Raw genomic sequence first — 72,089 nt, forward strand, 5'->3', positions numbered from 1 at the left:
AAGTACTCCGAACCCTTCTTCCTATCTATGTAATTAGATTGTCTTCTATTCAAGAGATGAAATGTGATCCAAATAGCAATATAACTTCGGATGCTTTAGTTGAAAGATTGACATCTTTTGAGTTGGATAACTATGATAACTATGTTCCTAGTTCCAAAGGTATTAAGTTTGCATTTGAAGCCAAACTCTCACTCAAGAAAAAGAGTAATAAATCAAAGGCCAATCAGTCAAGAAGTGAAGATGAAGAAGAAAGTTATTACAATGATCTTGAAGTTGTTGAAGCCCTACTTGCAAAGAAATATTCTGAAGGCAAAGAAAAGTACAAAGGTAAGATTCCTTTGGTCTACTTTTCTTGTGAAGAAGTTGGTCACGTTGCTCCAAGATGCCTAAATAGAGAAAATAAGGATGAAAAGAAAAGAAATAAGTACAAAGGTGATAAGGAATTCAAAAACTACAAGGACTACAAAGACAAAGGCAAGAAATCTTGTCTTATGGATAAAGATTCTAATAATAGTGAGGATCAAATGGTATATATTGTCGTAAAAGATGAATCTGATGATGAAGGAGATAAGATGACACTTCTATCTCGTGTTAGAAAAAATGACACATGAATTATTGACAGTGGCTACTCACATCATATAATTGGAGAAAAAACAAAGTTTGAGCACATGGAATACTATGATGGTGGCAGTGTGAGATTTGGAAACAATGAACCTTGTTGCATATAAGGAAAAGGATGTATCTCATTGACCAATGAACTCATATGTGATAATGCTTATTGGGTTGAAGAACTAAAGACAATATACCAAGTGTGGCATAGTTGAATAACATTGGATTCAAGGTAGAATTTTTGAACGTGGGAAGGCCAAACTACAGGATGGAAAAAGAAATCTAGTTGGATCTGGAAAACAAACAAAAGGTAACCTATTCTATCTAGATCTCAATGAAAGTTCATGTTTTATTGGTCAAATAGAAGAAAGTTGGTCATGGCACAAAAGATTATGTCATGTAAACTTTGATAATTTAGTTAAGATAAGAAAAAATAGAAGAGTAAGAGGTATTCTTAGCTTGAAAAAACTTGATATGGGTCTACGCAAAAACTGTCAAATTGGTAAGATGGGAAAGACTAACTTCAAAAGAAAGAATTATCATTCTGAAGAAGTCTTAGAGCTTGTGCATTAAGACTTATTTGGACCTATTGGAATAGAGAGTTACAGTGGAGATAAGTTTTTCATTCTTTTTGTTGATGACTATTCTAGAATGATGATTGTAATGTATCTAAAAGAAAAATCAAAACCTTTTCAAAAATTCAAGTGGTATCTGACAAGAGTAGAAAAAGAAACCAGAAAGAAGTTGAAATTTTTAAGATCAAATAGAGGTGGTGAATTCATCTCCAATGAATTCAATGAATTAGTCATTGAAGAAGGAATTAAAAGACAAGTATTAGCCCCTAGTACACCTCAACAGAATGGTAAAGTTGAAAGAAGGAACATATCCATCATGGATTATGAAAAAACATTGATGATAGAAAAGAATGTTGCAATCAAATACTAGAAGGAAGCAATCAATACTATAGTACATACCTTAGATAGAGTATAGCTAAAGAAAGACTCAAATCAAACTCCTTATGAACTATGGTATGACTACAAACCTAATGTAAGTTACTTGAAAGTATTTGGCAACAAATGTTATATGTTGAAAGAATCTAGGAAAGGTAAATTTGATATCAAAGGTGATGAAGGCATATTCCTAGGATACTCCTATAGAATTAAAGCATACAAATGTTTGAATTTGTCTACTCATAAAATCATAGAAAGTTCAAATGTGAGAATTGATGAGTTTGCAGAAAAGAGTGAAGAAGAAAGCATCAAAGAACCTAAGGATTATAGAAATTTTTTTTACTATGAACTTGATACCCTGCCAAATCTATCTAGTAGATAGGAGGCTTCACCTCCTAAGTCCCCAAAATCTCTAACTGCTACCGAGTTGCAATCGGTGCAACCTAAATCACAATCTAAAGGACCCGAGTCATAGTCAGAAGCTACCAGGCTATTACTAAAGCAAACTAAGTTTGATGGACTTGAGTCACAGACAGTGAGACCCGAGCTTAATATTGAAGTTCATGAAGAAATTAGTAAAACAAACTCCAAATCCAAAGAACCTGTACTAGCAAGATGTCATAAGGCATCATGCACCTAACTAGATCATTGGAGACGAATCAAATTGAACAATAACAAGAAATAAATTAAAAGGTTCATGCTTACTTGCTGAATTTGAACCTAGAAATATTAAAGATACTTTGGATAATGAAAGTTGGATTGAAGAAATTAATGACGAAATAGAACAAATAGAGAAGAATAAAATTTGGACTCTTGTTCCTAGACCCAAGAATAAAAATTCAATTGGCACAAAGTGGGTATTTAGAAATAAGCTTTATGAAGATGGAAAAGTTTCTAGAAACAAAGCAAGGTTGGTATGTAAATGCTATTCTCAAGAAGAAGGTATTCATTATAGTGAAACTTTTGCTCCTATTGCAAGATTAGAAGGTGTTAGAACTTTACTAGCTTATGTAGCTCACAGAGGATATAAAGTTTATCAAATGGATGTAAAATATGCATACTTGAATAGAATTCTTGATGAGGAAGTCTACTTTGAACAACCTAAAGGTTTTGTAGATCCTAGAAAAAGAGAAATGGTCTACAAATTGCACAAGGCATTATATGGTCTCAAGCAAGCTCCTAGAGCTTGGTATGAAAGACTCCATAACTACTTGGTACAGATTGGTTTTCAAAGAAAAAATGATAAGAATAGTCTATATATCAAAGGACCAGACAAAAATATTATGGTGGTAGAAATATTCATGGATGACACTCTATTCATAGGAAATGATGACTTGTGCAAGGCATTTTCAGAAGAAATGAGTAAAGAATTTGAAATTTTTATGTTTGGAGAGATAAAATTCTTTGTTGGATTATAGATGTAGTAGAAGAAAGATGGTATCTACATTACTCTATCTAAATATATCAAGGAGATACTAAAGATATTTGGAATTGAAGATTCAAGACTAGTTGGAACCCCTATGTCTATTGGAGATAAAATTTCCAAAAATGATGATTCCAAATAGGTAGATCAAACCACATATAGATCAATGATTGGGAAATTGCAATATGTAGTGCATACAAGTCTTGATATTGCATTAGCAGACGGTATGGTGGCAAGATTCTTAGCAAATCCCAAAGAAAATCACATGATACCAATCAAAAGAATAATGAGATATTTGAAAGGTACTCATGAATATGGTTTATGGTACAAAATAGGTGGCAATTTAGATTTAAAAGTGTTCACAGATGTTGATTGGGCAGGGAGTATTGATGACAAAAAAAGAACCAGTGGTGGAGCATTCTTTCTTGGTAAAAGACTAGTGTCTTAGACAAGCAAGAAACATAATTGTATCTCTCAATCTACATCAGAGGGAAAAATGTGTGGTAGCAACAGTCAATGATTCTAATATTGTTTGGTTCAAACAACTGTTGACAGGTATGAAGATAGAGATCAAGGATCTAGTAGTTATATATTGTGATAGCACCAATGCAATCAATATATCAAAGAATCCAATAATGCATACCAAAATAAAACAAATTGCTATAAAATATCATTTCTTGAGAAAATTGGTGCAAGATAAAGAGGTAAGATTGGAATATTTGAATACAAAATAATGAGTTGCAAACATGTTCACCAAGCCATTACCTAAGGATGCATTTATGTATCTAAGAGGTAAGCTAGGGGTCATTCCTCTATCTGAAGCTCACTAAATGAAGTTTAGTGATGCATCAACAAGAGCATGTTGGAGATCAATCAGTTGGTGCAGTATTGACAAAGGCATATTGCAAATGAATTAGTACTTGAGGTACATTGGTATTCACTGATTATTGTCTTTGGCATGAAATTTCAAAGAGGGAGAATTTTTTTGTCATATCTCATAGAAATTTTGTAAAGAGATGTACAAAAGGAGAATGAACTTGGTCTGACATCAAAGGTAGAGTTTTCTATCAAAAGAAGTTATAACAGACAAGATGTTTTTTGATAGAGGGTGAAACTGAAGGCAGAAAGAGTTCACACTGATAGAGAAAGTTCTCATAGATAAGAATCAGAATGAAACTAAGGATAATTCTTTACTTTATTCTTGCTCTAAATTGCATTGCATTATGACATGTTGTGTTGCCATCAATGCCAAAGAGGGAGATTGTTGGAATAATTGATTAATTGTGTGTTGTCTTTGATGTTACACAAATGACATATCATTGCCAATCAGTGTATGCCGAACTCACTCGAGCATTGAAGATGGTTTCTGTGTCTATCGAGCATTCTAGAGTTTTCCTAGTTCAGAAGGAAGTATTTATCGAGTTTACTCAAGCATCAAAGGAAAGGCTTGTGAAAGTTGATTGTCAACAAAGCTCACTTAGTTAATGAAGGAATATTGGATGGAACTAGTGTTAACTGAGCTCACTTGGTTAGCAAAGGAACTTTTTAAATATGGAGTGTTGACCAAGTTCACTTAGTTAACATAGTAAAATCATTTCTGTGTTAGTGTCTACCAAGAAGGGTCGACTAACAAAGAATTTTCTTGTTTTAGCATATTAAGTTTGAAATTGATTTGTTTGTTGGTTCTAGCCGACTAAGGAGATGAATATTAATTATTCCAAGTTATATTCTAGCCAACTTGACAATATGAAAGATATAAATATAAGGTCAAGTTGAGATTTAGAAAGTATGAGTGCATGGAAGATAATTGAATATTTAATGATGCTAAGAGGAAGCAAATCAAAAGAATAACAAGAATATCCTTGGAAAGATGAAAAAATACATTCAATCAAGAAGGATCAAGTATACAAGTCAAAATTGAGATCTGTAATCAGCAATTTAGTTGCATCCAAAATCAGTTCATCTCATTGTCACTCTCTGACCATTATAGTAGTGATCTAAATCTCTTAACAGAGTTGGCTTAATAGTTATTTGTAAATCCTCTAACAAGTTAGCATTTCTATTGCATTGTCCAAAGACCTCTAACAAGGCCACTTCTAATAGGGTGATTAAATCCTCTAATAGGATCACACCAAACAGTGTGTTTTGTAACCTTTAATAGGGTTGCCTCCTAACAAGGCTCACTTCAAAAGAGTGAAAATCAGTAACTAGTTACAATTGGTTGTTTTTCCCAAATTGTGTTCCCACGTTAAATCTTGGTGTCAAGTGTGTTCATGATATCTCTCTTATGTGTTTGCACCTAAGTTAAAGTAATAGTAATCTCAGATAACATCTTAATATTTTCATGTTAAGTATTTTCCAAGCATTTTTAGTGTTTACCGAGTTACAACATTTTTCTGTGTATTTACCAAGCATCAGTAGAGTTTAGTTTTCAGAGTTTATTTTGTGGTAATTGATTCACCCCTCCTCTCTCAGTTACTCCTCTTATATTTCCAACACCAAAAATATTACAAAGTATAAAGCTTTTTTGTTGGTTTTAAGATTAGCCTACAAACATGGAATTGAATGTTTACACATAATTGGTTATTCTGAATTGATTGCCTCTCAAGTGAAATCAATAAATATTTCTAAGAATAAAAGGTTAGAAAACTTTGATGCATTTGGGATAGCTTGGGTGGAAAAAAGATACAACAAGATGGATAATATGCTAGAAAATATTGTTATAAAGCCAGATGATGTTACATTTATTGGTATATCAAAAGTAGAAGTACAGACTAGGCCATCTATCCCTAAAAACTAAGGATTGGCATGTTTCTAAAGATGACGGACATATTTTAAGATTACTAAATTTTGAGGACTAATTTTTGGGTTGAGAAATTGATAGTGCTGCAATGGTTGAATCACTAGATGGAAAGGTAACCTTAATAAGTTGCATGGGAACAAATATCAGCGTAATGGTGGAGCTTCTCTTTTTCTCTTCCTAGGCAGCCTTTGCCAAGCATGTCCTTTGATTCAAAAGGAGATTATCTTTTTCATCTTGTTCATCTTCTTTATTGCCTCAAGGATGGTTTTTGGGAATAGAGGAATAGGCATATCCTTTATTTGTATCTTATACCATCTAATCCTTCTAACCAAAGGTCTAACTCTAGCTTTCTTAGTAGTAGAAGGAGAGGCTTCTTCCTCTTATATAGGTGGTGACACCTCTTGTGCTTCCTGCTTTGGTTCTTGCTCCTATTAAGGTGGAGGCACTTTTGGAATATCCTAAGCTTGAGCTACATCTTCATTTTGAGACTCTTGGTTCTCAAGTGGTTGAGTTGCCTCTTAAGGTTGAGGTTCTTCAACTTTGGGCTCAACTTTCTTAGGAGAATCTCTTTTACTTTTATTCTTCCCTTTGTCCACTCTGAAGTACCCAACATCCCTATCATGTTTATATATCATTTCTAGCCTAACTAGAGATTGGGTAGGGAATGTTGGCAGTATAACTTTTGCACCTTTACCTTTTACTTGGTGTTGTGTGGCTTGGAAGGTGATAGTTTGAGGAATTGGTTCTAGGTTAAAGGACTTCTTGATCCAATCCCTTGTCAATTGGGTTAAATGTCTCACCCTATGATTGATATCTGCATTCTCTTCCTTGTTAATCTTTACATACGTTCATGATTGACCTATCATATATCTTGTCATGATTGTACAAGGGATCCAAGACATCTTGAGTGTCTTGTTCGATAGCCTTTAGTGGGATCTCTATCTTCAAGGCATTTCCTCCCAAATATAGAGTCATCCTACAATAATCCCTAATTTTGATATCATAGTCATCTACTGCATTCATCCAATGATCCTACTGCATCTTCATGAACAAATTTCTTTCATGCCAAATGTTGAACTCTTCCAATATTGTCAAAATATAGACGAGGGGAGTTGAAATCTTTCAAGGGATATTGATCTCATTCTACATCAAAGGTCATGATATCCTGCTTTTTCTTTACTTCAAATGGACCTATAGTAATGGGTCATACCCATGCCTTCTTATGTTGTTTCCTCACTCTGGCATATGCAGATGTGAGTTATCTTGCAATCTCCAATAAGATGAGCCTATCCGATGGATACCTCAGAATTTTCTTCAGATTCATAGTTGTACCCACTACCGGTAGATAAGTGAATGTCTTGAATTGGATGTAGTAGGCACTAATTTTTGCAATCCTTATTGCTACTTCTACTGACATCCTTTTGGCATAATCACCCTCTATGAATCAGATGATTGCAAAAATGAATTATTCACTATCGAATATTCCTTGCTAATGATCTGAGAGCTTCTTCTTTACCAGTTGGGGGTATACCACATAAGGCCATGCATTAGCATCTTGCATGCTTTCCCTCTTGAGCAGTCTTGGATAATCAATTATCCTTCCCACTAGTAAATACACCAAGTATGATGTTTTTTAAACACTTAGGGTCAGCTTTGACTCCTACCAACTGCTCATCTAAGTTTTCACTTAGTATTGTGGCCCAATCAATTTTGGCATTTTAGCTATTTTGATGGTCTCTATGAAATACCATCTGAATATTGAGATGTCCCACTACTAGTAGATCCATGACTCTACTCAGAAGTACAATGGAATATCTAATATCATCCTTCATATATCCTCTAGTCGTATCCACCTTGTCTGATCTTCATCACACTGACATTCTATCAATCAAGAATGATGATTGTATGATTTCAGTTGCCTTCTTCTCATTCTCCCTATACCATCTTTTTTCTTGATGATAAGTTATCCTCACATATTGATCAGCTCTTGGGAGATGAAAAAATTTCTTGATGTTCCTCAATCTTAGGTCTAAGATGATCTCCCCTATGATACTCTTGACAACTCTTTCTTTTGGCACATAGTTTTCTGATAATTTTGTTACAAGCTTCAAAGATTGTACTGATGTTGGATGTGATACCACATTGACCAATAATGATCTAATAAGTGCTCAAACCATCAGGGACCTTTCATTAGGTTTATTGCAGAGTGCCAAGAATGTGTTCTAGTCTATGTGTCCCAACTTAGTATCTCTAATTTTTGAATGTGCATCTTGAAAGCGTGATTTCTTTGGTGTACCTTGAAACTTGAAACAACTAGTTTTGGAGCCATCTTCTCTACAAGTGAGGATGATGAGGAAGTCATTTTATCTACACAAAACATAAAAATATTAGTCTCGAAGGTTGAAAGTCAAACCCTAAACAAGCCCTAATTACCAAAAAATAAGACCCTGAATACCAAAACCTAGCAAAACCACTTAAAACCCCCTTTAAATCCCTAATATACAGTTTAGTCCACCTTGCACACCTTGATAGGTGTGCTAGGTGTGCTAAATAACCCTTACAAGGTTATTTAGTACACAATGGTGCACCTATGTAGGTTCACACCCCTGTGGAGCACCCATATGCACATGTGTACTACTGCACACATTGCATGTGTACATGTGCAAAGAGGGGGCTAAGTGGACTTACAAGGCTAAGGGTGTGCACATGCACACCTTGATGGGGTGCACCTGTGCCCACCCTTACTTGGTTCTTTGTGTGTTAGGTTTGAAATAATGGTGCATAGATGTGAACCTTGAGAAAGTGCACATCTGCGCACCATTACCTTGGTGTTTTGCTTAGGATAGGTGTGCACGTGTGTGCCTTTACTTAGGTGTTTATTTAGTTGTTTTTTAAGATGCAAATAAAGGTGTACATGTGCACACCTTGGATAGGTGCATACATGTGCACCTTTATAATGCCTTGATTTGTGTGTGTTGTATCTTTGTAGGTTTGCAAGAGTTTTATGCACTTATAAGGGTGGAGAGATGTTCTTGTGGAGACTGGAGAAAGATAAATGAATATAGGGGAAGGTGGTCCTAGGTATTTATAGACTTTGGACCATGTGCACTTTTGGGATGTGCACACCTATGCATGTGCACAAGTGTGGACCTCCAAAGGGTGCACATGTGTAACTTTACATCTAGCACATTTGCACACCTATGATAGGTGTGCATGTGCACTAGGTGCGCTAGTGCACCCCCTTAACCTCAAAATCACCTTTTATCTCCAGATTTCTAAAATCTAACAACTGGGTTTTTCAACTTAAGGGCTAAGATGTGACCCAAACTCTAGGTGGAGTCCCAAAAATGACTCAAACCAAGACTAGGGGTCTAGGAAAGAAAAAAATTACTAGGGGGTCCCCATTTCTAGGAGAAATGGGGTGTGCGTTGTGAAACCACAACACACACCACTTTTCAAAAGTGAACTCCACCATAAATGTCTATTGCTAAAATACAACTCCAATGCACAATATAAATTGTCAACCAAGTCTCTTTAGTCTACATAAGAAACTACCAAAACAATTTCCACACTAAATGGAAATATATGACAATATATTTCCATAACTTAGGAACTTCCAAGTGAGTAACATCTTCCTAAAAATATGGAATATGTCATCTCATCACCTACCATGTAGGATGTCATCTCACCAAGAGGTCCTATAAAGTGATGGTAACTTAGGCAATTAATAAATTAAGATAAATCAATAAATCAACATGTTAGAAATCTAAGGTTGAGACACCTTAATCCCAACATATGACACCCTTGCATAATCCAAACAAAGGAGCACTCACCTAGTTGAGTTGAGTTTGATACTGGACCACATCAAAGGGTTTTAACTTAGGCTTAATCCCAAAAAGTGTGCTTTTGGTGTCACATCTAGCTAGCAAACTCTTAGGTTGCATGATAACAACGAAAGGCATAGAAGTTGATCCCAAAAAGGTGCAAGAAATAATGGAAATGCCAGCTCCTAGGAGTATCAATCAACTAAGAAGTCTATAAGGATGTTTGTAGTCTTTTAAGAGGTTCATCTCTCAACTAGCTAATAGGTCCCAACCATTTAACACAAATCTACATAAGGGATCTACATGTGTCTAGAATGAGGAATACAAGAAGAGCCTTACTCAAATCAAGGAGTACTCGGCTAAACCACTTATCCTTGTGCCTCTTATTCCTAGGAAGCGCTTGATACCATACATCTTAGCTACAAATATTTATTTGAGCGAGCTATCCACTATATCAATCGAACAATAGTTTCTTATGAGATCAACTACAGTAATATTTAAAAGGGTTGTCTTGTTGTAGTATTTGTGTCACAAAATCTTTATTACTACATGCTTGTGCATTCTACACAATTAATTGCTAAGATTAATCCTCTAACATACATTTTGAGTAAAGTTGCACTTACGTGAAGACTAACCAAATAGATGATGATTCAATCCAAATTTGAAATTTTGTATGTCAAACATAAGGCCATCATCAATAAATTCATTGTCGATCATCTCTCTAACTTTCCACTCCAAGACAATGCTACCATGCAAATATATTTTTTGGATTCATGCATTATGTATGTCATAGAAAGAACCTAGAAAATGTCCTTTGATGGATTTAACACTCAAAATGGGTTTAGTGTTGGTATCTTGTTGATTACACCTCATGGATATATATTTCCTAAGTCATACAAGTTTCTATTTCCTTACACCAACAAAATACATGAATATCAGGTCCTTACTAATGGTATCAAACTAGGTATTGCATAGAGGATTACTAAGTTGCACATTTGTGAACATTCTCAACTTGTTATAAATCAGATCAATAATAATTATCAAACCAAAGATAACAATTTGGTACCATACAAGAAGTTGATTGATGCCTTAAGAAATTATTTCACTTTTGTCATGTATTTCAACAAATTCCTAGGGAAGAGGACAAGGTTGCAGATGTTATGGCTACCTTGGCATCTATCCTATAGTTGTAAGATCACGAGTCTCGCTTTGAATTCTTAATGGAAGAACTACGTTATATGTCTTATGATTCCCCTGACAACCAAATTACTTACAGTGTTTTTGGTCATGATTCCTCTTGTTGTGCCACCATTTATTCTTTCCTCCATGATCAAATTATTCCCAAAAACCTCACCTGTAATGAAAAATGTCAACTCATCCACAATGCAACACTATACCCTTATCTCTAGTGAATTTTATAGGAAGAGTCTAGATGGAACACTTCTTAGGTGTCTAAAAATAAATGATTCTAAAAGAGTGCTAGCCAAAGTCCATGATGGCATTTGTGGGTCTCATTCTAATGGCCTTAGGCTTTCTCAGAAGCTACTTAGAGCTAGTTATTTTTGGCCTACCATGCAAGAAGATGTCGTATGCTATGCCAAATCTTGTAAGAAATGTCAACTTCATGGAAACCTAATCCATGCTCATGTACATGAGTTGATTCCATCCATCATGTATTGGTCTTTCCAGCAATGAGCCTTCAATCTAGTTGGAAAGATTCACCCTAGTTCTTCGAGTGGGCACAAGTTTAACATTTTGTCAACATGATATTTTACAAAATGCATTGAAGTTGTGCCTCTTTCTACTACTATTGGGAAGCATTTTGCTTTATTTATTATGAATCACATCATTTTTCATTATGTCATTCCCTCCTCCATAGTTACTAACAATGGGGGCAATTCAAAAATAAGGACCTTAGGAAACTATGTAAGAGTTTCAAGATCAAACAACATTGGTCCTCTATATATTATCCCCAAGGGAACAAGAAAGTTGAGGCATCAAATAAAACATTGTTGAAAATCTTGGATAGAATTTTACACAAGTCAAGATGAGATTGGTACTTGTAAATCAATCTTGCATTATGGGCTTATCAAACTAGCATACACACTCCCTCTAGAGCTACCCCCTTTGTTATAGTTTATGGTTTCGAAACTGTTTTGCCACTTAAAGTTGAGATTCCATCCTTTAGAGTCTCATTGAAAGGATTGATCACTGATGAAGATTATAGGACCATGAGGATACATGAACTTGAGGTCTTGGATGAACATTGTAAGGATACTTTTGATCACATGAGTGCTTATACAAAACACATGTCTACAAGATATAATAAGAAATTTCATCCTAGAGAGTTTCAAGTTGGAGATCTTGTTCTTAGAGAGAAACCCAAAAATCAAAAACATAGAGAGAAACAAGGGAAGTTTGGACCTAATTGGTTGGGTGCCTACATTGTCAATACTACATTTGGATCTTATGCATATCAACTCTCTACACTAGAGGGAGAACATCTGCCTAAGCCCATCAACATACTTCACTTGAAGAAGTTCTATGCTTAGTGTTTGCTACTCATCTTTGTACATAATTTATGATCTTAAAAAAATCCTATAAATTGTAAAATATTTTGAAAAAAAATGATCATCTTAGTGAAAACCTAGCAATATGCACTTTGATATATCACCAAAAAAATCAAATATCTCAAAAACCCAAAAAATTTGTAAAAAGTCTTAGAAAATGAAAAAAAAACATGCCAAGTTGTGAAAACCTTAAAACAGATGCTACTTGAGACCCTTGCACCTATGTCTACCAATCTTTCTTTGTGCTCGTGCACCTATTTGCTTTTTTTTTTCTTTGCTTTGCCTAGCTTTGAACTGACTCTCATCTAGGTCTAGGGGGCACAAATTGCTTGACTTAATACAGTCTCTTCATGCATTGTTGTTTCTTTGGAAGCTCTCAACAATATTTTCCAACACTTACCTTGACATCGAGTGTTTCTCAACACTTATCAGAAACCTTAGCTATGGTATAGGATGTTGCAATCTTTCTTGATAGTAGATTTGGGTCTCTTGCTAGTAGATCTGAGTCTTAAAGAGACAATCATGTGGCTTACACACACACATACACACACACACACACACACACACACTTAAACTAAAACTGTTTGAGACTTGTTGGCTTCACTCCTCTTTGTGTGTTGTCTATGACATTTTCTTGATCTAATGTTCCCTCCCTAATAGTCTCTCAACTTCAATGATGTCATGGACTAGAGGACTGGGGCCATGGAGCATGTTTTTCTCTTATTTTTGCATGTGGGCATGATTTATTGATCCTAAGTGTCATAAGTAGTAATGCTTGTCCTAATTGACATTTAGGATCCACAACCTATCATCCTCATCTATTTTTTGCAAGACTGCACTTAGGGGCTATCTTGGCACTTACACCTTAATAATAGTGTACTCTTTCTACATTAAACTTAGGGAATCTAATTACACTAGTCATCTTGACCTTCATATCTTTGATGCATAGGTTGGGTTCCCACATACCTATCTAATATAGATCATGTTCATATCCTTATTGTTATACTAGTGATGATTGTATGATCTTTCGATGTCCCTTATAAGGCTCGATGATGAAAACTAGGGCTTACTTATGCAACCACTGTGATTAAACATTTTTATACTAGCTTATAGTCTAAAGGTTCATTCTACTTAGCTTTATCACTTCACATCTTGAGAGAGGTTTTCTCTTTATTTTCACAAATGCATTAGCTAACTACATTCACCTCCTTTACTCTCACTTGATAATGTCTTTCACTCTTTGTTGGTCTTATCAAATTAACACTTATGTAATTCATGTCATCACAAGGGGTTAATCTTGTAATCATATCTAATCTATCCAAGTGCTAAGTTTTCAAATCATGATTCTATATCATAACATGAGAGCTAAACATCTATGAGGGAGAAATATCTATACAGCCATGAGCATATAAACATAAAGATGAGCATAGTAAACATAAGCATACATATCAACATCACATGGAAACATAAACACAACTACTCAAACATATATAACATCCATCACATGAGCGAGAAAGAGACAAGTACACAATGTTAAAATTGAATCTAGTATCTCATATATATCATGATAAATTAGTAAAAGTACAATGTGAGATCAAAATCTAGACAATGCCTCTCAACATATACATCAAAATGTCATAAGGACATCAAAAACCTTGACCAAAACCTAGACCTAGGATTGGCTCTCCCCTCCTTTGAAGGATGTGGTTATGGAGGTGGTGTTTGTATCCTATCTAGAGGCTATACTACTCCCTTTGACCTCCAAGCTCTCTTGGAATAATTCAAAAATCCCTGTCCTGGAGGCACAACCACTCTATAGACCACATAGTAATAAGTTGCTCTGGACCCATGATGCCCTACCTCTTGTTTGGATGTGTCTCTCTCCTCAACTCCTCGTTGTGAGATCACTCATCTATGGATTGTTGATTATGCACAAAAACAACCATTTGTGCCTATTCAAACTCTACCTCCTACACTTAGATCCTCTTCTCTCTAAGATCATCTCCCCCAACCAATGTAGGTGGTTCTTGCCTCTACTTCTGTCTCTATTATTATCTATCCACCTGTGGTCGTCTAACTAGCCTCTCCTCTACTAGCTATGTCTCATCCTCCTCCTCTACCTGCTAACCCCTACTCCATGATCTCATCGGGAAACTAGATGGACCTCCAAAGCTACTAGCTCTCTATCCTCATCTCCCACATCTCCCTCCCTCTCCTTCATCTCCCTCATCTCCTCTATCATCACCTCCCTGACCATCATCACTTGAGAGTGTGTTTGGCACTCTAAACTAAGGAAATGATTGTCTCCTCATCTCTTGTGCATAATCTAGTGAAACTCATGCATCTATCTATGTCGAGAGATAATCCCAAGCCTATCTCTACAATCCATGTGTCTCTTGGAGACATGCTATATAGTCCAACAGAGGCACCCAAACCATGTCCTCCTCCTCCCACACCCATACCTTTATAAAGTATCACATGAGTTTTTTTGAAAACCTATTTACCCCTAGAAAAGCATGCTAAAATGTTCATAAAAAATGCTCTAAATGCTCAAAATATTAAAAACTTACTGGTGGCATGTACTCTGGAGGTCAATTGTGCAATTGGTTGTGCTCAAATTGTTGCTTGTGGGTTGGAACTCCTTGTTGGACCATTGGATTCTCTCTCTAAAGCTCTAAACTCTCAAAAATCAAATAAGACAAATGATTTGAAAATGACCCCTTAGACCCCTTTTATATTGTTTGCCCTATTTTGACCTAATTTTTGAACTCCTCATATTTGTGAAAAAGTTGCACCCCTACCTAATTTTGACATCTTGGATCCATTTTTGGGATCAAAATCAAAATTTGGGTTCATCTTGATTGTCAAAATTGGATTTTAAAATTCTTCCTTCTCCTACATAGTTGGTTGACCTTTTGAGGCCTAATCTTCAAATCTTGTAGGGGCATTATTATTTCTTCATTCATTTATCCTTTCTACCCTTTTCTTCTCTTCTTATTCATTCCAATCCATTTCATTTGGCCTTTCTTCTTTATTTGACCCCATTCTGATGCTTTATCTTTCTTAGTCATACTTAGTCAAACTGGGGCATATATTCACTGTTTGGTTGCCACTCTTTGGTCTTAATCCCTTATTTATCATCATGGACTTTGCTCTATCTTGATTTGATCAAATTTATTTCATTTCTACATCTCCTATATCTCATTGTGATTTTGATCCCAAGGGGGCAGAAATATTTGATCATTGTTGCAAATTGTTTTTTGTGGCTATCTATTTCTCAGGAGCATATGGTTGACCTTTCTAATTGGTCTTGATCAATCTTCTTTCTTTGCTTGACATATTAGTACTCATCTTGGGTTTTGATATTGTCTTTCTCTCTTCTAGTGTTTAGTACTACCGCTCACAGATTGTGCATTCAAAATCTACTATCTCTCTGCACTTTGTTCTTCGGAGTCAGATCTCTTTGTTGCTTGTTTGGCTTATTCATTCTTTGACTTAATGTGCTCCCAGATCAATCACATATTAGTCAAAGAGGGCAAATGTAATCACCCAAAAATGGTCATCTAGACTATTAGCCCCCTTTCTAGTAGTTTTGTATAATTTATTAATCACTCATTCTTGACCAAATCTTCAAAAAAATAATTTATTCAAGTTTATCCCATCGTTGATGACTATATCGTAAGTTCTTATTTAATTAAAATAAACTTGTTCCCCTTTAATTAAAATAAAAGACACCACTCCTCACTCATCCTAAGTTGTGCACACATAAAACATTATTCCCACTTTAAAATAAAGGAAAAAGTCATTTTGTCTCACATGGGGCAAAAAAGTCAACTCTTGATTGTGATTGGTGGAAATACTTGTGCACATGGATCACTCAACATTTATTCTCCATCCTTGATTAGACCTCTCTTGCCCAATGATCTTCATCGTCTATTTTTCTTTAAAAGGGAGAGCTCTCTCCTCATCTTTCATCACTCATGCTTTATATTAACATTATGTTGCAAGAATCCTAGGTACTCTTTGGAGCTTTTGGAGATCTTATAGCTATACACTCTCATTTGCATTCCACACTAGTGTAGTAGCATACTTGCATTAGTGTAGTTTTTCTTTTATACTTCAGATTTAGCTCATTTAGCTTAATAGGTAGATTGTAACAGTCTCATTCTCGTTAGGTAGTTTACATTTTACATTCCATTTTTCTTAGCTTCATTTGCATAGAATTGCATAGGTTATTGGACACTACATCGTTTATCTTGTCTTTGAATCTCTCATTTCATGGTGCACCTTGCAAGGGGTCATGTATCTAAGCTTGTTTGAGAGCCACAACACTTCCTTTTGCAACCTTTCCATGTCATGATTAGGGAGCTCTAAGTCGTCATTTGAGATTCTCAATCCATGAGATCCCTTGGATAGAAGGGCTTAGAGAAGTGAACTCCTTTTGAGTATACAAATTTTCTATCTCAAAAAATAATAAAATATGCCTGAGAATTCATAGAAGTTGTTTTCTTGTATTAGTTATTGTTTATGAGTGTTGATATGAAACCCCAAATTTAAGATTATCATAGCTAATCCTATAAGATTGAGAAACCAACGTTACATGACATAATTTATTTTTTTAAATCTCAAGTAGTATGTATCCATCAAAATTAAATCAAAGCATGTCTTCAATGCAATTTATAAGTTTCCAAAATGGAATGACGATTCCTTCAACTAAGATCCAAAAAGGAGTTTGTCACGTAGACTTGGAAATTAATCTCTCCAAATACATGATCTATATATCTTTAACATGTGAAAGAAACATTACATGTAAAACTACTATGTTTGGTTAATGTATTTAATCATTTCCTTTTTTGTTAATTCTTGGTAGTTTTGTAAGAAAAATAAACTATTTTGCCATAGTCTTTCGATAAATATGTTTTCTTCTTTGCATTGAATAAAAACATGTAGCTCTAATTTGATCTACCTACACTAATTGATGTCATAGCCTAATAGTCGTATTAAAGTTTGAATGTTATAATATGAGAATTGTCTTTGAAGTTTATGATCTGAGAATTAAGACGAGATAATTCTTGACAAAATTATATATAATATATATTTGTATCTTTACGCCATAATTTTTACGCTTGTATATCTATTAATAAATACAACTTCACCAAAGATTTTCAATGTCATTTTCTTATATGTCTACAAAATTTCACACATTAAAAAACCCTCACAATTGTTCCATATTTCAATCTATTGTCAACTAATTGTGATTCAGTTACTTTAATGCTCATTTGTACCTTAGCTACAAGTGCAACCAAGCTGAATGTTTTCATGCAAAAATATATATTTCAATCTCAACTTTAATAAATTTAAATTTATTTTTTAATAATTGTATAAATTACGGAGGATATTTTCTCAATGCTTATTTTGTTCCCTCTTCTTACTTTTTAAAGATAAAGTTCATCAAAATTACATATCAAAATATTATTATTTCATGTTCTAATTACAATTCAATTCTTGCTAATTTAATCTCCTTCAAAACACTTAACTTCAAAGTCTAATAATAAATTTCACATGTATCAATTGGTGTTTACTTGAACATGTGCTAATGGTTGTGTTGCCAATTGTTGATTTGATACATACATTGTGCCAATAATTGTTGATTTTAAAAATTTGTTGCTCTTGATTACCAATAATAGTTATATAAAATGTATTCTTAGTCATGAAAAACAATCAATCATATGTGTCACGTCACCTATACAAGTATGAGTGCCTCTTTTAGGTTGTTCTGGATACCTTGGCAAAATGCATCTTGATGTAGCATCATATTTGATTATGTTTCATTAGTAGAAGACTTACCAATGATGTAGCATCATATATGATGATGTGGCCTTAAAACCTTAATTAGTAGGAGACTTACTAAGCAAGGAACTACATCAAAAATTTGAGAATAATAGTTACAAAAACAAGAATAATAGTTACAAACAATAGGAGTCATATCTTCTATGTTGTTACTATCCAAAAACAAAAATAATAGTTACAAACAATTAAATCACATATAGGGGAGAGGACCTAGTAGTTGAGCACCCTAACTTTGCGCTTCTTAAAATCCTATGTGGAAATTTCAAATCACTCACATTTTTTTCTAGTAGCTTACTTAGCAGGTCCCCTACTTATAACTAAAGTGTTAGATTCACATCATCAAATATAATGCCACATCAACACACTTTTTGTCAAAGTGTCCAAAACAACAACAACAACAAAAAAAATGAGACCAATCATAGTGCATTAGAGACCCCCATACTTGTGTAGCTAATGTGGCATCACACTATTGGTTGGTTTTTGAAAAAATGGACACTTTTCATTCACTTATGGGTAATCATCATTAGTAAGAACAACTTTAAAGTCACAACTATTGGTAAAATCTTATAAAAAATGTTAGATATTAAATCAACAAGTGTGGGTATTAAGTTAACAACAAACACGGCTATCCTCCATCCAAATTGTACATTTGACCAATTTTCAAAAAATCAAAAACATCATAGATTTTTTTTTAAATTCCAGCAATTGATCTTCATGATCCATGTAGTTTGTAATAAAAAACAACATAAAAATTGGAAAAAAAAAAAATACTAATATTTTGTAAATTTGGGAAAAAATAAAAAATAAAAAAAATTTGACTTTATTTTGAATCGAGATTAGCCTGTCCCATTAACAACTCCTATCGCAACCATTAACAACTCCTATCACAACCATTAGAACACACTCAAGTACTAGGTCATCTCCCCTATAAATAATCAAAGAATTCTATCAATTAATATACCACATTAAGAGAGTGCATAGTTTTTTTTGGTAAAAAATCGTCAATATGCCCAGTATATAAAGTTAACTTCAACGACTACTCCAACGAAAATTGATTTGATGAAACATTAACTGGGAAACTACTCATTTGATTTAATGAAACATTTACTCAGAAAAACTACTCATTTAAAATACGGATTCTATTAAATAATGCTACCCTTTTGAGGGAGTCGATACTGTCAGTTAGACAGACGCGCATTGAATACAATGAAACTACAACCACTAGTTTTTTGACGTGACAAGTTGTGAGATAAATGGTGAAATCATGGCAGATTGTGAAGAGACATTATAAGCAGTGAAGCCAAGAGACTGTACCCAGTCAATGATATTATCCGCCCCCTCAACAAAGCTCGATTTTTTATCTGCACCATTGCTGTAGAGTGACATTAACTCGAACCATCCCCTCTCTGTTGGATGCGCAGAATCCCACAACAATTTCTCATTTACGTTATCACACACCTCGAATAAAGCCCTTCCAAATTCATCTTCTTCTGCACAAGTTGTTACATCATATGCCGCTGCACAGCATGGCAAGAATATTTCCACAAATCCTGGATAAACACAATCAACCAAAATTCAGTGTCATAAGATTTTATACTCAACATTGCCTAAAATAGGCATTGCTCATAACACCCAAATACAGGAGCATTGAATCACTTGTTTGTATAAATTGATGTAGTTTTATAGATTATGAGCAAATAAACCCTAAAGCTATGAAATTGGGGATCTGAGAGGTAACAGTACCAAATTGTTTGGAATTGTTGAAAATATAGTTGGATGCCGAGACCAGATCCGTAATTATAATGGACGAGCCCTTCAGAATCGATCTGAGATGATTCACGCCCTCGATCAATAATTCGGTATGGAGATCTATAACACCATTGTATTTAGAATCGCAGGATGTTTTGCCGATTGCAGCTCCGCAACCGAGGGCGGCAACATTACTTACCACAAAATTCCTGAGGCCAGTCTCATACAGATCTTTCACGGCTTCCAATATGCCGCTCACTACAGGTTTCACCAGATCCACCAAACCCTAAACATTTTCATTTGTAAATATTAGCGATTTTTTCAAGCCAACAACTGATAAAGATCGTGATTTACCATGCCCTGTTACATGTTCATTTGTAAATAGGTAAGAGGAATCCTTTCCCGACTATTACAACTGGCAAAGATTTGGATTTTTACCTCAATAGACCCATTTTGATTGGCCGTAAACGCGTCGTAGTCATTTCCGGCGACAGAGATAAGCACTACAGACTTGAACAGCTTTTGGGAATCGAACCCTGAACCTGCGGCATTCAGTTTCTTGAAATGTTGGACTTGCTCTGCAACTGGCGTGGAGACAAAATCCCTAAATATGCCGCTGCCGCCCACAGCGAAATTCACTCCTCTCTTAATCTTGTTTGGATTTACATTACAGTGATGACTTCTGAGCAGCTCATAAGCGATGGGACTGGGAAACCCTAAAATATCCGCTGTAAACAGAAGATAAATGCATAATAAGATCCACGGATAAGCTTTTAAAAACCTCTACTAGAAAAATTGAAATTGCAGTCAAAATTTACCCCAGAAGTCGGTCTGGATTTTCCCTGGAGAAACTCTGCCTGCCGGGTAACCAGGCCAAAGGAAACCGTTTGGTTTTCGCCATGGTTGATTTACTGATTGATTGTAAGGATTATGGTTTCCAGTGTCTGCATACGAATCTCCAAAAACAAATAACGCTTCTGCCTTCTCTGCGCTTCCTTTACCTGCAAATCGATAAAATCAGTAATTTCATAGTAGCAAGAAATCATGAGGATGATTTCAAATGGTTAGGTAAATGTAGGACTTACCTGCAAATAAGTTGACAAGTGTTATTAGCATACAGAAAGCAGAGGAAGACCTTGCATCCATTATATCCTCGAGTATAAATAATTAGCGCCCTCTCTTCTGCAACAAGGGGGTTTAACTTGTTTTCCCTTGGTATCATGTTAAACGGCCTGCAAAGATATCTTGAAATTTATCCTATTGGCCTGTGAAATTCAAGCTTTCCACGTTGGCAAATTCAGATCACGTGTTACATAAAGCTGAGTACTGTGTACATTTATTAGTTCCTGCAGTACGCAGTATACTTACTGAGTCCTTGTAAATTGACCAGACAATATTAAATTCTACTGAAATATCCTTGTAAATTGACCAACAAACAGCTCCGCCAGAACGACCCCTCCACCAGCAAATTCTTGACGAGCTGGTGAAATTCAAAAACGGCAGAAACTCTGTTTTCAGAGGATTTTATTCTGCATTTTGAGTCAGAGTGGGCATTTCTGTAGCAACATTTGCCCGCTGCCCCCATTCTTATTGGTTCTATGAAAAAAGGGAGAGGTTAATCTCGAGATAAAATGACAAAATAAAGTGAAAATTAATTATTTCCTGAAAATTGGTCAACTGTACAATTTGTAGAGAGGATAGCCGCGTCCATGAAAAAATGAGTTGATAAATTTTGAAAAAAATAGAAGACACAATTGGAGCTTATTAGTTCAATGTATATGTGGCAAATGACAAATATATCTTAATATTTGATCTAATCCTATTCATACATTGTGACTCAAGTTGATCTAACCAATCACCGAGACGTTCTTCACTAGTGTTGAATTCACCCATTGTTTGATCACCAACAATTCTAAAGCTCTTCTCTCAATTTTATTTATTATTAGATATTCATAAAGTGTTATATCTTCCTTTGTGGTTACATTTCAGCAAACGTTGTGCAGATTGGCAGGTATCAACAAAGGCCTCCTTGTGAACATACACATTTATCTTCAATCGAGTTACTGAATAGGTTGAAAAATAGCCATCCAAAACCTTGGAGTTGTTCAGTAATTGATCATATTTTCAAGAGAGAGATTTGAAAGGATTTATGTTATTAAGCATCATGTAAAATGATTGTTCAAATAGAAGGAAACCAATAGATCTAGGAAAATACTTAGAGAGAAAACACCCTTACCCAATCCTAGTTTGGCTAAATCGATAAAGTTGCTTCAATTGATAAGTCTAGGAGAAAGTTTGGCCTTAGACCCAAACGTAAAGCCACTAGAAGGAACTATAGGGAGTAGGAGGAGGAGGAAACTGAAAGTGAAGGTAAGGATGAGGAATTAATGGAGGAGGAACCAAATATCCCTTTTCCCTATAGGGTTTTTGATACTTTCAAAACAAAGACCATAACCCTAGATTTTGAGAAGGGTTGGGGGGGGAATGTTAGGGAACAAGGTACATGGTTACTCTACCTGTGATAATGGGGAATGTTGACAGTTGAAAATGAAAGTGGACGTTATTGGGGGAGAGGATGGTGAGAAGCCTAAACAAATGGGGGGAAATAGCAACTAGCCGAAGGGGGCCACTATAGGAGAAACTAACAAAGATAAGGGGATCCCATAGATTGAGAGGCTTGAGAAGTCCATTGTGAACCTGGTCAAGAAGATTGCAGAGCTCGAAAACAAGTTTGATAGGGCTACAAATTTCTCAGTACGGGTGATGCATTCAATGACCACCACCCTTTAGCTCATGCAGAATAACAAGAAAGGTATTGATGATGCTAAGGACATGGAGATGACTCGCTCAATATACAGTTTCCTGGCAGATGACTGGTTGCGGCTTATCCTAGAGAATCCAAGGAAGAAAAGCAAGGAGGATAAGTGCTGGTTGGTGGGATTTTAGATTTATTTTTTGTTCTATGTTTAATAGGATTCTTAGTATCATGTGGGCTCTTTTAGTTAATTTTTACTAGACTAGTTTAATGTTCTCTATGAATATTATCACCAAGTTTATGTATCATATTGACATTTTGATGATCTTTTTCTAGTAATAGTTTTAAAAACACTTTATTGAGGGTTGGGACGATTGATGGTTAAGAAGGGGGTTGGGTAATTGCACGGTAATGAGTTTTGTCTGACTCTCAATCTATGTTTTTCTTTGTATGGGTAAACCACCTATTTTGGTTGCTTCTTAATATCAAAAACACTTTCTTCTACCATTTAGTTTAGATGATTTAAGAACATTCTTGTTGTCTTCTTGAGAACTTTTTTTTCTTCATAAATCATCGGACATTAAATTTGGAAGATGGATCTTTCCCTTAATCACACATTTATAGAATGGCCAAGTGAGTTCATGAAAATGCCAAATGGTCATCTTCCATAGCTTCCACTATATTCCATAAATAAAACAGATACAAAATCTATAGATGAAAATGCTTAAAATAATGTATAACATATCAATGAATGTGATAAACATAGAGTAATAGAATGATATTATATGAGATCATAATTGAATGAACAAATTTCCTGCAATCTCTAGGGATATTTAAAACTCTCCTTCATTATATATAGGTTTGTTGATTTGCATTTATGGTGATTTTGAGATGCCTAGAATCATTAGTGCCTTGAAATTTCTTGGATCAATATAAGATCAATGGTTACAGTGTTATTAGGTTTTACTATACTCATAACATATCCAATAAATGAATTAAGAATACTATTGACTAGAATGTCTTCAATACTTCACCTATCATATCTACAGGGACATAGATGTAACCTTGTTGCGCCCTTAATTTTAACCTTGATCCCATTTATAATTGTATGGTTGGGATTTTTCACATAAAGTATTTCTTTCAAATATAATTTACCATGATATGTGTGTCATTTTTTTAAATTTCAATTTAGATTAATCTCTTTTAGATTGGCACTCAAGGGAAAAGTTAGTTGTACATTTTGGCTTTGTGTACGATATTGTGCACTTCAAGTTTCTCAGTCATAAATGATCCTTATGGACTACCTATAAGCTAGGAATTTGTTATGGAAATTACAATGATCAATGTTTGTTGATATATGTTACATTTTGCAGCTCCTTTGATAAATGTGTTTAATTATGCATTATCTTACTACATTATATCCAGAAAACCATTGAGTGATTGAACATAGTGAGATAGAGAAGGTATCTAAGAAACATCTCAAACATGACACAAAGTATTGGAAACTAAATGTGAACCCCTAACTATTAATTCATCTATGAACTATGTGAAAATTGATTTTTATTTGGCTACAATGCAAGTGTATAAAAAGGAAAATTTTTGTTTACTTGGAAATATTATATATGTATTCAAAGAACATGGGTATTATGATGTTTTGTGAATTTTGATATTTCTCTTTAATTTTTTTTATTTTTTATTTTTAAAGTGTGGTTTATTTATGAGCTATGCTTGATTGTTTCATATGAAATTGAATTGAGAACTTGAAAAAGTTACAAAAATATAGAAATGTACTTGTTTTCTAGGTGAAAAATTATTATTATATCGCACCAGGTTGTATGTTCTAGCTTAAAAATAATAAAAATTGCTATAAATTGTGAAATTCTTAAATATTTTAGAATTTTAATTTTAATTTTTACTAATATTTATATGTGACCTAGTAATCCATATAAACTATGAAATTTTTTGTATCATAGTTGATAACAAACTTATCTATAGAGCTTCAAACACTTCACTTTTGATATTGCTAAACTTATCTTCATAACTTACAAAGTGTATCAATCCCTTGGATGATTTTATAAAGTTATATATCCATTTCTCAAAGTATTATGCACATTTTTTAGTGTTATTAGAGAGTATATGGGAAGATTTGTATAAAAAATTGTGTGAAGATAAAGATGATGTAGTTGGTTTTATCCAACAACAAGTTGATCAAAGAAAATAACTTATAAATGAAATGTTAAAATCTCCTTGATATAGCTTCATATTTTCTAAGGCAGGTTATAGTGTTATCATAGAAACAATATGAAATTTTTAACTTCATAAAGTCCAAAGAATTATTTGTGAGTACAATTGATTAACTATCTACTAACTTATGAAAAATTAGTTAAACTCTATTAGAAGATATATCTATCATTTTGTAATCTTAGTTTTAATTAAGAAAGTTCAAGAAACTGCCAATTTTTCCAAAATTTCAAGCTGATCATTTTAGCATTTATCTCTTTTATCTAAAGGAATTTCAAAGTCAAACATTTAAAAAAAGTCAACAATAGCAATGAGAAATATCAAATAATGTACATTCTTAAAATAAAAATATTGATGAACTAATTGTATAAGTATTTCTTCTATTTTGTTGATTTGTATATGTAATTTGGTGCTAATATTTTTATAGGAATACATTTTACGTATCCATGAAAATATTAATTAGATTTTGAATTCTTTTTAAGAGAAGCTATGAAAAATATTATAATGTGATATGTAAAACCTATGTGTTACATTTAGTTACTTCCCCATTTGATATTCATTTTGAGATGTTTCCATGCACAAGTTAGTATTTGATGTCATTTACTAAAACTGATGAAAACAAGTATAGTATAAATAGAGGTGACTTAGTTGTTAGTATATTTACAATTAACTTTCATTATTTTATTTGTTTTGGGATTTTTCTTGTTGTTTCCATTAGGTTCATTAAAGACATAGGGAGATATTGGAGGAGATAAAGAGAGGGGGGAAATATAGGAGTATAGAAATAAAGATCTGTATAAGTATACAAAATCATCATTGGATCATGAATTAGAGACCCTCATTATTCTTTCCTCCTACAAGTTGAAAACTCTCTAGAGAAGAAACCCTCTCTATCTCAACAAGGAAATTTGGGAATGAAAAAAGAAAGATGAAAAATTGACCTCTTTCCATCCTCAACATCAAGCAATGAAAGATATATGTGCAACCATCAAAACATGTACCATCAAGCCTTTCCCACAAGGACACTCTCTATCTTCATATAAGAAGCCCTTACCTCTATAAGAACATTTTAAAAGATAAATAATGAAAAAAAAGAGCCAAACCCTATCCATGGTCATAATAAACCTTCCCACCTTAATAATAGTCTCCACCTCAATGAAAAAAAAGGTAAAAAGAGATGGACTACTAACATTAGCCTTAATACCTAAAAATATAGACCCCATGCTAAGAAGACTATTCTAGATAGAAGAAATTCTTAACGTTAGGGTAGATACAATATTATAAGTAACATATTCTTATGGACGACATTACAAATATGACAGACTTGCAATAAGCTTTTGACATGATAAACAAGCCATTTGATTATTGAAAAAAAAAAAAAAATTGTGGAGGAGAGAGAAAGTGACGAAAATTAGAAGAGAAATAATAAAAAAATAAAAAAAGGGAAAAAGGAGAAAAGAAAGGAAAAGAGAATTTCTATTTTCAAGGTGCATAGGTGGCATAATAGAAAAAATAAAAAAACTAAATGGTTGTCATTTCATTTATCAAGGTGTGTGGGTAGAATTCTAAAAAGTTATGAATATTGTAGAAAGTTGTGGATATTGTAGAAGGTTGTGGAGGAATTCTAGAAGGTTGTGGATAAGTCATGTAGTGGGTGGTAAGTGCCTATTTAAGCAAGGCATATGAGCATTTCTAATCAAGCTCAAGGAGAAGCTTGAGGAGTAGAAGCTCGAGAAGTGGAAGCTTGGGAAGGTGAAAGCTTCAAGGTGTGAAAGAGAAGGAGGAAGTGAAGAGTGAGTTTTCCTAAGTCTATGGACAGAGCGCCGAATGTGAGGCAGTTTACAGCAGGATTGTGATGGAGTTGTGAGTGTGTAGACAGAGCGCCGAATGTGAGGCAGTTTACACTTGGATCTTGGATAGAGTTTGTGAGAAGAGCTAGTGACTGCGGTTTAGAAACAAGGAGGTTGCTTGGTGGCTTGCGAGCACAAGTTGAGATCTCAGAGGTTTCTACCAGAGTGTGGATCTGGACTAGCTTAGGCTTGGATTGGATCTTGAGAGATCTTGGAGAAATGTTATTGTAATTGCTATTGGATTTTCAAGTATAATAAAATTGTCTTCAAATTCTTGCATTCTTAGTTGTGATTTGGTAAGGGTGGTGTGGCCCTTCGTCAGTGGTATCAGTGTGTATCGTCATTAGTGGTATCAGAGCAAGAGTTCCTGAGTGTACAAGCAGATCACCAAAGTGTGAGGCAGTTTGTACTAGGACCTTGGTTGGGTGAAATTTATTAGAGTGGGAGTTCTTGAGCGTGTAAACAGATCGCCGAAGCTGAGGCAGTTTGCACTAGGACCTTGGGAGGACATGCAGATTGATCGATTGATGCGGAGATGGAAGACTGAACTTGTTGAGGCATGATTGTGGAGAGCTGGTGGATTGCAAATCCGCTGTCCTAGACTTGTGATGTGGTTCCTGATTGTTCGTGCAAGGTGGCAAGTTGCAATCTGACTTGCAAACAATTTGAGGTTGTCACAAGGAGCGTAGGAAGGATTTGTTGCAGAGGGTTTACGAAGATCTTGGAAGATGGCTCCAAGAGGATTGGACCCTAAGATGATTGCGAAAATCCATGATATAGTGGAGACGAATTTTTCTAAGATGATTTCTCGGTTGGATGATAGATTGGATGATCAAGTTAAGGAGGTTCATGAGAGAAGATGGCATCACAAGGTTGAGGTGGAAGAGGTTGGTTTTGCTGATCAGTTTGTGGAGTCTGATGCAGAACCTGCAGAGCAACTAGAGGTTGTTGCTAAAGATATTCCTAATGTTGTTGATGTTGGGACAGAGGTTGGTTTTCATGATCAAATGGTTGAGTCTGACATGGAGATTGTGGAGCACTCAGTTATGGATGATCCAGTTGTTGTTGGTGGTGACTTGTATCTTGCAGAGCATCTTGTTGTGAGCAATGAGATTGCTAGTGTTGAGAGTTTGGCTTGTGTTGATGGAAATCTACATATTGTTGCTAATGTGGACTTGGTTGTTGCTGATGCAAAGTTTGTTGCTATGGGTGTGAATTCACTAGTTGCTGATGTGGATGAGAGTTTTCTATTGAAGCATTATGTTCAGTTTGTTCCTAGGAGTGAGCATGCTAATTGGATGGTTGAGATGTTGGTGTGGAAGATTTGCATGGTGATTTTGTTGTCCCTGTTGAGGTGGAAACCTTTGGTGAAGATGAAGATGGTTGTAGACCTTTCTTTTTGGCGTCAAAGTGTGGGACACACTTTTCTATCTACAGGGGGAGTCTGATGCAGGAGCATCTTGCATGGGAAAATTATTGAAAAAAAAAATTTGGAAAAAAAAAAAAAAAATTGTGGAGGAGAGAGAAAGTGACAAAAATTGAAAGAGAAATAATAAAAAAATAAAAAAAGGGAAAAAGGAGAAAAGAAAGGAAAAGAGGATTTCTATTTTCGAGGTGCATAGGTGGCATAATAGAAAAATAATAATAATAATAAATGGTTGTCATTTCATTTATCAAGGTGTGTGGGTAGAATTCTAGAAAGTTATGAATATTGTAGAAAGTTGTGGATATTGTAGAAGGTTGTGGAGGAATTCTAGAAGGTTGTGGATAAGTCATGTATTGGGTGGTAAGTGCCTATTTAAGCAAGGCATATGAGCATTTCTAATCAAGCTCAAGGAGAAGCTTGAGGAGTAGAAGCTCAAGGAGTAGCTTGAGAAGGAGAAGCTCGAGAAGTGGAAGCTTGGGAAGGTGAAAGCTTCAAGGTGTGAAAGAGGAGGAAGTGAAGAGTGAGTTTTCCTGAGTTTGTGGACTGAGTGTCGAATGTGAGGCAGTTTACAGCAGGATTGTGATGGAGTTGTGAGTGTGTAGACAGAGTGTTGAATGTGAGGCAGTTTACACTTGGATCTTGGATAGAGTTTGTGAGAAGAGCTAGTGACTGCGGTTTAGAAACAAGGAGGTTGCTTGGTGGCTTGCGAGCACAATTTGAGATCTCAGAGGTTTCTACCAGAGTGTGGATTTGGACTAGCTTAGGCTTGGATTGGATCTTGAGAGATCTTGGAGAAATTTTATTGTAATTGCTATTGGATTTTCAAGTATAATAAAATTGTCTTCAAATTGTTGCACTCTTGGTTGTGATTTGGTAAGGGTGGTGTGGCCCTTCGTGAGTGGTATTAGAGTGTACCTTCATCACCATTACAAATGTGTTGACATGAACAATTGAAGATTTGGAACTATTTATAGTGTAAAGAGTGCATACAAAAGAATTCAAGTATAAATATTATGTGAAAACTTAGCCTGAATTCTTGAGGGAAAATAGTTATTTCTAAAATGCAACACAATTAACACTAGAGAAGACATGCTCATGCCAATTTATTTTGAATGTATAGGACAAAAAATATTATGACCAACTCTCCACAAATATTATATTTCTCCTTATGCTTTTTTACTCATCCCCATGATGGATCACAAAGTATGATTTGAAATGTTGATACAAAAAAAATCTCACACCGTTAAAACCAAAAGTAGTATTTACAACTCTCCACATTAGTCACATAACAAAATCATTCAACATATATAAACCTATCAGTGTAACCCTTGCACCCTTCAAAAGTGCAAGAGCTAGTTAATAAATTTATGCTATATTTATTTATCTATGAACTTGATAGTAAAAATGAATAAAGATTAAAACTCAAACAAGAAAAATTTATAGACATTGTAGTTGATTAAGATGAAACAAATTAAGTAATCTACATATAGAAAATGTAGGGATTGATAAAAGAAAAATATTAGTCCAAAATCCAACAAAATTAAGTATTCATGTAAAGACTATCCCTGCAAAACCAATGCCACATCAATAATATTCATAAAATGTTGAAAGTCTATCAGAGTCAAGGTTGTTGACTAGTCAACAATAATTTGTAATTACCATTAAAATTAAAAGAAATACATATTAATATAAGAAATAAAATGAAATGTTCTATAAAAAACCATAGTCAATTACTAGAATATTGTCATGTACGAAACTTGTTGACCAATGATGTCAAGGGCTCCAAAACTTGTCAAGAACTCAAAGGGCAAGAATATTGTAGGATTGTTTTACCACCCTAACATGAAGTTGTTAAGCTTCCCTAGAATCCTTCCTGATATGAAAGATACCCAACTCGACAATGAGGAAGACGAGCTAGGTAAAACCAAGAGAAGTAATGGAATTGTGCAATACATTGTCTATGATATATTCAAAAATTATCATAGACCCCAATAGGTAACATAATGCACTCGTGCAAAAGACAATCAAATGTACAAATTTATGATTTCTCAATTTGCACTATCCATACATAGGCATTTCCATAAGTTATTCCAATAAAATGTTCATTCCTTAAGAGGAATTATCATAATGCAACAAATATTTCCTCAAGTATAATTTCTTAAAAATTCTCATGCCTCTCATAATATTTTTGAGTAATAAAATAACAAGGACATATCATTCCTTTTTGATTTATCAGGTGTAAGCATATTTCCAATTCCTAAATCTCAGTGGACTTTCATCCATTTTGAACACCATTGTTCCAAGTAAAAATGTATGCATCACTCAAGAATTAACCTAACAGATAATCGTAAACATTCACTGTTCATCAACACAGTATGATACAATATGCCCAAAGTTATGTTCAACAATGAGGCTACATTATTAGGAAATCATTTATTTATATTAATGTAACACCATACCCGACAAATAATCCATAACATTTGTTCCAAGCATACAAATCAAAAGCACAATTATTCATAATTCCATATAATTTCTTTGTATAATTATTCAATTCAGGACAGTCACATCCATGAAACATTTATCACTACTCCCAATGATAGTTAACCTTAACATATTTCCAATGAACTCAAGCATCTTATATTATTTCAATCATAAATCTTATATTGCCAATGAACTCAAGCAAATATATTGGTGTCATAAAGTTTTGTGATTCAAATAATATAAGATGCAAATTTTTGGGATAGACTACATTTTCTTCAAATTTACAACTAAGTGATTACACCATGTAAAATTTGCATTCGAACAAAAAGAAAAAATCACAACTTTTCTTATGGAGCTTTTCTTCCCTAGAACCCTATCGGTTAAAAATCAATATTAGATTAAATCTTATATATTATTTCAATATTCAATATAGACATCTATATCGTATAATCAAAACATATAAGCTATTTCAAAACAATGAACAATAACCTGCAATAAATCAAATTATGTTAAATACATACCTTCCAATCAACAAATGAACTTTCTGCCATGTATAATTATATTTTATCTCAATTTTAATTAATTTAAAATGTTAAATATTATTACTATTTTTCCATAAGATTTATTGTCATGACCCCAAATTTAAGGATATATGCATATTTGAATAACATATTATATAATGATAATAATTAAGAATAATAACGAATAGATAATAATAAATATTATAATTACATTATAAAACCAAAGAAGATGATGATATATTCACATTTGAATATATATGATATTAATAACTAATGATAATTACAATAAATTGATTAAGAATTAATATAAAACCATAATACAATATGGTATTATATTTACATAACATAATATGTTATAATAACATATAATATTATATAACATATTTTAAACATTAATATATAAATAACATATTTAAATATATTTTATCTTTGAAAGGATAAATATTTATAGCCTATTTATATTACTCAACTATTTAATAATAACATAAATTGATAAAGATATTAATTATAAACATTATTCATTAATGTCTTTAGACATGAATATATGAAAAGCAAATAAACTATACCTAATAAATAAACCTAAGCCAACATAGAGAGAAAGGAGGAGACATCGAAATAATACCAAAGATACAAATAAGAGCGAACAGTGTGTACAGCCAGTCAAGCTGAACAGTATACGGGGTGAACAACATTCCAACAGATCAGCGAAACAAGACATTACAAATATTTGGACAAAATCCCATATCGACTATTGCATAATATAAGAGGGTCACGTGGAGGTACAGTAAATTATGTGGAAGAAGGCAATCACCCAAGTGCACTGATCAAAGCACATTCAGCAAGAAGGGTACGGGCATCCAATCTCATAGTGGTCAGTATTAAGGAGAGGACATAAGAGGACGTCGGAGTATATCAGCAGTACATGCTCTAAGAAGTAGCGGTCACGTGGAGACATCAACCCTTAATACCATAGCGCATTGCACATAGCAATATTTTTGCAAAGTGCATGCAAAATGGAGTATTAATAAGCATTAATGGTAAAGAACAATATGATAAGGAGAACTCGTAGGTTAATAGAGAATTGTTAATAAGTTGATATATTAAGAGAGATTCCAATCCCAAATATATCTTATCTTATATACAAGGTAATCATCATATATATATATATATTCTAAAAGATTGGAATTCTTTGAAGATAAATACAAATAAACGGATACTTGAAATTATTCATAAGACTTTAAAAATGGATAATTGAAATTATATATATATATATATATATATATATATATATATATACTAAAAGATTGGAATTCTTTGAAGATAAATACAAATAAATGGATACTTGAAATTATTCATAAGACTTTAAAATTGGAAACTAAGAGCGATTCGAAGGTCATCGAAAAGGGGACATTACATTTATAGATCAGTTGGGATGCTTTTTCTCGATTTATGTTTTTGTCCCCCTTCTAAAAGTTCATCAAAATTAGATATCTAAAAGTTGATCACAATTAAATATGTTAAGAAATTAATGTAACAACTGCTAACCTTATTAAATAACTCTTTTGTAAGAATAAAATCCATGAAATATCATAGAATTGACGGATCCAATCATGTTAGTTACATAGAAGCGCACTTAAATACATTGGAACTACAAACAGAGGCATGTCTTTTGCTTAATTAGGCCTCTCCACTATTTATTTTGAGATTTCAGATTTTCTATGTTGATTAGTGCGTGTTAATTCATTTCTTATAGACTTTTTTCTTCTTCTTCTTTTTCGGTTGATTCTTATTTGTTATGAGAGACATCTAACTTGTTCTGAAAGAAGAATATATATCTATATTTATAAGATTTGAACTTGTGTCCTCTTTGAATCATACAGGTTATCTATTGTTAAATCAACTCAAACAATCTTCTTTGTTGAATAATAAATTCCTTTATAATATTCTAAATAATTTTAAAAATATTTAGATTGTTGAAACAATTAAAATAATTACAATCAAATAAATTTTAATCATATGCTGGTCAACCTCATTGTAAACTCTTGTAGGCTCCCATCTCATTCTTGTAGTTCTCTCTTGTTATTGAACTATCTTAATAGGAAAAAGTCATTAATTCCAATCCCATATAAATTATATACATTTAGTTTCTTTACGATTGATACATCCTATTAACTTTTATTATGAAAGTATCCCTATTCAACTATGAATTATGTTAAAAGAGTAGTTGGAATCGTGAAGTGGTCACCATTCATCCGTTGTTTGACTCTATTTTGCTAATATTATCAATGTGGACTTGTACCGTGATGAGGAGATAACAAAAATAAAGCCTATAATAGCTTCAAAATGGGATGGAAAGAAGAAACTGGAGAAGACTATAGGGAAAACATCAAATACAAACATCACCTTATAGGTTACATCTATTCATTCATGGAAAGCACATAGGGATGTTGCCTTACCAAACACATATTTGTTCAAATTGTAGCATGTTCCTACAAATGACCATGAAGAAAGTATTGTAATTCCTCCTACCCGCTCTCCACCACACTCAGGCCACTTCACATGGTGTTCATGCGAGCAAGAGGAATTTTTGCCCAAATTAACTTCTAGAGATTCTTGTGTGAGTTTGGCTTCTTGCAGCAATAACTTCTACACACAAAAAAGCAATGCTACTACTATTTAATTCAAAAACCAATAAATATGATATGAATCTCTAATCAATTTGCAGCGTGAACAAAATATAAACTAATTAATAGGAAACCACTACAGTGTTATTTATTTCATCTATTCAGGACAGGGTACAAATAATTTTCATAATATCTCAACCTTCTTCCCACATAAAGGAAAATCAAATCCTCTCTCCAATGATCGAATTTGGAGATAATATATAAACAATGATAAACAGTCATAAACTATTTTTGGCAACCACTATACCCGTAAATGTTTTGTTCAATCCTTTAACAAAACATCAAAGTATGCCCTAAAACATTAAAATATGCCCTAAACATCAATCATTTACTAAGTGATAGAAAAATATTAAAATATGCCCTAAAATAATAAAATATGACCTAAAACATCACAGTACCCCCCATAAACAATACAAAAATATTATTCTTGTAGCTGCTCCTGCAGCATACTCCCAGGGGGAAATTTTGTCTCAAGTCCTCTTAGAAACCAACTATTGTAGATCCCCACATTGCCTTAGAATTTTTTTTTCCAGTAACCAAGTGGCTTTAGGATCTAGAAGGCCCTTCCACTTAACCAAGTGCTCTATGTGCACTTTGTGTCTTGTCCTCATGGCCTCTTTGCTATTGATGATGTGTTCCATCTGTGGCTTCTCTTTAGAAGGCAATTTTTGAATCCAGTCATTTGATTCATGTGCTATTACTTTTGCACTAACTTCTTTGTTTGAACCTTTATACAATGTGAGATCTGAAACATTAAATATAAGTGAAATAGCTGCATCTGGAGGCAATGCCACTTTGTAAGCATTTTCTCCATACTTTTCTAGAATTTCACACAGTCCAATCTTCTTCATCATCAACTTCGTATGGCTTCCCCAAGGTAATTAATCTTTTTTTAGGTGTACCATAACCAAATTCCTGACTTGGAACTACACATTCCTTTTCCTCAAGTCTACCTTAGCCTTTACCTTCAGGTTATTCCGTTGTAGAGTTTTCCTCACATGCTCATGCACTTCCACCATTGCCTGAGAAAACTCTTCTACATGTCCACTCCTTTTCTCCAAACCATCCATATTCCTAAGTTCAAAAACTCCCCTTGGATGTCTCCCATAAACAAATTCAAAAGGACTCATGCCTGTGCTACGATTCATCGAGTCATTGTATGCAAACTCTACTTGAGGTATGATGGTATCCCAACTACCTCCATGTTCCCATGTCAAACATCTCAAAAGGTTTCCCAAGGATCTATCAACCACCTCAGTTTTCCCATCTATTTGAGGATGATAGGTTGAACTAAAAGATAAATTTGTGCCCAACTTCTTCCATAGGGTTCTCCAAAGGTGACCGACAAACTTGCTATCCTTGTCAAATACAATGCTCAATGGCAAACCATGAATATGAACTATTTCTTTAAAGAATAGTCCTGCAATATAACTAGCATCATTAGTGGTTTTACATGGAATAAAGTGAGCCATTTTATTGAATCTATCAGCAACCACAAATATGATGTCATAACTTTTCTTTGTACTTGGTAATCCCATCACAAAATCCATACTGAAACACTCCCAAGGTCTATTTAGTTTGTGTAAAAGCTGATAAAGTCCAACATTTTTTGATACTCCCTTTGTCCTTTGACATATAAGACAACCTTCAACAAACTTCCTAATGTTTGTTTGCATCTTAGGCCAATAATAAAATCTTTGTACCAATTCCAATGTCTTGTTGAGTCCAAAATGACCACTAACACCTCCACAATTTTTTTCTTTAATGACATTCTTCGGCATAGAACATTTGGAAATACATAGTTGGCTGCCTTTAAATAACAATCCATCTTGCAAAATGAATTCAGAAAAATTAGAATGAAAACTATCTTCCAACTTAGTGCAAACCTCATATGCTTCACTGAAATCTCCATCTTCCACATGCGTTCCCTTCAATGCATCTACACCCATGCTTTGGAGTTGTTCTTCTTGCACTGTTAGCACTCTGCTACTAAGTGCATCAGCCACCTTATTGGCTTGTCCCTTCTTATGCTTGATTGTGAAGGCGTAAGCCTACAAACTCTCAATCCATTTCATGTGCCTATGGTTGAGTTTTTCCTGTCCATTTAAGAAACTAAGAGCATGGTTGTCAGTATAAAAAATAAACTCCTTAGGAAGAAAATAGCGCCTCCATTTTTCTAATGCCTAGACCATGGCATATAATTCCAAATCATAAGAAGAATATTTCTTCTTTGCCTCATTCAGCTTCTCACTGAAAAATGCAACAAGTCTGCCTTCTTGACTAAGAATAGCCCCTATTGCAAAGCCACTAGCATCACATTCTATTATAAAAACTTTATTAATATCTAGTAAAACAAGAACAAGATACTTGGCTACCTTTTGTTTGAGTTTCTCAAAACTCTTATTTGCTGCATTATTTCATTCAAACTTCATTTTACCTCCTCCTTTGATGGTGTCTAAAATTGGTGCACAAATGTTGTTGAAGTTCCTTATGAACTTCTTGCAGAATGTGGTGAAACCATGGAAACTTTGAACCTCTCCAATAGCCCTTGGTGTTGGCCAATTAATGATGGCCTCCACTTTAGATAGATCCATTTTTAGATCTCCCTTGGATATCACATATCCAAGATACACCAACTCTTGTTTCAAAATGTCACACTTCTCCAAGTTTATCTTCAACTTTTGCTCCTCTAGCCTTTGAAAAACCATCTTCAAATGTTGCAAATGCTCTTCCTTATTCCTGCTATACACCAAAATATCATCCAGGTAGACAACAAAAAACTTCCCAATGAAATCATGCAAAACTTCATTCATTAGTCACATAAATGTACTAGGAGCATTAGATAAACCAAATGGCATAACTAGTCATTCATACAACCCTTCATTAGTTTTAAAGGCCATCTTCCATTCATCCCCCTCTCATATCCTTATTTGATGATACCCACTTTTGAGATCTATTTTAGAAAAATATGAAGCTCCCCCCAAACAATCCAACAAATCTTCTATTCTAGGAATAGGAAATATATATCTTATAGTTATCCTATTAAAGGCCCTAGAATCAGTACACAACCGTCGCTTACCATCCTTCTTTGGAGCAAGAACCTAGGGTATGACACATGGGCTAAAAATTTTCGTTATCAATCCCTTGTCAAGAAACTCTTGCATTTGCCTAGCAATCTCTTCATTCTTTTGCAGTGTCATCTTATATGTTTCCTTATTGGGTAGCACTGCTCCAAGAATAAGATCAATCTGGTGAATTATGTCTCTTATTAGTGGTAGAGACTCAGGAATTACCTCAGCAATGATGCCCTTGTACTGGTTCAACAACTGTTCAACTTCTTTAAGGCTTGATGTTCTACGTTCCTTCTTCCTATCTTCCTTAGGCTTCAGCACCAATGCAAAGCCTATTATGTCTTCTTCAATAGTATTAATGAACTCTTTCTCACCCACCATCAACACACTTGGTCCAACTTGACCAAGCCCTTTCTCTTCTCCTTTAGAGTTCAATTTGTATGTTACTCCATCCTTTTGGAAGCTATAAGAATTCTTCTCACCATCATGGCATGCCTTCCTGTTGAATTGCCAAGGTCCTCCCAGCAAGAGGTGGCAAGCATCCATGGGAAAGATATCACACAATATTTTATCCTTATATCCCCCTATACTAAACTCTACCCAAGCTTGCTCATTCACAACTTCCTGTTTCCCTTTGTTCAACCAACTGACCTTTTATGGACAAGAATGTGGAAGTGTCTCTAACTTTAATTTGTTTACAGCCTCAAGTGAGATGATATTATCTATGGAACCTGAATCAATTATCACCTTGCACAAATTTCCTTTTACCTTGCATTGAACTCGAAAAAGAGCCCTCCTTTGAGTGGTATCTTCTTTCATTGGTTCCTTAAGAAGTGTCCTCCTTAACATAAGGCTTTCTCCCTGAGCCTCTGTCATCAACTGAACTTTTGCTAAGTTCATACTCACATTATCTTCCTGCACACAAGTGATTCTCCTTTGACCATTTTGAGAAGTAGATACCCTTTGTGGACACTTATATTTTGGATGCCCTATTTGACCACAACTATAGCACTTCATTCCTAAGAACCTCGATCCTCTGCCTGATCTACCTAACCTTCCTCCATTAGATCCCCTTCCACTATAGCCTTCTTTTCTAATTGAGTCACCCACTTGCTCCTTAGGGTTAGACTTGACTTGGGACCTTTGGCCTTGTCCTCTATTGTTGAAGTTTCTTCTACCTCAGTCATTCCTTCCACTTCTCCGTCCTTGTTGCTGATCACCCTTCCTCTTCAATTTCTCTTCAACTTTAAGAGCAAGTTGAAGACACTTCCCTAATGTATCTAGGAACAAGAGGCTAATCTCCTCCTATATGCTCATTCTCAGACCATTTAAATACTTGGCCACTCTTTTTGGTTCCTCCTCTTGTTTCTTTGCCCTAAGAGTTAACCTATGGAACTCCTCTGTATAGGTATTCACATCTATCTCTCGTTGCTTTAGGCTTTGTAGCTTTTTGAACAACTACACTTCATGATTTCCAAGCAAAAATTGTGCCTTGATTTTTGCCTTCATTACTTCCCCTGAAGAAATTAGTCTCTTATTATTTTGTATCCTTTCTCCTTGAATATAATTCCACCACGAGAGAGCAGATCCTCTCAGTTTTCCTTTTGCAATCCTTACCCTATCATTCTTTGGAACTTCATTCAACTTGAAGTGATTGGTGATTGCTTCAATCCATTCAATCACTTCCTCACTATTGAGACTACCTCCATATGTAGGCAGCTTGTTAGCAACATCTTCTCTTATTGATTTTAAAGCATCAATGAATGCCTTTTGATCTACAGGCAATTCTGTTGGTGGATCCTGGTGTTGTTCTCCTTCTTCATCTCCATTGGCATATTCTTCCATCTCATTCTCATTATCCTTGTCACTAGACCCCTTCTTGAACTCCTTCAACTTCTCTTCTAGAAGTTCCTCCATCATCTTTTTTATGGCATCTGGAGTCATACTTTTCGAAGGCATGGTGTGAGTCTCAGCTTTAGCCTGTGATTCTTCTGCAGACATACACTTCCCAACAAGACCTTGTCTAGCTCTGATACTAATATGATGAGGAGATAAAAAAAATAAAGCCTATAATAGCTTCAACATGGGATGGAAAGAATAAACTGGAGAAGACTATAGGGAAACATTAAATACGAATAGCACCTTACAGGTTACATCTATTCATTCATGGAAAGCACATATGGATGTTTCCTTACCAAACACATATTTCTTCATATTGTAGCCCGTTCCTACAAATGACCATGAAGAAAGTACTGTACATTATTCCTACCTGCTCTCTACCACACTTAGGCCACTTCACATGGTGTTCATGTGAGCAAGAGGCATTTCTACCCAAATTAACTTCCAAAGATTCTTGTGTGAGTTTGGCTTCCTCTAGCAATAACTTCTACACACAAAAAAAGAAAAATGCTACTACTATTTTATTCATAAACCGATAAATATGATATGAATCTCTAATCAATTTGCAGCGTAAACAAAATATAAACTTAGTAACAGGAAACCACTATAGTGTTATTTATTTCATCTATTCAAGATAGGGTACAAATAATTTTCACAATATCTCGATCTTCTTCCCACTGAAAAGAAAATCTAATCCTCTCTCCAATGATCAACCTCAGAGAGAATATATAAACAATGATAAACAGTTATAAACTATTTTTGGCAACCACTAGACTCGTAAATGTTTTGTTCAATCCTTTAACAAAACATCAAAGTATGGCCTAAACATCAATCATTTACTAAGTGATAGAAAAATATTAAAATATGCCCTAAAACATCACAGTACCCCCATAAAAAATACAGAAATATTATTCCTGTGGCTGCTCCTATAGCATACCACACATTTTGAGCATGTCTTTCCAAGTCTTTGTTGTGTTATAGTATCCACAGTATGTTCTTACCTCACTTTTTACCACAATATTTGAATACAATCACATTTGACTTGCTATGCTTCTAAAATAACACATGCAAAGAAAACACCGACTACAAATGTTTGGTATAAATGAAACAATGAACAGCTTGCAAAAAATCCAAAATTTGGTATTGACCATGCCATCTATTCAGACTTTGTTGAGAAGGTGTTGCAACGTTTCTCTATGGAGAATGCTAAAGCTGTCAGCACACCTTTACCTGGTCATTTGAAATTGACTAAGGAAATGTGTCCCAAGACACAAGAAGAGGAGGATAAGATGTCCAAGGTATCCTATGCTTCAGCTGTAGGAAGTTTGATGTATGCTATGGTATGCACTAGGCCAGATATTGCACATGCAGTGGGAGTCGTTAGCAGGTATATGAGTCATCCAGGATTTGAGCATTGGAATGCTGTCAAGTGGATTCTCAGATATTTGAGAGGAACATCCAATAAGTTTTTACACTTTGGGGGCTCTACTACTGATTTATAGGGCTATGTTGACTCAAATTTGGCTGGGGATATTGATACCAGGCGAAGTACTACAGGTTATGTCTTTACTGTTGGTGGGGCAGCCGTGAGCTGGGTTTCTAGGCTACAGAAGATTAATGCTCTCTCCACTACAGAGGCAGAGTATGTTGTTGCTACAGAGGCAGCCAAAGAGATGATATGGCTTCAGTTCTTCTTGGAAGAATTGGGACATCCTCAGAAGGATAATTATTTGTTCAGAGATAGTCAGAGTGCCATTCATCTTGCTAAGAATTCAGCTCTGCATTCTAAGACCAAACACATATAGTTGCAGTACCATTTCATTCGGTCAGTTTTGGAGGATGGACAGTTAAAGCTGGAGAAGATACATACCAATGAAAATCCAGCAGATATGTTGACAAAGGTTGTAACAAGGGAGAAGCTGAACTCCTCTTCAGCTTTAGTTGGTCTTTTAGACTAAATGTGAATAAAAGAACAGCAGAGTCCAGGGTGGTTTGATCCAGTGGGAGCCCCATGCGGTAGTTGTATTGCTACAGGATCAGTCTCCAAGTGGGAGATTGTTGTTTAGTGTAGAGCCTGATCAGTCCCCAAGTGGGAGATTGTTAGATTGTGGTGACTGATCAGGACAATACTGTACATACTTCATAAATAGTGGGGTTCTATGTACAGTATTGTCCTGATCAGTCACCACAATCTAACAATCTCCCACTTGGGGACTGATCAGGCTCTACACTAAACAACAATCTCCCACTTGGAGACTGATCCTGTAGCAATACAACTACCGCATGGGGCTCCCACTGGATCAAACCACCCTGGACTCTGTTGTTCTTTTATTCACATTTAGTCTAAAATACCAACTGAAGCTGAAGAGGAGTTCAACTTCTCCCTTGTTACAACCTTTGTCAACATATCTGCTGGATTTTCATTGGTATGTATCTTCTCCAGCTTTAAATGTCCATCCTCCTGATCAGTCACCACAATCTAACAGACTTGATATCAGAATGAGAAAATATATAATGTTGATTGTGGAATGTTTGATGGCCAGCCTTAAATATCACACATTAAGTAAGAAATTAAGCTTGGAAAAATAAGTCAATTTTGACTATTTAACACTTTTAGTTTAGAAATCAAGTCTAAGTGTGTGATGTTTAAGTAGTCCGATGATGAACCAAGTTGTACATGCACGTGCTTAGTTTTATTGACCATATACAGATGGACTAACCTAATTTGAGTATGAACCACACTCTTATTTCTTTAAACAAAAATTGTTCAATTATTTTTTTGTTTACTAAATGAACAAGTGTTAAGTAGTGTTGTGTACTTGTCGTCAAATACATTTTAATACAAATAGCCATAGAACTCCAAATTTAAGACAAAAGCCAATTGTTAGTTAAGAAAAATAAATCATGTGCACATGATGTTCAAGAATTTGTCAATTTTCTCAACAAAAAATATGGACTCTATGATTTAGATGTACTACCTTTTATTTTGAATATCTATGAAAATAAACTGGATAGTATAAAACATACAAAGACATTTTACTTGCATACAATATAGGATAGAAAATGATAAGGTTGTAGGACACTTCGAGACTTGAACATGTGGAGATTTATTGTTTTATGGAGTCATCTATAAAGAAACTTATATATACATACTATATGTAGTATGACAAATATATTACAATAAAATCTTTTTATTAGTGTGAAATGATATCAAATATGTTTATATAATTTTATAAGATAATATGATCTATTATAATATTACATCTTATAATTTTTCATTTTTCATTTAATATAATATTGTATCTTAGAATTTTCTATTATATCATTTAATATAATATTATTTTTACAAATTATATCATATATATATATATATATATATGGAATCTTTTTACTATTGAAGATATAATTAAAACTATTAGGAAAAGAATTACATAGATCTCACTATTTAAGGGAATTTTGAATTCCATAGATTGAGGATCTTTTCTATTAGACATGAGCCTTTCAATTTAAAAAATTAAGAAAATGACTTAAGAATTATTTTTAAAATGAGGAAAAATCAAGTGTTATAATTGGTGAAAATTAATTAACTAATTGAATTGAATATAATGCCAACAGTAATTACAATAATATACAAATTATATGAAGCTCTAATAAAAAAATTTCAATCCAATTACAAATTCTTGCATTCAAAATAAAGGAAAAATCTAACACATAAAATGAAGAAAAAAATAAGACGGTCTACTTTATACCTTTTTTAAAAATATTAACTATAAGGAGATCAAAAAAATAAACAACGAGAGTATACAACAGGAGAGGCTCAACTTCACCCACACAAGTTAACAAAGAGTTATATAGGAAGATTCAGTAATCAGACAGTAACATATTTAGAAAGGACATCATTGTTGTTATCAACCCAGGCGGTCCAGCCTCTAGTGCCTTCCATCCAGACAATGCTTTTCTTGTCTTGGATTCGCTACAGCATCACAATCTGTCTATCAGTGATATTCTTGTTGCTATTGATTTCCTTAGTGAGTTTTTTCAACATTTCTTCAAAGTTGAAGAAGTTATCCATGTGATTCCTCTAGTCATATTCATCTTTCAGCTCATATAGAAACATGGTAGAGTGACCCGTATGCAGGAGCCTTTTGAGCTTCTTCTTTTCCATGGTCATGTTCACGTTCACCTGCAAGAAAATTCAAAAATGCATGAGTTTTCAAAAAAACTTAGTAAGGGATCTAGGGGAATCTTGATACCTCTCTTCATTTCTGCATTTCCAAAGCTACCAGAGAATGTTAGAAGAAAGCATGTTCCAGAAAATATTCATACCACTTATAATATTATCAATAAAACTAGTGGCAACTTCAAAAGTAGTAACACCCATAGGATAACAAATGCCAAATATTTGCCAAATGCTTTTGGCAAAAGCACAGTAAAAAAGAATATGTCTGCTAGTTTTCACACCCCCACAAAAAGAGAAAAGGGGGTTGCTATTATGATCCTTCATAATAGGCAATCTATCAAGAAGTAGTAACCATTTAAAAGCACTTGATTTTGGGTTCAATAGGAGCCTTCCACAACCTATTCAAACGCTTCTTCCAATTGTAATAATCATGATTAGATTACCAAGGTCTGTTAATATGGTCTATAATGTTTTTGTTAATAGCAATAATATTATATATGTTTTTAGCTTTTATTTTTTCCGAAATAGTACCATCTAGCCACCTCATCTTGAGGAATCTTTGAGAATCAACATGGTAGCAAGAAGGAAGATCTTTGTTGGCTTTAACAATCAAATTATAGGTTTTCTTTTGAGAGGGAGGAATATTGTATTAAGAGCTAATATCTTCCTAGCTAATAAGCTTATCATTCTAAAAAAGAGAGATGAGTTGAGAAATTCCCAGATAGTTCCAGTATTTGGGAGAGTAGCCTTGGGAGAGGGCAAGAGGCGTACTTGCAAACTGCAAATTCCACCAAATGGATTTTTCACCGAAGAGGAGATTTTTATCAAAGAAGGCTCTATTAGTGATGAACTTTTCTGTGTGTTCCCAAGCTTTCCAAATAGTTTTAAAGACCTAGGAACCTTGCACTAGAACAAGGAAGTCACCCGTAATAATATCACAAAAGGGGATATTCTTCCAAGTTATAGCTTTTTTAGGGATCCCTCTTTCAATATTGCATCTAATAAGGACCTTCCAAGGTTTTTCACCCTCCAGAGAGTGAAAGATCCATTTGGTGGCTAAGGCAGTGCCTTGAGTTCTAATGTTCTTTATGCCCAACCCCCCAAGGAGCTTGTCAACTTGACACTAGTCCCATTTGACAGCATGAAATTTATTATTACTCTCCCCATCAAACAAAAGGAAGTTCCTAATAGTCTTTCAAATCTCCAAGATTTGATAGTTATTAAGGTTAGTGCAAGAAGTTGGGTCTCACTTTTGGCCAAAAAGTGAAAGTGTTTTTCCTGTTTTTGAAATATTTTGTCAATTGATGCCAAAATTTGAGGCCTATAGAGATTAAATATTTAAAAACTCCAAAAATAAAAATTGCAATGCCTGGGATCTTCTTTTTGAATATTTAATTTATTTGTATACCCATATGATAGATTATTTTTTTGGTATGGATCTTTGAAAACCACTTTTTCAAAATGCCTATTTCAGGACCATACCACACTCGTGTACGAACACCATAATTTGACACAACTAAATGAATTTTTGTGAATCCTTTTAAACGTAGTTACCTAACACACCAAATATTGATGAGAATATTTTTCTTAAATTTGTAAATGAATTTTCTATATTAATTTTTAATTGACGATTAAGCTAATTTCTAAAACATCTCATGTACAGACACCATAATTTAATCATTTTATTTTTTAAAAATCTAAAAGAATTTTGTGAGGATTGATGATATGTAAATTAATTTACAAAATATGAAAAATTAAAAAAGTTATTAAAGTTTTAGTGAATGTCGCTATTTAACATTTAAGAGATACTTTTGATTAATAAATAATGGAAAAATAGAAAATGAACTCATAACACTATAAAATTTACATTTTTAAAATTAGAATAGTAAGACCTATAATGGGTTTTTGTTTCATCAAAAAATTCAATGGGGATGACCATATAAAAATTACAATAATCCCTAAAATTGTTGATTAAATGCCTTAGAAAAAAATGGTTCATGAAGGCATGGCTTGGTTGGACCAAGCCTATGCCATGCCTTTCCCCAGGGCAAAACTTGAAGCAAATTTGTGGCCATTCCAAATTCCCACCTATGTCAACTAGAATCGAGCATCTGATTTGTAATTCAAAAATTGGGTGCCCGATTCAATTTTAGCCATTGATAGAAATAGGCACCCAATTGTTTAAAAATTGGGTATCTGATTTTTAAACAATTGAGTACCTGATTCTAATATACCTATTGGGCCCCAAAAGATGCCCCACAAACATCTGTTCAATGATTACAATGATTGAATAATAGTTTTGACCTACAACAACAAATTCTATCATAGTTATTCTATTTTCTTGTCTTCTTCTACAATTTGTAAGTTGTTGATTTGAATTCAAAACTGGTGCAAACATATGATCAAAACAACAAAGAAAGAAGAAATTAAAAGTTTTGACAAATGAGGAGATTGCAACAAATAAAGAGCATGGAGTACAATGTCAACAAGAGAAGACAAAGAATGAGAGAATTGAGCAATGTTTCAAAGGAGAAAGACATTGAGGATACCACAATGGATGAAGAGGCTAAAGAAGAGAACCCATTACAAGGAGATTCAGGTGCACATTCTAATCAAACATTCAATACATATGTGTCTCCAAACCCTCAAATTTTTTTTCATGACTAAATTGGTGATGTTTTAGAAGTAGGTTATGATTTAAATGATTTTGATTTTCTTCATGATAATAGATTATCAAATGATCATGCATAAAAAACTCCAATGGAAATGCATGCCCTGAAAGAAATACCAAGAAAAATTGAAAATGAGATTCAAATCCCAAATAATAGTGAAAATAAAATGCCAATTGAAAATAACAATTGTATGAATGTAGACATAGAAACACCAATTACTGAACAAACATGTCAGAATGATGCTAAAGTGCCAGAATATAATTTTTATTTTCCTAATGATGTGCTAGATAATTTTGAGAGATTGGTTTCATGGAGACAAATTAGGACACATGCTAATAGATTATATAGACATTTTTTTCTAATAAGAAATTTGGGTTTCAATATCAGTTGATGTTGCAACTAATTAAAATGTCTAAAATGTGAAACGTAATGAAATGGTTAGGAATGTGTGCAAAACCCAAGAATAAAAATAAGTCTTTAAAATGAGTTGTATCCACTATTGCTAGTGCCTTTGATGTTATCGAAAAGAAAAGTCGCTCTAAAGATAAGAATGCAACACGGCGAACAATAACAATAGCTTTAGTTAATAAATCAACAATTGACAAAAGATTGAGTAGCAACATAAGTAGATATCTTAATATGAATCCTAAGACTTTAGAAAGAGTTGTAAAGAGAAGGGTTAACTTTGAATGTGATCCAACAAATATTTTGTGGACTTCTAGTGGTAGACTCCTAAGATGTGGTATGAAACTTACTAGTGAAGTCAAAATTTGGTTGAAAATTTTTGGCATGATAATACAAGAGTATCACCTAATTCAAGAGATGTTCTTAAATTCAGATTTGGGTCAAAAATACGTGATCCACATTCTAAACACCTTTTGGACATGACTCAAACTGAATTGTTTAAAAAATTTGTAGATGGTAAGGTGTTAACTATTACCATTAGTCAAAGGTCTTTTGAAAAGTGTAAACCATGATATGTAAAGATTAAAAGGAAAGAATTGCATGTTGTTGCAAAACTCATATTCAATTTCATTACCATTATGATTTATTTCAATCTATATGTGGTACCATGCATACTAAAGAAATGTTGTAGGAATGTGGTATAAAAATACCACCTCAAACTATAAAGGATTTCATATTAGGTTTATTTTGTAAGCCACCTAACGATCAATACTTTCTTTTCAATGCATGTCTTTCTGGTATATGTGATATGTGTAGCAATCTTTCTTTGTTAGATGAATGTTTGCATGAAAATGCTTTGGCTACTTTTGGACAACAATTAGTTGAGGTAAAAAGATTCAAAACTATTGAATATCCATTAAAGGATGGGAAGATTGGAAGAAGGTGTGATCTAGTTATAGATAAAGTTAGTTATCATGCATTTATGGATGAGTTTAAGAGTGTGATCATACCAAAAATATGTTAAACACTTTCAATATGCTAGATGGCTTGATGAAAAATTTCACATATGTAAGAATACATTTCCAATTGGTACTATACATTCAGTTGTTGACTTTGCAGAGAACTACACACTTGCACTGCAAGATTAGGTACAACCACAATATTACAATTCGGTACAAGTAACAATTTATGTTCATGTAGTTTATAGGCATGCACCTAATAGTATAGAGGAGGATCAAAAAATATTAAGAGAGTACCATTTTTATATAAGTGATAATAAACTTCATTCATTTGAGTTTGTCCAATATTGTTTCAAGGTCTTTTATGATAATTTAAAAGAGAGACAAATTCAAATGACACAACATTGGATATGGTCAAATAATTGTACAGGACAATTCAAGAATGCTAGAATGTTCTATTGGTTGAGTAGGACACATAGGCAAAATAACATCCAACATGTGTGGAGTTTTTTTGAGTCTGGACATGGTAAAGGAGAACATGATGGTGTTGTTGCATGCATGAAGAAAGCCCTTAGTAGAGAGAAATTCAAATATGAGGAAAAAGCCAAATTCAAAAATGCACATGAGATTGTCAAATGGTGTAACAAATATTTATACATGGGATCAAGTGAGAACTCTACAATCAAACGTTTCTTCTACCTAGTTGAAGAGAAGAATATCTTTTCAAGATATGATTGTGATACAATTAGTGGGTCAGCTAAATGACATTCATTTGGGAGTTCAGATTCTAACACTTGGACTATATGGACTAGGAAGCTTGCTTGTTTTTGTCAATTTTGTCTTGTAGGTGAATGGGAAGAATGCGAGAATACAAAATGGGTTGAACATTGGCAACAAAAATTATTAGCACCTACTGACACACATTTTCAAGATGAGATAGTAAATGAAGGCCAGAATGTTACTTTTGCATCAGAAGACTATGATTGTATTTCAGACCACATAGAACCTGGTATGCACAATTTAATTAGATTTTGTTGTGATCATGCTTCAATTTATATTATTTATTTATGTACATTTCATTAATATAATTCAAGTACATACATGTCTTTAACATATTATTTATATATGTACACATGTGATTAAAGTGTTTATGTACTTTATCTTATCTTGTAGGACATGTTTATGTTGTTATTGCACCTAATTATAATGATGAACAGATTGAGTCTTGGCTAGCTAGATGTGTGGGACCTAAGAAAAAATTGATATGTCATCAAGTAGATGATGTTTTTGAGTATCCAGTTGGATTTGTCGTTGTAGCTAGCACCTAGCTACGTAGATACCTAACAAGAAGAAATGGTTTACCAACATTTGAAGACTACCAATCTAAAAAAAAGATTTTACACTATTCTCATTTGTTTGTGGTAATGAACAAAGGGAGACCTGCCAATAAGGTATTATGGACAATTTCAATGGACGAGCATGAGACAATCATAGATGCATTACAAAAGAGAGATGATGCATATGATACAGTGGGATGACTACATTTAAATCAAACACATGTAAGTTTTTTTCTTTATTGTGCTATTTTTATATATGTCCTTAGTATATTTAATTACATGTATGTATGCGTTGTCAATAGAAAATTAGAGAACTTATATATACCTCTTATTTAGGTCTCAATTACAATTTATCCAAATTTAAATGTTAAGGTGGATTGAACATCAACATCCTATGCAATTACACATAGTGAGTACATACAAATTACACATATTTACATATTTCAGATAGCTCATATTAATTTATGCTTTTATTAACATGTGTTTTGGTTTTACAATTTTATTTTACAAGACCTCATTTGAAGAAATGTGTTGAACCAGTTTTATATTTTGAGTTCACTTCTATAAATATGTCATTGACATTGTCTTACATATATTATGAAACATGTTGTAAACATTTAAAAATAGGAGTTTACTTCTATTTGAAAGTTAAAGATGTGCACTTGATATTATAAATTAATTGTCAATTCAAGTAATGACCTCCTAATTTTTTCCATTACTTTTACATTCAAACATGTTTAAATTAATGTTTGTATATATAAATAGTTAAAATTATTGTTCATTTACCATATACTTGTACAAAATGTGTCATAACATGAATAAAATATGCCACAATAAAGAAAATGGTTTGAATACTTACAACATGATCTAACATAATAATATATACTACATACACTAGCATGGTAAGAAGTTGTAAAAAAATAACGCATGGTCTAATATGTCATAACATGATCTATGAAGTCAAAAAATACATATAATACTATTAGTTATCCTAATACAAAGTGTATCAAAATAAGCAACATGTCATAAAAACACAATCTACAGGTGCCAAAAAAACCTAATCTATTTGATCTGTAGTCCTCTTTAGTCCATGCGAAGAGGACTCAGATGGATCATCCTATGTAACATGAGTTGTCTTATCATGTGAGACACCTCGTGAGGCAGATGGATCATCCTGTTTAACATGAGTTGTCTCATCATGTGGGACACCCCATGAGATAGGTGGATCATCTTGTGTAACATGAGGTGTCTCATCATGTACATGCTTAATTGAAATGGGTTTCAAAATCTAGCTTGCAAATCAATTCAATATTCACTACATAATAAAAATAATACCACATGAGATGGGTGTCCCTCTATAACAAGAGGAGGTGCACTGTGAAAGCCACCAAATGTGGCAGTCGTGAGGTCCTGTAATTTACATACATAAATTTTTAAAATTTGATAAAGAGCATAATGAACTATGTATGTACATAAATCACAATATTGACCTCAAAGGATAATTTAGGTACATCCATCTAGCTTAATCCTGTACTCTCAGCAACACTCATGGTGACATAGTTCTAAAATTATGGATCTATAAATGTTGAGCCAAAATTATATATACATGAATTAAAAAGTACATAAACTAAAAAGTACATAATTTGTACACTACATTTTTTATACACTATAAAAACATGTATATATATCATACCTAAGTAGTAGCCACTATCAAAAATGTGTCAAAAGATATGCTAGCATGATGACCATTGACATGTCTCACATGGTCAAAAGATAGATTAAAAAAAAACTATATTGAGGCCTATACAGATAAGTATGATCCATCTCCTATTCATAAAATCAAAACAAATAAAATTATACACATGAATCAAAGTTGTTCAGATTATAAGCTAATAACAATGTACATACATAAAAAAATAAAAAAACTATTTGCCTTGAGTCAAAAGTTAATAGCATAAGTATTTGAGGCTGTGCCTCAGTGGTCAATGGATCAAGACCTGTGCTGACATCAAATTATGTAGCAACTAACAATCCCTACAAAATCAGATAAAAAGAATATATGAGCACATGTTATTAAATTTGAGTTTGAATGTACATTTCTATAGTGTAATTCAAAGTGTAGACCGTATGAGGGATGCCAATGTCTATAAGTCTTGAAAAAAGACTATATTGTCTCCTAGGAGGAATGATATCATCCATCCTCTATTATTTCAAAATCAACATACATTAATATAGTTAATACAATTACACATGTATGTATAAAGAAAATAATTATGCACTTTATATTTAACTTTTAATTAAAATTTTACATGCTTCTCCTGATTGTCTCCGAGCTCTCCCTGCATGAGGTCAACAAATGATGACACATCAATATCATCACCACCATCACCATGGGCAACATATACATCATCATCAAAGTCATAATGGTCATCATGTGCCGCATCAACATCACTCTGGAAGCCTCTACATATATCTCCATAACTAGTACAAATGTGTCCAAGTGGACGAATATCTCTTGGCTGCATCTACTGCTCTACTAAATTGCCTAAAAGGGCACTCAATGAGGTAAGAGAAGATGACACTACTCGATGATGGTGTAGCATTAGGACAACTGGTGTGGGAAGAGGTACAAGAGGCCGTATGCAATTTCTTGTTCTATCACTCAACTTTTCCCTAGGCCTATCTAGAGGCATCCCTCTACCAAACCCCTGAAATGTTCTAAAATGAAAATAATTGGATTTCAAACCCAATTCAAGCTAAGCCCATAGTTTCCTAAGGAATTACATGGGCACCTCATGATTAGTGTGTGGTAGATGGTCAAATACCATCCACCATCGCTCCCAAAAGTGTGTTGGTATACACAAATGTGTGCACCATCTAATAGAAATGTGAGGCTTCTTATCACTAATCTTCTCACCCATCTTAGGGTTTACAAAATATCTAGTAAAATGTCATTTAATTATTTTGAGATTATGCACCTCTCTATAGGATAGGCCATTAGAATAATAGGCACACATGTTTTCCCTCCATAATCTAAAGCTATCAATATCAGAATCCAAATGCTCTATAGAGTGAATGACACCTTGCATGCTATTTGCAAGGCTTAGTAGGTGAGGAGGGGGGTGGGTCTCGCACTTGATAGTCTCAATATCTTGCATGAGGTCACTAAGATTACACCTCATGCTCTCTCGCAAATCCTCTGTAGTAGCTAGTGGAGGAGGACTAAGTGGTCATGGAGGTGGGGTGGAGGTGGAGGTGGAGATGGAGGGGGTGGAGGCAGGGATGGGGGAGGAGGAGGGGGTGGTGGTGGGTCCATCAAATATAATTTGCATATATGTTTAAACATCATAAAAAATCACAAAATTACTATTTAATAAAATAAATCTAAAATATCAATTATATAAATGCACATATATCTAAAACCATATCAATTAAATAAATAAAGTTAAACACTTAAATAAACTTTAATGTTAAGGCTTATTGAAGATTATACCAAATTTAAGCCTAATTATAAAATAATACTCCAAAAAACTATATTAATAAATCAACTTAAATGTGAATTCTAATAATATCTTATATAAATATGTTTATGATTATGCCTTAGCAAATTTGTATGATTAAGGATACATATTAAAACAATTAATCTATTGAACATATAAATAAGATTGTGGTTTGGGTTAGGATTAAACATATTATAATATCACACATAATTAGCCTTTCAGATGGTGATATCTATAGTGAAATGTGTTGGTTGCCAAGAATTGAATAAATAACTCTTTAAGTAGGCCCAAATTACTCTTTAAGTAGTTATGTTTTAAGTATCTATGTAGATGGTAGATCTTTATCTGTGTCTCTGTTATAAGGAGGAACTATAAATCTAGTTTTTATGTTAGGTTATATAGTGATATAATATCTTTATCACTCATCGCTAAGATGACTATATTTCATTTCCACTTGCTAATAATCACTAGGTGTTATAGAGAATTTCAAATGAGTAGAAAGAGATTTGTTCAATATTTGACTCATTGAATATATCTCTTTTAATGCACAAAACTACACAACATCGCAAGATCATAGCAAGGAGTCCTTTCACTTCAAACAGTCATGTGATCCTACATAGGCACAAAAATTCACATTTTGAGAGATCATACTACCATTTCCATAAGTTACAATGATCATTTATTTTCTATCATTGATCACACATCACAATCCTCCCATTTTCGATCATCAAAAACACTTATCGCTGAGACATATAGCAATATAATATCTTTATCGCTCATCACCGAGATGACTATACTTTGTTTTTGATTACCAATAATCACTAGGTGTTATAGAAAATGTCAAATAAGTAGAAAGATATCCACTCAATATTTCACTCATTTAATGTATCTCCTTCGATGCACGAAACTACACAACATCACAAGATCATAATGAGTCATTTCACTTCGAAAAGTCCTACGATCTTGCATAGGCACAAAAATGTACCTTTTGAGAGATCATACTACCATCACCATAAGTTATGGTGATCATGTATTTTCTATCGTTAATCTCCACAACACAATCCTCCCCTTTTTGATCATTGAAAACACTTATCATTGAGACATATAGCAATATAATATCTTTATCGCTCATTGCCAAGATGACTATATTTCATTTTCACTTACTAATAATCACTAGGTGTTATAGGGAATGTCAAATGAACAAAAAGATATTCATTCAATATTTGACTCATGCTATGTATCTCCTTCAATGCACAAAATTGCACAACATCGCAAGATCGCAACAAGGAGTTGTTTCACTTCAAAATGTCCTATGATCCTACAAAAGCACGAAAATGCACCTTTTGAGAGATCATACTACCATCACCATAAGTTACGCCAATCATGTATTTTCTATTGTTGATCACCACAACATAATCCTCCCCTTTTTGATCACCAAAAATATTTTACATTGAGACATATAGTGATATAATATCTTTATCACTCATCGCCAAGATTACTATATTTCATTTTTGCTTGCCAATAATTGCTAGGTGTTATAGCGAATGTCAAATGAGAAAAAAGATATTCATTTGATATTTAACACATTTGATGTATCTCCTTTGATGCACGAAACTACACAACATCACGAGATTGCAACAAGGAGTCCTTTTGCTTCAAAAAGTCCTGCAATCATGCATAGGCACAAAAATGCACCTTTTGAGAGATCAAATTGTCATTGCCATAAGTTACAATGATTATGTTTTTTTCTATCGCTGATCGCCACAACACAATCCTCCCCATTTCAATCACCGAAAACACTTATCGCTAAGACATATAACGATATAATATCTTTATCACTCATCACCAAGATGACTATATTTCATTTCCACTTGCTGATAATCACTAGGTGTTAAAGAAAATGTCAAATGAGCATAAAGATATTCGTTCGATATTTGACTCATTCGATGTATCTCCTTCGATGCACAAAACTGCACATTGCGAGATCACAACACTTGTCCTTTCACTTCAAACAATCTTGTGATCCTACATAGGCACAAAAATGTACCATAGTTTTTGACCTGCGAATGCTAAATGAGTAGAAAGATATTCATTTGACATTTGACGCATGACTTCAATGTAGCTCCTTCGATGCACGAAACTGCATAATGTTTTCATGTACCCAAGAATTCTTGAAATTGCACAACTGTATATGGCTGAAAATATGTCAATTTTTCTTCAAATAAGTATTGTGATTTGAGGTATTTGTTATGCTAATATGTTTTCACATGTTGTATATAGAGAACACCTTGATATATGCTTATTTAAATAATTATTGTCAATGTACTATTATTATTTTAAACAAATAAATAGTTAACATGTTCAATCATACACAAATTTGAGAGATCCTTACTTATTTTTTTAAATATTAGAAAAAAAATCCAAATTATTTGTAAAAAATAAGAGATAGACAAGTTCATAGTATCCATAAAAGAAGAATATTGATTTAACATTATATTGAATTTGTTATTGACATCACATAACTTCTCACAAATAGATTAAAGAATGCAAAGAACCTTGTAAAACATACTTCCAATTTGTTAATAAAATAAGATAGATAAAAATCATGTTAAAATGATCTACAGTAGAAACATGATTTCCCTCCACCAAAAAAGTCACCTTAATTTTTTAAACATCCCTTTTAATTTAGAATCTTTATCATAAAAAACATCAAATGAATCTATTCATTAAAAAATGAACTTAATTTGTGAGTTGAATTGTGATCTAAAATTTGCAAGGTTAAGTTGTAAGTTGTATTAGGTCAAAAGTCCTTAATTGTTACTCTCTTACAAATTGTATCAGTTGAGGAAAAATCCTATGGACTTAGGTTGGCCTAATAGCCATTAAGAAATCATTTAATAGGGTGACATTCCAAGTTGAATGTTCTACAGTCCTTTAACAAAGCACACTCCTAATAGGGTGTTGAAATCCTCTAATAGAGTCACACCTAACAATGTGTTGTAGCCCTGTTAACTCAATTAAAATAACATAAATTGGTTGAATCCATAACAAACTATAATAGATTCGTTTTATAAGAAAATTGTTAGCAGAGAGATTTTTCATACAGGTTAATTTTGTTATCATTTACATAAGTTGATTTAAATCCACACCCAATAAATTTGTTACAAGATCTTATGCTTTTGTTTTTGGCTTTCTTAGAATTTTGTGCATTCCTTATAAGCTAAAGAGAAAACCAATACATATATTTTTCGCCTTTACTTCTTTGTAACAATAAAATAAAAAAATCTTTATAAATTCAATGAAAGATAAGATAGGTGTGATTTATTTATTTTTAAAATGTTATCATAATATTATGTTAATAAAACATAGACAAGAAAAAGAGACAAAAACTCTATTCTTCAATCATCAATAACCATTTTTCCTATAAACTCTCTAGTTTATGACCTCATAAACTATTCATTGATCTGACATAATTGATATAGCTTTACAAATAAGTCAAAGTAACATATGTAGCATGAAATAGGAGATGGAAAAATAATATCCATGAACTGATGGGAAAGAACAATATCCATGACCTGAATGGTGCTGTGAAAACACACTGTTAAATATGAAAATGCGGGAAAATCCACACTCTACACAAACAATATCCATTAATTGATGGGAAAGAACAATACCTGTGATCTAAATGGTGGTGTGAAAACACGTCGTTAAATATAAGAATGTAGGGAAATCTAGGCTCTACACCCTTATGCCCCACATTCGGTGAGAAACCCTCTCATATGCTGCTCAATATTCCCATTGTTGTCTATATTTTTAGATAGGTAATCTTGCATATACAAACTAAACATTCTTAAAAAAGTAAAACCTAATTATTTTTTAATAGAATACACCAAGGAGTAGCATCAAAAATATTGACCATTTACAAACATGAATAGTAAGCAATCATCAGATAGCTCATTTTTTATTGGCACTTATAGTCTCATAATATCAGCAAATCAGGATTAAAAAGAAAAACACAAAAGAAAGACACTTTGTCAATATCGTTGACAATCCTACCAGGAATCACATACATAGGAAACCACATAGGGAAAAAAGACATGAAATAAAAAAAATATCCAAGAAAATTAGGAGTATACATATAACATGGGACATAATCATGAACTGTATAATTATCTACCAAAACACATTTCTATCAGCATATGCTCTCAAGTTCTACAATTGAGCATTCATCATTTGCTACTCCTTGGTGTATTCCATGTAAGTATAGTTCAACTATAGCTGTAAATAACAATGAAATGAACAACTATACCAAATGTTTATGAGGTCATAAACTATGTATAGATCAAGTATGTATAGATCCATGCCAATCTGGCTCTGATCTATACATAGTTCATCTACACATAATAGTTTATGATGACATTAACTATGTATAGACCAATGATTTCATGTCATTACCTTCAATTGCCGATATATATCATAGTTAGAGCTTTGATCATTTGTACCACTAGCAATGAAATGTACAACTATATCAATAGTTTATGAGGTCATAAACTATGTATAGATCAAGAATGTATGGATCCATGCAATACCATTTAACAAAGGCAGCTCATAAAATGGAATTACTTCAGATACCAATCATGCCAATGCCAATGAAATAAACAACTAAATTATGCAACAATTTGTTGCCAGTCTACTTAGAAAAATAGTCAAAATGTGCTTAGTAATGAGTTCCAGTTTAGTGATGTGAGAGATCAATGCAATACCATTAAACTAAGCCAACTCATAAACTGGAATTAATTCAGATGTTAGTCATGCTAATGCCAATGAAATGAACTAAAATATGTATTGATCAATGCCACTCATGCCAATGAAATGAAAAACTAAACTATGGGTAGATCAAGTATCTATTGATCCATGCAACACCATTAAACAAAGCCAACTCATAAACTAGAATTACTTCAGATGCCAATCATGCCAATGTCAATCAAATGAACAACTAAACTATGTAACAGTTTGTTGCCAATCTTCTTAGCAAATAGTCAATATGTGCTTAGTAATGAGTTCCAATTTAATGTTGTGAGAGATTAATGCAATACCATTAAACATAGCCAACTCATAAATTGGAATTACTTCATATGAAAATCATGCCAATGCCAATGAGAAGAACAACTAAACTATGTAATAGGAAATGTATGAGATAAACTATGTATAGAAACAAAAAGTAAATGAAGTAACACTCAAAGTAATAGTCAATGGATAAGATCAAAGTAATAGTCAAAGTAAATCAAGAAAATATGAAAGTAGCAGTCACTAGCTGAAATAGCTAAATTGCACCAAATGTCATTGTAATCTAGTCCATTCTCTTTGCCTCATCCATCATTAGGAACCCTTTTTCTCTTTCACATTGAAGCACAAAGGTGTCATGAATATGCTTTCAGGAAAATACCTTGACTTAGTTCAGGGATGGCTTTGAGAGTGGTATACACGACACTCAAAACATTATCCTCTTTAGATTTATCCATTTTTATAATCTGAGGCTTACCGAGGCCATCTTTGAGTTCCTTCATAGTTTCTCATATCACATCCATTAATGTAGCCAGAGTTGTCTTCTTCCTCTTTCCCTCCTTGATGATGATAATGGAGGAGTCCCTCTACCACTTACTCTCAACTAATTGAAATGATATAACTCTTCATCCAAATTTGGTTGGTTGTCAAGATATGTACTACAATTGATATCATCTTCATCAAGTGGGTGGAATGCATTGTTCATAGGGTTCCCTTCTAAAGCATCAAGGCGCATTGTAGCTACATACCCTTCAGCAATGTCATTGCTGACAATTACAGCTAGCTCATTGAAATATTGGAAGGGTGATCTCTTATAAATTTTTGCATTTTTGAATTATCTCCCTACATGTAAGCATAAATAAATGAATTTGGTTGTTAGTCTTTCATTATTAAAATAAGAAGGAAATATTTCTTCAATCAAAAGAGTACAAAGATCATCCTACCTTCAAAAGGTCATCCCAAATAGAATCCTTAGCATCCATAGTTTGAGTTGCTTCATTCCAAGAAAATCCACATGTATTTCTCAAGTCCTTCATTACTCTATATCCTAATTTCCATGTTTTCAGCTTATTCTTAAAATTATCCCATGATAGATTCAAGTTCATCTCTACATTGAATGTCCTCTCTATGGTGGTCCATGCTTCTTTTTTAAAACCACCTTCACCTTTTCATTTGAGATGAACTTGTTTGAGGATCGAGTCTATAAGCTTGTGTTTCATTTTTTTTGTCAACGTTATCTTCTTTGAAGAAGAACAATATATGTGGTGCTCATTGAGGGGTCCATCCATCTCTCTCAAAGTAATGGGAGAATCCATCTGGCTCACACTAACGAGTTCATCCATGCTCATCATGAGCTTAGTATACACTATACTCTATAATTTATGTTCAAAAAGTATATATTATTATCATTGCTTGAAAAATATTACAATTTAAACTAATCATATGATTGAAATTTAAAGTTAATGCTCTTTGAAATTTAAATGGAATGCAGCAAGGGCTAACATCAAAAGATAGGATTTTTAGTGAATTTGTTGTTCTCTTGTTAATAGTGGGCTTATAATCTTCATCATTTTGTACTCCTTGTTGTATTTCATTTAAACTTGAAGATGATAAACTTTAAATTTCAATTTTAATACATCCTAATGCAACAAGGCTAACATATTCAATAGTTATAAACATATTACAATTTAAACTAATAATATTATTGAAATTGAAAGTTAATGCTCTTTAAATTTAGCTGGAATGCAACAAGGACTAACATTAGAAAAAGGAAATCATCCATCATTACATATGCATACATCACTTTAATCAAATAAAACACATTGTCCCATAAAATTTCAATTATTCTAGGGATCTGTAATCTTTCCATGTCCTACTTGTTGTATGTTCTCAAAATTGTGCCCACTCATTTCTATCCTCTCGAGACAACCCATATGTCTCAAGCACTGGCACCTCTATCCCATCATGATCATCTTTCTCTTCAATATACTTTTGATTGAAGACAATCCTCTATCACAATGAAATTTTGAAGTATACAACATGCTAAAACAATATAGGATTGTGTCATGATACCATAAGACATTGCATGTCTCGGGATAGAAAACAGTGCTTCAAAATGCCAAATGTACACTCTATTGCATTTCTAAGAGAGGAGTGTCAGTGGTTGAACAACTCATATGTAGATTTTATTAGGTTTTCTCTTGACCATTCTTTCAAGTGGTAATGTGTACACCGATAAGGAGCAAGAAATCTAGGTGCATTTGGATATCCAACATCCACTAGAAAATATTTTCCTACATAAAAAAGTATATTATCAATACTTGAAACATTTAGGATACCCTTGAGTATATTAAAATGTGATTTGTCTTACCAGGGGGAACTACAAGTAGATTTTCCCTAGACAAAGCTAAAGCTAGAACACAACTATCCATAGCATAGCCTTCCCAACAAGCAAAGTAGTACTTATACTTACAATCAAAGGAGAAGACACCCATAACATTTTGTGATAGGTTCCCTTTTCTATCATGATATTTACCCTCTATGTCAACATTGACAGTTATTGAAAAATGGGTTCCATCAATAGCTCCAATGCAATCCTATGGAATATGATACACTGACCAAATGTATGCTCAAGCAATAATAAGATAAGGATAACAATCTAGATAATAAACCTATAACAATGCACTATTTACCTTGAAGAACGGGTCAAAATGATCCTTCCCACTAATATCAAGAGGAGTGTCGAGACTAGGTGGTATGAAGTAATCCCTATGAAGGGCTAAGACAATAGTCAACACCTTGTGGAAGTACTAACTAATCATCTCTCTTGAGTGCCCATTGTAGACACCTAAAATCCCTTAGAAAATAAAGTATTTTTATTTTCCAGAAAAAGTCTCAGATGACATCATCATTTATTTATTAATTAATTATTTAATTAATTAATTTATTTTTATGCCATTAAATCCCCTTGTCTTAATTAAAAATATTTAATTAAGGAATCCCTCCCAAAAATGTTTAAAACTTATTTAAATATTATTTTCCTTATTTACTAATTATTTAATTAATAAATTGACCAAAAATCTCAAAATAAATATTTAATTTATTTTTTGCCCAAAACTTGGCCAATTTCTTTAAGACCACTAACCTCTTCCACAATCTTCTAATCTTTCTTTAATTTTGATTAAAGGCTAATCCCATCATTTTCTACCCTTAATCCCAACTCAAAATATTTAACTAAGGTTAAATATTAATTCTCATATTTATTAAAAATATTTTAATAAATATCTCCTCAAACCAAACCTATGAGATAAATAAACTTTATTTATCCTAACCCTAAGCCTATCCATAAACCCCTTTTTTTAGCCTAATCCACCCCATCCACCCATACTAACCAAGCTTAGCTACTAACTCACCCTTAGTCCTAAATCACCTATAATCCCCCCCTAACCTTGGCACATTCCCTAAGCAAGCTTAAGACCTTTCTAAACCAAGCAAAGTCAACAATCTCAACTCTCTCCAAAATATCCCAACCACTAAGCCTTCAATGCTCTTACAAGGCCATAAAGACTCTTACAAGCCCTTTTATTTCTCTTACAAGCCATTAAGAAGGGTTTTTATGAAGATATTATCCCTTGAGCCTCCTTTTTTAACCCATCCTTGCCCTCTCCTCCATCCTCTCACCCTATGACATGTGTCACTCCTTGATTGGTTGTAAAGAAGCACAATCCATGTGCTCTCCTCTCATGCAATCTGAGTCCTCCATGAGCTTTTTTCCATCCTTGCATCTTAGCCCTCAAACCCTCAAGCCCTTAGCCTATAAATTGAATCCCCTCCCAAGCCATTTCAACACAACCTTTAAGCCAAAGTTATAATGCTCGTTTGAGAAGCAAAGCCTTTAATCATACCCTTATAATGCCAAATTGAGAGCTCACAAAGCTACCAATTTTCCATTACCCATCTCCACCATTGAAGCAAACTTGAAGCCCTTTGAGCATACATAATAATCTTTCATTTAGACTCATCTACCAAGCAAAGAGCTAATTCCTATTGGGAGAGTCTATTCATTTGGCTCACATTCCTAATTAGGGGTTCCTCTTTTAGTCTCTCTTATATGTTATATTAATCTTTGTTAGTTAATGCTTTGTTCTCTTAATAGATTAGTGTTTCTTGCTAACATATTAGTATATACATTTTGGCACGCCCAATGGAACCCCACTATGGGTCATTCATTTATCCATTTCACTCTATGTTTTGTTCTTATAAACTAACCATCTAATGTTTGTTGTTGTTTGAGTAGGTTGTAGGGTGTTTTGCTTGTTTTTGCAGGTTGAAGGACACACTTGGGAGAAAGACATATCCTCTAAAATTTGAAAATAATAAAAAAAATTAATTTTTTTTGAAAAAACTCGCGCATTTCAGTTATGTTCTCGCAGTGTCCTCTCCACAGTTTAGCGTCTCCGCAGATTGGCGTCTGCACCTGGTGAACTGTCGTCTGCACCTGGTAAACTGTTGTCTCCACAACTTCAACTGTCATCTCCGAAGTTTGGTGTCTGTGCCTGGTGAACTATCATCTGTGCTTGGCAAACTGTCATCTCCGCAAACTCAACCATTGTCTCTGAAGTTTGGCGTTTGCGTGGTGAACTATTGTTTCTGTAACCTAAACTATCATCTCCGTCTCCGCAACCTAAACTATCATCTCCGTCGCCACCAAACTGAACTGTCGTCTTCGTCTCTTTCTCTGTCGTCTCCGCAGATCAGCATCTCTGCAATTTAGCATCTCCGCAGTTTGGTATCTCTGCCTGATGAACTGTCGTCTCCGCTTGTCATTGTTGCAGGTTCTCCTTACATGGTTTAGTGCTTTTGAAAAATGAACTTGAATGTTTAAACACTTGTCTTTGAATGTATGTTGCTAAAATAAACTTGCATGCTTAAACACATTTTTCTTTAAATGAATGTTGCTCAAACATAATCTTGAATGCAATGGATTAAAATTAATTTTCTTTGGAATGCATGCTTAAAACAAACAAACACAATCTTGAATGCAAAAGATCAATTAACCATTGCAATATCTCACACTTCAATTTTTGGGCATAAAAAGAACCTAACTCCACATTTTAGAAATTTCTTAAATTATAAAAACTATTAAAGACACTTTGAGTGAGTTTGTAGTTGGACTCACCATATTTAATCACCCATCAATTTAACCATTGGTTGCAATCTCAGCGCCATCTATGGGGATGGGTCTACCTAAGAAGGTGTTAAGTGCTCCACGCAAATCAAACTCCACTCACTTGGGTTTTTAGTGGTTTTTCTAAGTTAAAAAATTCCTTGAATGCGCATTAGTCTCGCTAACACTTCATTTGGGCATTAAAATTGGACAACTCTTGACGTGGAGTGCCTCCGGGCACGCGCTTGACAATCAAGTTTCACACATCTTTGTTTTGGGTTTAAAACGAACAAACACTCAATCTTGAATACCTTAAAGAAAATCAATCGACACTTGACATGGAAGGCCTCCGAGCTTGCGAGTTTACTTTTTTTGACCCTAAATCTTCTTGATGTATTCATTCTTCGATCAATTTTACTTTTGTTAAACGATTCAAGTTGGAATTGAACATTGTCTCTTAAACATGAGTGCTTGTAAAGTCTAGATCAACACATATAAGAGTCAGTTGGTAAAGGAACAAGCATTTTTTTTAGCCCAAGGTCATCCAAGTCTTCTCTCCCCTTGTCATCTTTTGAGGCCATCTTGGGTGCATAAGATTAGGATCCCAAACTTTGTTTCTCTTTTTAGGAGGCCTGCTTGGGGATTTCATCACCCCTTGGACAACCTCAACTCTAGCATTCCAGCAGAGTATAAAAATCGAGAGGTGAATCCAAAGACACCTCTCTTGGAATCAAGATTTTTTCACTTAGGCTAAGCCTCAAGGAACTTTATACCCTTGAGAAGTGAAAGAGGAGAAGTGGGTTACTGCTCCTCTCGATTGTGTGACATTGTTTTGGTTTCATCTACGGATTTGGGGCTCACGTACCTTGGGTATATTGAGGACTCCCTAGCTAAACCAACTGTCAACCTTGTAGACAACCATCTAGGATGTTAATGTGTTTGATGTGACTGAAGGAAACATTTGTAAAACATACACACTCCTCGGCGCAAGTATCACATTCTAAGAATCAAAAACTTCTATCTGGTTATTCCTATCTATTGCTTGATTTTTTTTTACTTGTTGAATGAATGTTTGCGAAACTTGGTCAATCCTAGCTTAGGGCACACTTAGCGTAGTCACTGCCTATTTCAAAAGTTGAACAAGTTGAAGCAACACAACAGAGATCTATCAAAGCCAAGAAGATTCAGGAATATATATCAGAACAACCCAAACCCAAACAAAAGTTTCATAAATTCAAACTCAAGCCATCTCAGGCATACCAAGAACTTTCAACCAAGAGAAAAGAAATAACACCAAGCCCTCGAATTGCCAAACTCCACAAAGAAGAGGAGAAAGCTACCGACGAAGCCCTTCAAGATGCCTAGTTAGATCGCACCATCCAACTTATCCAACATCTAGGAGTTAACCCTGCTTATGCCTTACCAACTAGGCATGATTTCTATGATTAGACCCCCTTGTTTCTCCACATCTTCTTGCATAAGCTTCACTTTAGAATCATCTTTGTAGGAAAGCTAGCCATCTTTAGTCCTCCCCTTAAGCATTTTAGCTCATCCATCTCATTTAGAACTAAACCATCTAGCCAACAATCCAAAAAAGCTTCACATCTAAGCCTTCAAAATTGTTGTCACCTTGCCAAAAGTTTGCCATTCCTAACATCTTCCAAATCCACCAATCTCACCAAGGTTATCCCTTTGACAGAGCTTTGTCTAGGGTAATCTAGCTTTGTCACTTGTTATCCCTCATCACCTTGAGCTAAAGGTTGGGATCCACAAGTGGTCAATCTCGTGTTCTTCCTAAAGCATCATTAGTCTATCCTTAAGTTGACACAATCACCACAAAGCTTGCACATAGGAAAGCAAACCTTTCATGCTTTGGCAACATATCTTTGAAGTTAGAATCCCCAACCTAATCCTCCTTAGGTTTTTTCATATAGATTTGCCTCAACCTAGGAAATCAGTTGCATAGAAAAGCCTTCCCCTTTTGCATCCATCAGCATTATTGCATCTCATCCCTAGGAAACATTCTGCGTTTTCATGCCACCTGTCACTCACTTAGCCAAGAAGAAGGAAACAATGGAGCCCTATCATTTGGATCAAATAGCATCGCTCCCCTTGAGTAGTCAACCATCCTTCAGCCCAAAGAACACCATACCATCACCTACTGACATTGAAGCTTTCATAAACCAACCAAGAAATGCAGTATTGGTGAACGCCATTATAGACAAAAACAAGGAAACAATCATGGCTAACTTTCGAAGGGACCTCCTCCCCTATCAGAGCCATCTCACCCATTGTTTGGACAACTCCCACCACCCATAGGCTCTTATGATTTGAATTATCCTCAATATGTGCCAAAAGAAGAGCCTCAACCCACTCCATATGATCCAACAGACCCAAATATACCAGCCTCCACTCAAGTTGAAATCTCCCTTCCACAAGCCAATCCAACCACCACCACTCCACCATTGGTCCATACTACTCCATCCCACACCTCCTTCACCCAAAACACCTCATCATTCACTCCCTTCACTATTGTTGCTACTTGTCTCCAACCTAGCCTTCCAAATCCACCCATCTCCCAAATCAGTGCTAGTATCTTTGGCTAACCTCAGCAATATACAACTGGGATGCCACCCATGGGGCCAAGTAATCAACCTTTCATCACCCTCATCTTGTTTACCTTAGCTCAAAAAACAATTCCATCATTTCCACTATGTCCTTGGAGCTCAGTGCCATCAGCCACAAATCCACAAGGTACTACCCTCACTCCACAAAGCTATCAAACCCCACAAGCTACTACCAATGTTCTGCCAAGCTCTGAAGTGACCCAAGCTCCTACCACCACTCTACCAAGCTTTCAAATCTAGCCACCAAGCTATCAAACCCCATTAGTTCCATTTCCAAGCTTTCAATTCCCACCACCTCCACCACGAACTAATCCATTACCTCCCATTACTAACTATTTTTCTATGCCACTTCTAGGAGGAAATCCACCACCACCAACCACCAATTACTTGGTCTCTTTTGCCATGCAAATACCTTCCTAAATGGGGGCACAACCCACATATATTGGTCAAACTCCTTAAATCCAAAGTCAAGTTCCACTAACTCCTCGATCCTTCCCCCAAGCTTCACAACCATCTTATACCTTACCTCCACAAAGCAATCCATTTATCCCACAGCCAGTTTATGTTCCTTAATCCCAACCTCAAATCCAATATCAATAGCAAGCCTCGCAACACATGCAACAATATGTGCCACCTCCACCTCAGTAACCCATCATCCACCATTCAGTTGCCCAAGACATGTACAATCCCTACCAGCCCATACCTCAAAGCCATCCATATTCCATTGCCCCATCTAGCACATACCTACCTCAGGGCACTCCTACATTGGGGGCACCCCAGCCATCACCCATTAATTCAAAATGGGAAGCCATGAAGACGGCTTTGAAAAACATCTAGGAGGAAAATGATCCAAAAACCTTCAAGTTTGAGAATGTTTGTCCTTACCCATTTGACAGAGCCATTACCATGACACCATTTCCCAAGCATTTTGAGACACCCAAATTTGACAAATTTAGAGGAAAAGGAGACCCTGTCACACATATAAAATAATTTTACATGCACTGCCAAGAAGTGGCATATGATGACGTCTTTCTCTTGTGTCTCTTTCCCAAAAGCTTGGCCGGACCAGCTCTTGAATGGTTTTATAGAATCCCCTATGGCACAATTAAATTTTTTCTGAATTATCTGAGGCATTTGTAGCCCAATATGCCCATCTTGTTGAAATAGAGCTATCAGTAGTTGATCTTGTCCACACTAAGCAAAAAGGTGGAGAAAGCCTTCTTGAATATCTGCAAAGATGGAAAACCCTTACCACCCGCATATCTTGCACCTTACCAGAGCGCCATTTGGTGAAAATGTTTATTGATAATGCCCATCACAGCTTGACTCACCACATGACCATGAACTATTTGCAGACCTACAAAGATATCAAAGAGAAAGGAATGATCCTTGAGCAAGGACTCATTAAAGATGGCGTTGTCAAGATTTACAAGGAAGCCAACCAAAATCAAACACATTCAAATGACAAGTCTAGGTATTGGAACAAAAAAGAGCACGTTGCAACAGATGGCATCACCGATACGAGACATGTGAATATTGTTGGTCCTTCCCAAAACTAGTCCAACCCACCTTATCAACCAAACAATCAACTTTCAAGGCCACAATCCAAGACCCAACTTTCAAGGGTCTAGCAAGAAAGCTAATGCCATCAATGTAGCTGCAGGGCAAAAGCCCCAATTCCAACCTGCACCTAGAAACTATACACCCCTTGGTGAGCCATTGGATGTCATTTTTGAGAAATTAGTCAAGGAAAACCTCATTAAATTTCCTCCTACCCAGCAAATCAACCCAAGCCAATCCAAAGTTGCATGGTACAAAGATAATGAGTACTGCAAATTTCATAGGGTAAAAGGTCACACTACCCTCAGATGCATGAAACTGAAAGATTATGTGCAGGACCTCATTGATTGAAAAGAAATCACTGTTGGTGCCCAAACCTCTCCCAATGTAGGCTTACAGATCTATCAAAATGCTTTTCCTCCTCACAACAACCAAAATCTTGGAAAAGCACCTATCCAAACAAACAACAACAACACCAACAACCACCAACCAAAACAACAGCATGGGAAGAACAATGACCACACTTCATCCTATATAGACTATGGTAGCCTCATAGGTTGTATATCTGAGAAAGAGCCTTCTGTCAATCTTATCAATATCCAAGGCCCAAACAATGAGTGTGCAGTCACCACTCGAAGAGCGCAATTTAACATCGTAGGCCCACTAGTTTCATCAGCACCATCAGCTCTATCAAAAAGCCAGTACAATATCTTGGAACACCTTGGGAACATGCCAGCCCAAATCTCCATTTTAGACCTTCTCCACACCAGTCCTGTGTACAAAAGCATCCTTGACAATGCTCTCATAGAATCCCATGTCCCTTCAGATATCAACGCTACTAATTTTCATAATCTTGTTGGACACCTTTCATCCTCATGTGCCCTATCTTTCAAACCCACTGACATACCCGTGGTCGAGCTAGATCACACCCTTCCGCTCCGCATAGCCATTATGGTATCCAATTTTTCCGTTAAAAAGAGTAATGATAGATAATGGATCAGCCTTGAATATTTGCACCCTAAAATTCATAAAACAATTTGGGTATACTGAGGCAGATATCATCAGTGAGGTTATCACCATCAAAGCTTATGACAACTTGGAAAGAACCACAGAAGGAACTATTTTGCTGCCAATCAAGGTTGGGCCAGTCATCCAAGAAACACTCTGCCATGTTATTGATCTAAACCTACCATTTAACATCCTCCTTAGTCGCCCATGGATTCATGCCATGAAAGCCGTTCCATCCACTTACCATCAGTGCATCAAATTTTTGCATCAGGGCACTGAGGTAACCATCCATGTCGATCCAAAACCCTTTGGTTACTACAATGCGGTTGAAGCTTCATATGGAAACCATTGCCCTGGAATTGATATCAGCACAGCCATTGCCAGCTCATCCCACACTTGTAATGACCCAGAAACCATCCTCGCCTCCACCCTATCTACCGTGAAGATCAATAACAAAGGCTGTGGAGAGTATAGTTTGTCAGATGCATTTTCTGTCAGGGCACTCCCACTTGATCCACACACCCATGGACGACCGACATATCAAAAAGCTAAGGAGATTCCACCTCCTCAATACAAACAGTTTGGCCCAATAACCTTTATATCCTCGAAAATCCCTCTTCATTAGGAGCTTACTCTAGATATCAACAATTGGTTACATAAGGATGCACCTCCAAAAAATCAAGCACGCCTTGATCACTTCAACCAGAAGTATCCCCAAGAACATAAGCTCATCACTAACAAATGGAACTATCCAGGTGGTGGTCTAGGACCAGAAGAAAGAGGCATGCAGTGCCCCATTGATGCACACAAGTGGGAATCGAAGTCAGGTCTTGGCTTTGGCATACCCACAACTGGGGGCACCAATACAGATGGTCACACTTTTTTGAACATTCACCATGATCTTGTCAAAATCGAAGACATTCTTGAGGAAGTTGAAAAGAGAGCCTACGATGATATCCCAGACCAAATCTTCCTCGAAGACTTTGTTCTCCAAGAACTATCCATCCATTTCATTGACCTACCACTCGCCCATCCACAACTCATAGATTGGGACCAACCAAGCATCATACACATTGATGAGTTCACATCAGAGGAATCACTTCTAAGATTCATGGGAGCTAAAACACCTCACAAGAAAACAAAGCCAAATTCTACCTATATCTATAAGCTAGATCCTAAGGTATATTTTGGAGAAAATCCCCAACCTAGTTTCGATACACCCAAAACTAGAACTAAGGTGAATTCAGGACTAGCTAAGGCAACGAAGAGAACCCCTTAGCAAAAAAATCCAGAGTCACAAGTAGAACATGAGGATTTAGTATTGCCTCCTCAAGATAATCGACCAGAGGTGTCTTCTATTCTAATTGAGGATACTAGAGAAGTCAACCTCATTTCTTCAGAGATCCCCAGACTTGTTCACATTGCTGCATCCCTATCACAAGACCAAGCTGACCTCCTCTTTGAGGTCTTAAGAGAGAACATTGGCTGATTTGCATGGTCATATCAGGACATGCCAGGGCTTGATCCAAAGCTTGTAGTTCATCATCTTGCAGTCGATCCAAAGGTCAAGCCCGTCAGACAAAAGCTTAGAAAAATATACCCCAAGGTGGCATTACTGGTCAAAGCTGAATTAGAAAGAATGTTAGCTGCTAAGGTTATCTGACCTATCAACTACTCAGAGTGGATCTCCAACATGATCCCCATCACTAAACCTTCCCGTGACATCAGAATCTACACTGATTTCAGAGATCTTAACAAAGCTTGTCCAAAAGATGATTTTCCCTTACCCAACATAGATATGATTGTAGACCTTACAGCTGGACATGAAATTCTATCCCTCATGGATGGATTTTCTAGGTACAATCAAATCAAGATTGCAAAAGAGGGTCAGCATAAGACAACATTCACTACCCCTTGGGGAACCTTTTGTTACAATATGATGCCTTTTGGCCTAAAGAATGCTGGGGCTACCTATCAAAGAGCTATGACAACCATTTTTCATGATCTTATCCATAGCATTTTGGAGGATTATGTGGATGATATCTTGGTCAAATCTCATACCTTTATGGATCATCTTGCTGACCTAGAGAAAGTCTTTGATAGGTTAGCCAAATATCATCTCATGCTGAATCCCAAGAAGCGTGTCTTTGGGGTCACATCTGGCAAGCTTCTAGGCTTTATAGTTTCTAAACACGGTATAGAGATCGACCCCAAGAAGGTCAAAGCTATCTTAGACATGCCTCCTCCTCAGACACTGCGATAGCTTCACTCTCTTCAGGGAAAGCTTCAATCCATCCAGCGCTTAATCTCCCAGCTTGTAGATAAGTGTACGCCATTTACACATTTACTAAAGAAGGATGAAAACTTCAAGTGGGATCCTTTATGTCAATGTAGCCTCAATCAGCTCAAGCAGTATCTCACCAATCCCCCTATCTTGGTTCCACTAGTTCCTGGTCATCCCCTAATTTTGTACATATTAGCAACGCCTACTGCTCTAGGGGCACTTCTAGCACAGCTTGATGACTATGGCAGAGAGAGAGCCATCTACTACACCAGTAGAACTCTAGTTGGTTATGAACTCAATTATACTCCTATGGAAAAAGCTTGTTTGGCAGTTGCTTTCTCAACTCAAAAGCTTTGCCACTACATGCTAAGTCATACCATCCAACTAGTCTCCAAGATCGACCCTCTCAAGTATATGCTCTCCAAAACAACACTTACAGGCCGTTTGGCCAAATGGGTTATGCTCCTTAGCAAATTTGACATCCAGTATGTGGACAGAAAGGCAATCAAAGGGCAAGCTATAGCAGATCACCTAGCTGATGCACCTCTAATAGATGCATATCCTTTGATCACAGAATTTTTAGATGAACATATCTGTCTAATTGAAGAATAGCCCCCATGGAAACTTGATTTTGATGGCTCATACACATCTCATGGATCAGGGGCAGGAATATATTGGTCACACCTCAAGGAGATTACATTCCAAAAGCCTTAAAGCCACAATTCCCTAGCACCAACAATATAGCTGAATATGAGGTTCTCATAGTAGGATTAAAGATAGCTGCAAAATGGAACATCAATGAGTTACAAATCTTTGGCAATTCTCAGCTCATCATCAAGCAAGCCCTAAATGAATATCAAACCAAAGATGAAAAGCTATTACCCTACAAAGAGCTAGTTGATCAGCTAACCTAGCATTTTACAAAGCTTCAGTTTACACAAGTGCCTTGAATAAAAAACAAAGCAGTAGACGCTATGGCTACTATCGGCTCGCTCTTGGAAATTCTCCAAGCAGCTACACAATATGAGTTTTTAGTCGAGCAGCTCCTCACACCTGCCTATACGAATGAGGATTCAAACTGTGTTTGTATCTTGGTTGGTCCCCAATCCCCTTAGTACCATGAGATTCACGCTTACCTTAACGATGGTATCATATCCCCTCACCTCACATGTACCCAATGCCAAAACCTCATCCAAAAATCATCCCACTATGTTATCATAGCCAATACCCTATATCGTTGGGGTTATCACGATACTCTCTCTCGATGTTTAGACCAAAATGAGGCCACGATGGCATTAAAAGAAGTACACTTTGGAATTTGCGATGCCCACATGAGTGGTATTGTCCTCACGTGACAAATCCTTAGAGTAGGCTACTATTGGCCTACCATTGAAGAAGACTCCTGTGACTTTGTCAGAAAATGTCTCCCACGTCAGCAACATGCAAATCTTGTGCACGCTCCAGCACAGGATCTACAGCCTATTGCACCACCTTGGCCTTTCGCTTGTTGGGGCCTTGATCTAGTTGGAACTATCTCACCCCTCTCATCTGATGGACATAAATGGATAATAGTAGCTACAAACTATTTCACTAAGTGGGTGGAAGCAATCCCCCTAGTCTCAGCTACAGGAGTTCAAGTCTCCAAGTTCATCTTGTACCACATTGTTTGCCGCTTTGGTATCCCATCCACCATCTTCATCGACCATGGAGGTAACTTTGAAAATCTCAACATGGAAGAATTATGCACTTCCCTCCGCATCCATCATCACTTTTCTAGCCCATATTTCCCACAAGGTAATGGCCAGGCAGAGGCAACTAATAAAACCCTCCTCAAAATCCTAAAGAAAGTTGTCAATGATTTCGGCCACGATTGGCACCTACAAATAAATCCAACCCTATGGGCCTATCAAACTTCCTTCCATACATCCACAGGCACAACTCCATATCCCTAGTCTATGGTGTCGAAGCGGTACTACCCATAGAGGTTGAACTTCCCTCCTTGCGCATATCTTTGCAAGGGCAAATATTAGATGAAGAATACAGAGTAGCTAGACTCACCCAACTAGATCTCTTAGACGAGAAGCAACAACAAGCCTATGATCATCTCACAGTCTATCAAACTCATCTCAAAAGAAATTTCAACAAGAAGGTGCTTCCACGACACTTTCAGCCGGGCGACATGGTCCTCAAAGAAAATATGAAAGTTCGAGCAGATCGAGAAAAGAAAGACAAGTTTGAACCTACCTGGCTTGGTCCTTATGTTGTCACTGCCTCCTTTAGCTTCGGAGCCTATCAGCTATCTACATCGGAAGGAGAACTCTTGAATGATGCTACTAAAATCATTCATCTCAGGAAGTTCTATGCTTGAAGATCCTTGGTATGCCCAAGTTTTGAAAAATACAAAAAAATAGTAAAGAGAAATAAGCATCCAATGGTGAAAACTTGGCAATTCAAGCACTTTGGATAGGTACCTTGGTGAAAACCTGGTAATTCAGGCACCTTGTGTGCTAAGACTAATCCATTATCTATCACTATCCTATCCCTCATCCATTCACCCACCATCCCATAAAAAACCTGCTTGTTCTTTTGGTGTTCCAACCAAATATCCAAAATCTGATGA

The 72,089-nt window shown here is 34.8% G+C and overlaps 2 protein-coding genes across 2 annotated transcripts; both read right to left on the reverse strand.

The window, feature by feature from the left end:
• Nucleotides 1-19,147: 19,147 nt before the first annotated feature.
• On the reverse strand, nt 19,148-21,019 carry LOC149556286 (GDSL esterase/lipase At5g03610-like). The gene is made up of 5 exons (XM_089830501.1): nt 20,864-21,019; nt 20,597-20,779; nt 20,217-20,506; nt 19,773-20,064; nt 19,148-19,579 (listed from the first exon to the last, which is right to left on the reverse strand). Exons 1-5 carry the CDS (start codon nt 20,922-20,924, stop codon nt 19,251-19,253), a joined length of 1,155 nt encoding a protein of 384 aa, XP_089686627.1. The 5' UTR covers nt 20,925-21,019; the 3' UTR covers nt 19,148-19,250.
• Nucleotides 21,020-36,837: 15,818 nt separating this feature from the next.
• On the reverse strand, nt 36,838-37,353 carry LOC149556287 (uncharacterized). Its single transcript, XM_089829790.1, has one exon. It carries the CDS (start codon nt 37,351-37,353, stop codon nt 36,838-36,840), a length of 516 nt encoding a protein of 171 aa, XP_089685916.1.
• Between the last annotated feature and the right edge of the window lie 34,736 nt (nt 37,354-72,089).

The sequence above is a fragment of the Cupressus sempervirens genome, chromosome 5 (genome assembly GCF_028749045.1).
Source record: "Cupressus sempervirens isolate cs-2001-9-10 chromosome 5, ASM2874904v1, whole genome shotgun sequence".
Taxonomy (NCBI): domain Eukaryota; kingdom Viridiplantae; phylum Streptophyta; class Pinopsida; order Cupressales; family Cupressaceae; genus Cupressus; species Cupressus sempervirens.

Bases quoted from the DNA above. Each gene is read 5' to 3' on its own strand.
- LOC149556286 (XM_089830501.1), bottom strand. From the start codon at position 20,924: ATGGATGCAAGGTCTTCCTCTGCTTTCTGTATGCTAATAACACTTGTC. The intron at 20,507-20,596 runs GTAAATTTTGAC...TTCTGTTTACAG, and splicing joins AATCCAGACCGACTTCTGGG to CGGATATTTTAGGGTTTCCC. The intron at 19,580-19,772 runs GTACTGTTACCT...GTGTTTATCCAG, and splicing joins CAACAATTCCAAACAATTTG to GATTTGTGGAAATATTCTTG.
- LOC149556287 (XM_089829790.1), bottom strand. From the start codon at position 37,353: ATGGATGCTTGCCACCTCTTGCTGGGAGGACCTTGGCAATTCAACAGG.